The 71,573-nt window shown below is 37.4% G+C and overlaps 5 protein-coding genes across 8 annotated transcripts; 1 reads left to right on the plus strand and 4 right to left on the minus strand.

The window, feature by feature from the left end:
- Positions 1-18,655: 18,655 nt before the first annotated feature.
- LOC145574735 (arabinosyltransferase RRA3-like) lies at positions 18,656-21,009 on the plus strand. The gene is made up of 2 exons (XM_081632584.1): positions 18,656-19,072; positions 19,552-21,009. The coding sequence occupies exons 1-2, from the start codon at positions 18,881-18,883 to the stop codon at positions 20,662-20,664; spliced, it is 1,305 nt and encodes a 434-aa protein (XP_081488710.1). The 5' UTR covers positions 18,656-18,880; the 3' UTR covers positions 20,665-21,009.
- Positions 21,010-25,916: 4,907 nt separating this feature from the next.
- LOC145576589 (uncharacterized) lies at positions 25,917-26,577 on the minus strand. Its single transcript, XM_081634316.1, has 2 exons — positions 26,216-26,577; positions 25,917-26,119 (listed from the first exon to the last, which is right to left on the minus strand). Exons 1-2 carry the CDS (start codon positions 26,546-26,548, stop codon positions 25,973-25,975), a joined length of 480 nt encoding a protein of 159 aa, XP_081490442.1. The 5' UTR covers positions 26,549-26,577; the 3' UTR covers positions 25,917-25,972.
- Positions 26,578-26,836: 259 nt separating this feature from the next.
- On the minus strand, positions 26,837-28,130 carry LOC145575451 (uncharacterized). Its single transcript, XM_081633321.1, has 4 exons — positions 27,555-28,130; positions 27,328-27,471; positions 27,061-27,116; positions 26,837-26,942 (listed from the first exon to the last, which is right to left on the minus strand). The coding sequence occupies exons 1-4, from the start codon at positions 28,128-28,130 to the stop codon at positions 26,837-26,839; spliced, it is 882 nt and encodes a 293-aa protein (XP_081489447.1).
- A 2,756-nt stretch (positions 28,131-30,886) lies between these two features.
- LOC145574736 (uncharacterized) lies at positions 30,887-36,857 on the minus strand. Of its 3 annotated transcripts, XM_081632585.1 has the most exons (11): positions 36,442-36,857; positions 34,584-35,051; positions 34,410-34,502; positions 33,656-34,298; positions 33,397-33,543; positions 33,235-33,318; positions 32,152-32,930; positions 31,783-31,969; positions 31,622-31,714; positions 31,354-31,481; positions 30,887-31,262 (listed from the first exon to the last, which is right to left on the minus strand). In XM_081632585.1, the coding sequence occupies exons 4-11, from the start codon at positions 33,812-33,814 to the stop codon at positions 31,136-31,138; spliced, it is 1,704 nt and encodes a 567-aa protein (XP_081488711.1). In that variant the 5' UTR covers positions 33,815-34,298; positions 34,410-34,502; positions 34,584-35,051; positions 36,442-36,857; the 3' UTR covers positions 30,887-31,135. The 3 variants fall into 3 exon arrangements, with proteins under 3 accessions (XP_081488711.1, XP_081488713.1, XP_081488714.1); XM_081632587.1 differs by lacking the exons at positions 34,410-34,502; positions 34,584-35,051; positions 36,442-36,857 and having other exon boundaries at positions 30,889-31,262; positions 33,397-33,485; positions 33,656-33,810; XM_081632588.1 differs by lacking the exons at positions 34,410-34,502; positions 34,584-35,051; positions 36,442-36,857 and having other exon boundaries at positions 30,890-31,262; positions 33,397-33,572; positions 33,656-33,791.
- Positions 36,858-38,639: 1,782 nt separating this feature from the next.
- LOC145574737 (uncharacterized) lies at positions 38,640-44,645 on the minus strand. Of its 2 annotated transcripts, XM_081632589.1 has the most exons (3): positions 44,502-44,645; positions 43,764-43,846; positions 38,640-42,263 (listed from the first exon to the last, which is right to left on the minus strand). In XM_081632589.1, exons 1-3 carry the CDS (start codon positions 44,584-44,586, stop codon positions 38,901-38,903), a joined length of 3,531 nt encoding a protein of 1,176 aa, XP_081488715.1. In that variant the 5' UTR covers positions 44,587-44,645; the 3' UTR covers positions 38,640-38,900. The 2 variants fall into 2 exon arrangements, with proteins under 2 accessions (XP_081488715.1, XP_081488716.1); XM_081632590.1 differs by lacking the exons at positions 43,764-43,846; positions 44,502-44,645 and adding an exon at positions 43,067-43,288.
- Between the last annotated feature and the right edge of the window lie 26,928 nt (positions 44,646-71,573).

Genomic DNA, 71,573 nt, shown 5'->3' on the forward strand with positions numbered 1-71,573 from the left:
AGTAGAAAGCAATAAGAAAGTAATGCTAACACACATAAATCCCAATCAACAAACAAGTGAACATTCGGCCACAACGCCAATGTTCCCAAACACACTAGGGTGTTAAAAAGCAAACAACCTCAAACCATTCAACTTCTCCTAGAACTAATCCTAGATTAAGCAACCAATAAAAGAAAAAGAAAAGAAGTAGAAAGATCTCACCGGGCGCCAAAGCTATTGCACATTAAACAAGGCGAAAGAGCACCTTTATGAATCGTCGAAATCCAAAACATAAGCAATAGAGTTAGGTGAGAAATAAAAAAACTATATACAAAGAAAATTGTTAGTAACTTCAATACAAAAGAAAAGAAGAAAAGAGAAAACAAAATGTAGGAAAATAAAGAAAAAGCAAGTAATAGTAGCAGCAAGGGTTAGAATCATCAGACTAAAATAGTATCAGGAGATAAGAAATCAGACAGTCATCATCAGGAATCATCATAACAGAGACACGGAGAAACTCAGCGGACAGCGATCAGCGAAACAAGCAACAAACCAATAACCGGGCAGAGAAATCAGCATAAATACAACAACATCATCATAAAACCAAACGACACAGAGATCTATACCAGAAGTGTAGGAGACCAGGAATGAACTACAAAAGCAGGGGGGAATATGGTGAAGCACATAAACAAATGACATAAAGCACCCCCAAGCTTAAAATGGACTACCCCCCTAACTCTAAACCTAAAGACATATAGGCAACCGAGAAACATCATATAAAGCACATAAGAAGGGGGGGTAGCCATGGTAGTATCACTCCGCACTATGGTAAGGGGTAGAATGAGAACTCCCCTCACCGGTCTCCATCATATGACTAGAGCTAGCCATCTCGCTCACGTCCATGGGAGCCTTACCCCTTAACCTACCTTCCCTCCTAGCTCTATCAACCTCAAAATAATGAGACCAATCATCTAAGACCGGCTCACCCGACCTACCCCGCCTTCCAAAAGTCTCGGGGTCCGGAAAGGGCGAAGGATTAGCCGGATCATATGTATAATCACAACCACCGGGCCGCCGATAGTCGTAAGTGGCCGAGGTGGTGCCTATGATAGAACTAGGGTGAACATGAGGGCCCTCCCAATAAGGGTAGCAAGGCCGAGGACCAATGGTAGGATCAAAAGGCTCCCATTGAGGGATAGGTCCCTGTTGGACCGGGAGATATGGGTAATTCACATAGGGCTCGATCTCCCCCCTCCGAACATGTAAATCGTACAATTGATTTGTATGATAGTCATAACCAAGATTATGGGTTTGCATAGAAGGCATAGAATATAACACATTAGCAATAGAATCAAGCCTAGCATGAATGGTTGACAAATCAAAAGTAGAAGGAGTAGGAGAGGGGGAAGAAATAGGTGTACCTTCCGGTTCAACCGTGGGAATAGTTTGAACATTCGATGAGAAAGCATTGGTTGAGCGGCCTCTCGTATGGTTCGTCCTTCGTCGAATATAAGGATCAATATCTCGCACCGGAGGCCTCCAAGATAAGGAATCTTTCTCTCTTGGTCGGGTAGTTGCCTCTTTGCATGGGATTAAGAACCATTCTTTAATCCGGGAAACTTTCCAAATGAAAACATCATCCTTTCTAGTACGATCGAGGAACTTTTGGTTCACAAGGGCGGAGATATTGAGGAAATGAGAAGAAGATTTTTCTTGAGGATCAATAAGTGGGGGAAGCTCATTTAACAAATTCTTATAGTCGTCATTGATGCAAATAGCTAGGATAGAAATCATCCCTCCCAATTGGATGCTCCCCGATAGGCTAACTCCATCACGGATATCCAAGAATCGATTGGTCAAATGCTCCATGAAATCCACTAGCTCAATCTCAAAGTCGTTTTGGTCAGCTATCCACAACCAACAAAGCTCCTCTCGAGAGATGCTCCCAAAGAGTCCTTGGATCAAAGAGCGTAAGTGAGGAGACGTTTGAAATACCGCATAGCCGAATGAATCATGGAAGCGGTCTTGGAATTTTGAGGCTCATACTTCCCTTCCTCCAAGATACTTCTCCACCAACGTTGCTCATTATATCCATGGTCATTTGCCATTCTACTATGCGCCGGATAGATACAATGTTCCGCGTCCGCGGCCCATGGAAACTTGAAGTATGAACATAGTTGAGAATCCGTCAATGAGTGATCATGATTGAAAAGTTGGAAAGTCAAAATCCTTGAGGAATCGTCACCCGATTCTCGGACTACTTTAAGAGAAGAAAGAAATTCATAGGTCACCCTAGCATAAGTAGGGGCGGCGCTCAAATCCAAGAACTCTAAAAGACCAAGGCCCTTTGCAAGAAGCCGAACGTCCTCATCTATGCCGAGAAACTTGGTTGTTGCTTAATCGTAGAATCTTGTTGGTCTTAGCTTTCTCTTGGATAGACGCTTGAAACGATCCCAATGTGATTCTTTAGAAAATTCAATGTCGTATGTCACTTCTACCTCGGGTGGAGGTGGAACAACATGCCTAGGTTTGCTTGAACTTGATCTTGCCCGCTTCTTGTGACGGATTGGAGCCATCTACAAGGATGAAAACAACTCATGAGCAAATATTTACATTTGTCATATTTCAATAATAATCATAAGTAATTGCTCAAGAATCAAGCACAAATACAATTATCTTAAAATAGAAACAAGAAATGGCTACATATGAACAATGCCATTAAAATAGAATCATGAATTTGAAGCAAGTAGGCATGGATTAAAGGAAAAATTGAACATAAGAGACCAAATCATGAATCAAATTGAGCAAAATAATCATAAACATTGAATTATCAAAGCAATAAAACCATCATAAAGAATACCCATGAGAGAGAAAATGACCAACAATGGTGAATCAAGGAATCAAGCAAATTATACAAATTCATCATGAAAAAGCTTCAATTTAACACTCAATGACATCATTCAACACAAACTACAAGTTAAAAGAACCAACAATGGAGTTCTACCATGAAAGCAAAAACAAGGGTTTTAAGCTTGAACAATGAGGAAGAAGATGACTAGAAAATAAGAAATTATACCTCAATGAAGCCTTGAATTACTTGCAAATTGCCCAAAATGAATATTTAAGAACAAATAGAACACCCAAAGACAAGTTCCAAACCTCAACATAAATCCTCAAAATTTTGAAAAAACCCCAAAATTTTCGAAATTTGGGTTCGAAAATCTGGAATTTTTTGGTTAAAATTTGAAAATGAGATGTGTTTAATGTAATTTGATGTTCAAATGAAAATAAAAGAGGTGAAATTGATATGATTTTGTAAGAGAAATAATAGGGTTTGATGAGAGAATGAAGTTGGGAAAAATGGGGCAAAAATCGAGGAGATAGAAAGGAGAAATAAGGTGGGTGCGTTTTGGAGTAAAAATGGGGCAAAGCGCACCTGGCTGCTGCGGCTGGTGTGTGCGAGCAGGGTCTTGGTGCGTGCGCACCAGCAACAACAGGGGGGCTGATTCTTGCTTGGGGCTGCGATGCTTGGCCAAATTCGCTGCCTACCTAGTGCGTGCGCGCAGCCAGAAGGTGCGTGCGCACCAGGTAGGGGCTGGTTATGTTCAAAAACAGGCCAGACTCTAACCCCTGTGGTGCGCGCGCGCAAGGATGGGGTGCATGCACACCAAGGGGGTACGAGATGGTTCAAAAACCGTCAATTTTTGTCAAAGTTAGTGAAAATTTCTGACCCCATTGGTGCGCGCGCGCAACCTATGGTGCGCGTGCACCAAGCAAGAATATTTCAGCCATGAATATACTCTCGTGTTTGCATAATGAGATATTTGAAAGCGCATTCGAAAAAGAGTAGAAAATCAATAAAAATGCAAACATGAGAGCATAAGACCCCAACAAGCTTTCCACCTAAACTTAACCAAACCTCCAGAAAGCTTGAAATAACACCAAAATTGTTGGAAATTTTCTTCGATCCAATCTCATGGTACCTAAAATCAAGAAAACAAACAAAAATAAAGAGGAATAAGAAAAATTATCAAGGATAAAAGAAATATAGAAAATCGTAAAATCAAAAGAAAAAGGTTAGAAAACCGGGTTGCCTCCCGGGTAGCGCTTGTTTAACGTCATAGCTCGACGTCCTCCACCAATTAAGGTGGTTGTCGGAAAATCAATGAGTGAACAAGGCCAACAAAAGCACCGTCGAAATACTTCTTGAGACGATGGCCATTGACCTTAAACAGAGAAGAAGAATCCATCATTGAGACCTCTACAACACCACTCGGATAACATTCTTGACCAAATAGGGACCGCTCCATCTTGACATGAGCTTTCCGGGAAACAACTTCATTTTTGAATTGTAGAGAAGAACCTTATCGCCAACTTAAAAATCTTTCTTCTCAATAAGCTTGTCATGTGTTTCCTTGGAACGAGCTTTGTACACACTAGCACAATCATAAGCATCAACCCGAAGCTCCTCTAGCTCATGAAGATCTAACCACCTTTTCTCCCCCGCACTTGCCAAGTCAAAATTTATCTTCTTAATTGCCCACAAAGCACGGTGTTCAATTTCAACCGGAAGATGGCATGACTTGCCATAGACTAGGCGGTATGGAGTGGTACCTATGGGGGTCTTAAAAGCCGTTCGATAGGCCCAAAGAGCATCATCCAACTTATCCGACCAATCCTTTCGATTTCTCGCAACCGTCTTTTCTAGGATGAGCTTGATTTGACGATTAGAGACTTCCACTTGACCGCTCGATTGGGGATGATATGGGAGGCCGAATCTTTGATGGACTCTATGCTTCCTCAACATCTTTTGAAAGGCATGGTGAATAAAATGAGAACCGTTGTTGCTTATTACTGCCTTTGGTACCCCAAATCTTGGAAAGATTATCTTCTTAAATAACTTCATAACCACCTTATGGTCATTAGTTGGGGAGGCAATGGCCTCAACCCACTTAGACACGTAATCGACCGCCACAAGAATATATTGATTTCCGAAAGATGAGGGAAATGGCCCTGTAAAATCAATACCCCACACATCAAACACTTCCAACTCAAGTATGGGTTGTTAAGGCATTTCATTTCTCTTGGAGATGTTCCCAACTCTTTGACGTCGGTCACATGTCTTGACAAAGCCCCATGAGTCCTTAAAGTGATGTGGCCACCATAAACCGCATTGAAGGACCTTAGTGGCGGTCTTAGAGACACCCATATGGCCCCCGCTTGGATCGGAATGGCACATTTTCAAAATACTAGGCACCTCTTTGTTTGGCACACAACGTCTAAGTAAGCCATCGACCCCTCGCTTGTATAAGATGGGATCATCCCACACATAATGCCTTGCCTCTCTCTTGAGCTTCTTTCTTTGGTTCTTAGAAAAGGAAGGAGGAAACTCCCCACATGCAAGAAAGTTCACTAAATCGGCAAACCATGGGAGCTCCTTTGCTTTAATAGCATACAAGAAATCATCAATCATCCTATCCTCAATCGGAGAGCCATCATCATGAGTTTGAGAATCTTCTAAACGAGAAAGATGATCCGCCACAACATTTTCCGCTCCTCTTTTATCCCTAATCTCAATGTCAAAGGTTTAGAGCTCAAGAACCCGCCGGATTAACCTTGGCTTGGACTCTTTCTTGGCAAAAAGATACTTGAGAGCCGCATGATCCGTGAAGACAATGGTTTTGGAACCCAATAGATAACAACGGAACTTCTGAAAAGCATGAATTATAGCCAAGAATTCCTTCTCCGTTGTAGTGTAATTCCGTTGAGCTCCATTTAGATTCTTGGACATATAATAGATCACATGAAGTTTCTTGTCTACTCTTTGACCCAAGACACCTCCTATTGCCGAATCACTTGCATCACACATCAACTCAAATGGTAAATCCCATCTTGGAGCTTGAACAATAGGAGTAGAGATTAGAGCTTTCTTCAACTTATTGAATGCCTCCAAACACTTATCATAAACACAAACTCGGCATCTTTTTGAAGAAGATCATTGAGGGGCTTTGCAATGAGCGAGAAACCCTTGATGAATCTTCTATAAAACCCGGCATGCCCTAAGAAAGATCTCACTCCCTTTACATTCACCGGAGGTGGAAGCTTTTCAATGACTTCAATTTTAGCTTTATCCACCTCTATCCCCTTGTGAGAGATCTTTTGGGCAAGGACTATGCCTTCCTCCACCATGAAGTGACATTTCTCCCAATTCAAGACCAAGTTCACCTTCTCACGCCTTGCAAGACATTTTTCATTAAATTTGTCCCCATTTGGCGAGAATAAGGTGATTTCAAGATCCAAAGAATCAATGAGTGATTAAGCATGCTTTATCTTGTCTTAACACTCAATATTCTAAGGTAAGCAACTCTTTGCTAATGGCTCCAAGCCACTCTTGGTTAGATAAATCGTTGCATCTAATGCTCTCTCAACAACTTATCCACTTTGCCACGACATGTTAGGACTCCATCACTCATATCGTTGAGTATAACCAAAACCAACATGTATGCGATGTCTTGTTTTGGCAAACCCATCATCATACCTTATGTATCCTAGGGAATAATAGTGATGCCTCGCTTTGGCGTAGCCCATCACTACTCTCAATAGGTCGATAAGTGTTATTTTGGAATGGTAAATTTTACTCAATATTTTAGGGACCTAGGGTTTCTATGTTGGTTGATTTAAGTGAACTTAATTAATCATCCCAACATTCGAAATCCTAAACATGCATCTAACATATAATTCATATATATATAATCATAAATATATGTCAAAAACATAAATAAATGATGCATTTGGCAACTAGCATGACCCCTTGAGTCTTCAAGTCTTCAAGGGTCGTCTTTTGCAACTTCATGGCTTCGTCTTCCAAGAACCTCCGTCTTCAATACATAACCAAAATAATGCAAATACTAGTATCTACGATTAGGACTAATCTAAATATTAAGGTACAAAAATACTCAATGGTTTGCAGATCATATTTAGATTTACAAAAATCCGAGACGGAACGCAATCCGTATTTTCAATCCTAATCGGGCCCCACTAGTTGCCATTTTTATAAAACCTGCGGGAGAATATACATTCCATTCATTCATTCATTATTTGTGAATGGCCCATGCATTTTACAATGATAAACAAGTAACAATGCATAAACACGAGTAAACTAGTAACTAATTTAGGTTGTTAATCCAATTAACGCGCTTAGTTAAAACTAGTCAAAGTTGTTTAACCGATTATGTAATTTGGCACAATTAAAATTGAAGCTCCCACTAAATTCCGCAACCATCTTAATTAATCCAATTAATTAAGCCGGTAAACCCAAAATTTTGCCAAAATTAATTTTGCTAATGCCGCTCAAAAGCCGAGGCCTAGCCTCAAAAATTTTTAATTAAAATAATTAAAACAAATATAATTAAATTAATTAGAATCAATAAAACAGTCATAACTGCAAAATTGACACGATGCGCACAACCCCACACTTGCCACTTTAGCCCCAAGTTGGGTTCGATTGGGTCGCTAACCTTCGGCCCGCGTCTATGACCCGTCACCTAGGTCCGCGGCCCGTTGCTATATGGCATTGCCAACGTGGCAGGCTGCCACCGTGGCGCACTGCCACCTTGGCGCGCTGCCACGTAGCGTGTTGCCATGTGCGCTGCCACGTGGCGCGCTTCTATTTGGCACGCTTCCCTAGCCTTCACATGGATATGGTTTTTACTTGTTACTTGAAGCATTTTCCCGTCTCACCAATTCCTAAATTTTGGCTCGACTTTTGAGATTCGGTTCCGACGCTCTAAGTTCGGAATCCGACGTCTTTGTTCATAATACTCGGGTGACTCATTAATTCCATTTGGATTAATTCATCGCATCAGATCGTTAGTTTCTTGGGTATGACCCGAAGGGTTCAGTCAAGATTAAGCTGTAATATTAATTATGCATTAATATTACTGATCGGAAGCGGCCTTCACCTAGGCATTTCGATCACTTGAACTTACAGAATAAATAGCTTTTCAACAGCTCCGAACCCTCTATAGGAATAATACACTTGTTCGAAGGACACCATTCCTTTCAGCCTCTAAGTCCATCAAAATTAGGTTTAGACTTCGGGTTTAAGCCTAATTTCTGATCGGGCTTAGTTAATTGGACTTTAATTCATTTCGTTTTGGGTTAGGCTAGGCATTTAGTATTCTTGTGGCTCAATCAGGTTTCCATAAGTATTCTTCACGTTGATCCATCACAAAGATGGTTTTATTTATCGTCATAGCACTTCCGGCCGGGACAGGAGGCCAAAACTAGATGTCTACACAAATGTTGCTTTAACTTTTGGAAGACCGCCTCAGCATCATCCCCTCATTCAAACATAACCTTCGTCCTAATTGCTTGGAAGAAGTAAAGGCACTTGTCGCCTGACCGGCTGAGGAATCTCCCTAGGGCCGCTAGGAAACCTGTTAATTTCTGCACTTCTTTGATAGTGCAGGGTGACTTCTTAGGATGGAGCATGACCTTGTGCCGCCTGAGTGTGGTGAATGTTTCTCGGAGGTCAGCAAGGTGATCCGCCTACTACTTGGATTTTGAAAGCAATGTTGTCCTTCAAACAAGTGTGTTATTCCGATAGAGGGTTCGGAGTTATTAGAAAGCTAATTATTCAGTAAGGTCAAGTGATCGGAATGCCTAGGTGGAGGCCTCGTCCGATCAGTAATATTAATGTATAATTAATATTACAGCTTAATCTTGACTGAACCCTTCGGGTCACACCTAAGCAACTAACGATCCGACAAGAAAAATTAATTCGGAAGGAACTAATGAGTCGCTCGAGTATTAAATATTTAGACGCCAGAAAGCGAGCTAGGAGCGTCGAAATCGAGCGTCGCAAGTCGATTCGAATTAATAATAGACGAGACGGTAAAATCAAACTAATTAATCGACAAATACCAAAATACCCCTAGCATCGGAATGCCCCGAGAAAACCGAGTGCTAGAGGCAAATGGTGCTAGCATGTGCACCGCACCTAAGCAATGGTGCTAGGTGCACATGGCTAGCACGCACCAGCCACGCACAAAGCAACAGCATCCCGCATATGCGTGCGTGGCTTGCTACGCGCATGTGCGGGCAAGTGTGTTAGGGTCAGCGCTGCTGGTGCGCCAAGCACTACGCACCCAACAGCAGCAAGCTAGCAAGTGGCGTGCTAGGCTACGTGTGCTAGCATAAGCGCAGCAGCAAGCCTCGGCCAGCAGCCCGCATATGTGCGTGGCTTGCTAGGCCAAGGTAGCGCGCATCCCCGCACCAAGCAGCCAAGGCCCAAGGCCACCAGCTAGGCGCGCCTTGGTGCCCAAGGCAGCTGCCACATAGTGCGCGGGGAGTGTGGCCATGTGGAGAGTGTTGGACAGCTAAGGGGAAGCTTTGGGAGGAAGGAATGGTCCCCTCCCCTTGTGGTCCTCACCTAACCTCTCCTTCTATGATTGCCACTTGTTGATTAATTAGTTGTTGGCTATTTTATTTTATTTTTGATTTAAAAATAAAAAGGAAAAATTGATTTTACCAACTCTCCCACATTGTTGGGAGAGTGGATTTCTCACTTGAGTTTCCCTATAAATATCCCACTTGGGAATTGGGAAAACTCACTTGAGTAAGAGCTCAAAAAAGCATCTTCACTTGAGAGAAAACCTTTAAGCTCATTAATTACTCGAGTAGTGTTTTGGTCCAACTTGGCTAACCTTTAAATAAGAGACTGGTCGGGGTCGCGTTGTGGGTGAATATCGTCGGAGGCCGTTGCGCTTGTGAGGCTTAGCTTTTTCAAGTAAGAGCTTCGTTGGTCGAGCGAAGCACGCTACAAGGGTAATTTAGTCTATTCTCTAATCTTGTTATTTATGCATTTTGGTTATATTAATTGTGAGTTTTTTTTCCTTGGGCTCGGGTTTTATTTCCACATAGAGTTAGACTCACCGAAACCCAATAGATTTGACTATCATGTCATCGATGTACGCCTCTACATTCCTCCCAATCTGATTAATGAAGACTGTATTAATCATTCGTTGGAAAGTAGCAGGCTCATTCTTCAAGCCAAACGGCATCACAGTATAATAGAATAACCCCTGATTAGTGACGAATGTTATCTTCTCTTGATCCTTTTTCCACAGGGGAATCTGATGAAAGCCTAATTAGGCGTCCATGAAACTCATCAGGGCACGTCCGGCTGTAGAGTCGACCAGACTGTCGATCTTTGGAAGCAGATAACTATCCCTCGGACATGCTCTGTTTAATTCAGTGTAATCACCACAGATACGCCAGGTTCCATTCAGCTTCTTTACAAGCACAACGTTTGTAACCCATTCAGGGAAGTTACATGGCCTAATGAACCTAGCGTTTAACAGCTTTTTAACCTTGGCAGCTATCACTTGACTCGCCATTATTTCTTTTCTTTTGCCGGATGGGCTTCTTTTTTGGATCCACGGCGAGTTTGTGGACAGCAAGATCCGGGCTAATGCCTGGCATCTCTCCCACTTCAAAGGAAAAAATGTCTTTGAATTCTTTCAACAAAAGGTGCAACTCTGCACCCATCTTCAGAAAAGAAACCGTCCCCACCTTTACAGTACGCTCTGGACGACTGTCGTCCTAGGCGATATCAATGTGTTTGCCAGCCGGCTGGGGAAGGAGGTCGTCTGACCGTTCCCCGGTCAGTGATTGCTATTGCTTCTCATTTTTAACCACCACTAGCTGGTCAGCTTTTCTTTTCTTTGCGGCTGGTGGGGCTAGATCAGGATCCTTGACATTATCAAGGTCTATTGGCTCCTTCCCCTGTCCGGCTACTATGGCCGTGGGTTTGACGTATGAGAGATAGCACTCTCTAGCCGTCTTCTGATTCCCGTTCAGGAAGCCAACAGAGCCATCATTCCTTTCATATTTCAGCAACATGGGAACTGGGGTGATGACGGCCTTGTACTCGTTTAGAGTGGGCGGCCTAGAATAAGGTTATAGGAGGCCAGCTCTTCAACCACCAAAAACCAGATGACCATATGACGCCCTTTCCCTTTCTCCTCCAGCTGGATAGGCAGGTTAATTTGTCCGACTGGGTGCAAGACTCCTCCCCCAAAACCAATGAGAGAGTGGGAGACGGTGCATAGGTTGTCCTCCTTGTACTTCAGCTTGGACAGGCACTTGTAGCTAATGATGTTAGAAAAGTTACCCGTGTCTATAAGGATCCGACCAAACAGTTGGTTAGTGACCTTACATTCAACGACAACAGGGTCTTCATGTGGCCGGCGGACCTTGCCCCGGTCTCATTTGGGGATGACGACCTCAAGGAAGGTGTTGTTGGCAGACGCCTGCCCTTCATCAAAAACATTGACCATCTTCCTCAGATGGTCCTTGGTGCCCCGGATGGTCGGGCCACCTTCAGCGAATCCTCAAGTTATGGTGTAGACCGGCTCCTCATCAGTGTCCGAACTACCAGCAGGCTGGGGAATCTTTTTGGGAAACTACCAGGATTTGTTTTTGAAGTTTCTTTAGACTTCAAGACATAGGATTTCAGCGCTCCTTTGTCGGCCAGATGGTCCAGCAGCCGCTTGAGGCTATAGCAGTCGTTGGTGTCATGGCCGACATCCCCATGGTAGTGGCAGTGTTTGTTTTTGTTCCGATTCTCAATAGAACCTTTCATTAGATTCGACTTCCATAAAGTTAGTCGGTCCTTTATCTCCATGAGGATGGAGTAACTATCCTTGTTAAACTCGTCCTTGGGACGTATGGTTTAAACTCCTTCTTTTTCTTCTAGGACGGCTGATCGAAGTCATCAACCGCCCAGATCTCTTTTCTCTTTTTTCTCTTTTCTAGGACGGCTGAGCAGTCTGACTCTCTTTCTGCTTATCAGACTTTTTAGGGTCCGATTTCTTGTTGGAGGAGCAGAGCTCGGTTGCTTGTATATAGGCTTCCACCTCCATCAGAGCTCCTTAGAGGTAAAAACTTTCTTTCGAACGAGGTCGAACTTGAAGCTCGACCCATCATTCAGACCCTTCAAGAAGTCTGTATAGGCTACCTCTTCAGACAGCCCTTGGATCTTGATTCTCACCAAATTGAACCGCCTGACGTAGGAGCGTAGTCCTTCACTATCTCCCTGCTGCACATTGCTCAGATCGAGACTTGTTTTCTTTGCAGGGAAATTCATAGAAAAGTTTGAAGCAAACAAGAATGCAAGCCGTCTTGAAACCACAGTTGGGCTATACCCTTCAGGGTAGCTGGGAAGCATCGACACCAGGCGGCATCATCCAACCCCTGTAGTTACATGAGGTGGGTGTATGCTAGATGGTGATCTTCTAGGTTGGTGGTACCATCATAGGTGCCCACCAACACGTTTTTAACCTTGGCCGGCTGTTCGGCCTCGTTTATCTCCCTGGAGAACGCAGAGGGTTGTTCACCAAGGTTTTGCAGCCGGGCTTGCTAGTCCATAGGCTGGAAATTGTAAGCCGCCTGTCCTCCGAAGAAGGAAGGCTAAATGTAAGGCAGTGCAAGCAGCCTGTATAACGGTTGGGCCGCAACTGAGCCGAATTAATTACATTGGGACCCGTGTAGACGGAAGGACTACCTGATGGAGTTCCATGTACAGATTGTGAATTCCTCACTGAGGTATTCATGAAGCTATCTGGGTAAGTCCACGTGGAAGCCGACTCGGACAGCTACTGATTCTTCTTTTGCTCGATGTAAAGCCGAGCATCAGAAAAGGTCTTTTTATTATCGTCCGGCTGAACATGCTAGATGGCTTTTCTCTTTGTCGTTTCGAGGAAACTGAATTTAGAAAGGTCAATCAAAGGCCGAGCGTTCTCCTTGGTTGCAAGGTGGGGAGTAGGATGTCGGTCTTTGACTAACTTAGCTCTCTCTGATTGAGCTAGTTTTTTGGCCAACTGCTCTTTTCTTGGAGCAGCCGTCTTTTTGGTGATCAGGTCCTTGATTTCACCCTTGAAACTCGTCATGAATTTTATGAGCTCGTCTCGGGTGACTAGGGCAGATCCTGCCGCCTGTGTCTGAACAGACGGCTGTCCAGGGGGCTTGCTGGTACCCGCCTGGTCATTGTTCTGTTCCAGTTTGTCCCTGGGACGGATGCGTTTAGAGATGAGTGACCCATCAGGGGACATATAGGTTTCGACTTCACAGTCGTTATCAGTGTCATGGTCTGAAAAGACCTCTCCATCAACCGGAGGCCGATTGGTTTCTAGAGGCGGTACAGGTTCTTGTGAAACCATCTTTAAGGTACTCTCCCCACAGACGACGCCAAATGTTTTAGGGTTTTTTGTGTCCCTTGGGAGAGTTATAGCTGACTGGATCCAAACCGCCTGTACCTAAAAAACAACAGAACTCCGGATGTTCGGAGGTCTGCCTCCGACGGTTAAGTTAGTACGGGATCGGAGTAAAAAAACGTGCGGAAAGTAAATATATTCTCAGATTCCGAGATCAGGTGTTTTTTCTACTTACGAGAGTAATAAATGATTAATGATTGTAAGGTCTCCCAATAATTGGGGGAATCTCCCAATTTATAGGGTCCTAGAAATGTGTGCCTTATCCTAGGGTTTGATGACCTAAGATCCTAGGCTGTGCCGTTTTGCGGCTACCTCAGGAATTAGGCCTTGAAGGCCGCTAATTCCTGAGGGCTAATCTGCTTGACACATGTTAGCTCCTGGGAGGTCCACTTGGAGACCTTTTCAGGTGACACGTGTCGCGCTCTCATTAGGCCATGTGGTGGGTTAGAAATACCCAAATCAAGTCCCTTTTATAAAGATTTTAAATCATTCACTATATGCTCTTCACCTTAAAAAATAATATCCAGTTAAAATAATTTTAGTTCAGTAAAAAAATTAGTTCAATAAAAATAAATTCATTTTAGCAAAAATAATATTAGTTCAATTAAATAAATAAGTTAAATTTAGTAAAAATCAATAACTGTAAAGAAGAAATATATGATTTCAGCTTAGCAAAAACAATTCCAATTCAGTGAACAAGATATAAGTTAATTATAATTAGAGTCTTCAAAACTAAACCGACCGAACCATTTTGATCCAAAAAAACCCAATTCATATTTCGACTAGTGTGTAAACAATAACTTAGCACGCATGATTCAACTTTGAAATAGACTCTACCTGCTCTCACCAAACTCGACCCAAGTTGCCAAATTGACATCTCAAATTATAATGATCAAAACTAAGTATTGAGTTAATATTTATTGACTAATTAGATGGACCTTCTTCGTAAAATTGACATCTCTACTTATAAGTATCAAAGTATTGCATTAGCAGAGTTAATATTTATTGACTGAATGGATGCCTACTTCGTAGAAATGATATCTCTACTTATAAGTATCAATGTATTGCATTAGTGAAGTTAATATTTATTAACTAAGGCCTTGTGTAGTTCAACTTATTTTTACTTATTTTAGAAAAAATAAGTTCAAATTAGATCATTGTTTTATGTGCAGTTTTTTTATCACTAAATGTATTTAATTTTGTAATGAAAAAAATTATGAAAATTAGATATTAATAAATGCACATTATTACGAATCTAACAAGACCCCTCTTACTATATTTTTCCTTATAAATTATCGTACACTTAAGGTCAAAGTTTTGTCAAATCAGACAATCAGATCATATCAAATAAGATCAGACCATATCATATAAGTTCAGATAAAAGAAAATAAAGTGAACTAAACAAACCCTAAAATAGAGTTAGTTAGACCATCTCCAATGGTGAGACTCGAGTTTAATTATTGAAATAAAAAAATGAGTTGTTTTTCACATCCAATCGTGAGTTTCAACTCATTTCTCAATTTAGCAATCATGTGTCATACAATTTCCCAATGGTGAGAGTGAGATTCTATTAAGGGGTTGTTCCAATTTACTAAAAACAACTGAATTAAACTGAACTGAAGTGAACTAAAATGAATTGTTTATGAGAGAAGGAAATTAGGAACTGAACTGAAATGATTGGAGCTAAATTGAACTGAATTGTAATTAAGCTGAATAGAACAAGCCCTAAGTATACTAATGTCACTTTACATTATGGCCCACCATATCAATTTTTTTTTTTTAGGTGAGAGGTTGTTGTGATTAGATATTAAATCATATAACTAATATATAAAGCTAAACTTTTAGCCACACCACGAGATAACGACACTTGATATTCCAACTTTTCACCAAGTGTCGTGCCACGTAGCCGACAATTAATTATAATTATGCCAAGTAAGATTTATTTGAATATATTATATTTTGTAAAATTATGATAAAAAAGTAGGATAAAAAATTAAAGTTATTTTAAAGTTTTATTTTCAATGAAATTTAGATAGATTTAGTAGGATAAAAAAGTTATTGTAGAGTTTTGTTTTCAATAATACTTTTAGTTTAAAATTTTATTTTCAATAAAATACCAATATCTTTATACAAATAATGGATCCATAGACGTATAGAAGGAAAAAATAAAATATCAAAGACACATGTAATTATATATAACCGTTTTCTTAAGTCTTACTCCCTCCATTTTTAAATACTTGCTCCATTTCTTCATGCGCGGAGTTTTAGGATAAATTAGAGAAAGTAATAAAATATGGAGGTAGTGGGGTAGGTGGAAGAATAAAAAATTGTAAAAGCAAAAGTAGTGTAGAGAATTAGAGGAGAGAGAATATGAAATTAATAGAATATGATTCATGGTGGGTCCATTAGGTGAGAAAAATTAATTAAATATTGTAAAAGTTTTTCAAATAAGGAAGTAGAGCAAGTATTTAAAAACGGCTGGAAAAGGAAAGTGGAGCAAGTATTTAAAAACGGAGGGAGTAACATGCAACCAACCTTTCACTAGATATTCAGATAAAATTAAAAGATATCACAACTTTAGTCGGCCGTTCTTTTTGGATGTATATTATTAATAGCCATAAACGGACAAGTATGATTGTCAAGTGATATATACTAATATATAAAGCTAACTTTTAGATAGGCCACGAGACAGCGACACTTGGCATTTCAACTTTTCGCCAAATATCGCGCCATGTTGGATATATTTAGATAGATTTCAAGGATAAAAAAATTAGTTTAGAATTCTATTTCCAATCAAATTTGGATAGAATTTTAGGATAAAATTGTTAGTTAAGAGTTTTATTTTCGATAAAATACCAATATTTCATATGTACAAATTGAATTATAATTTTATTCAAAAAAATATTAGATTATAACTCTAAAAAAAAACCAATATTATTATTAGTCATTTACATGCCTACTACATAGTTTATGTCGTCACAAAAGCACATCAATTTCTAACTAATTTTGTGTTAGAGATATATTTTGAAATTTGACATATAGATTAAAAAAATTATCTCAAAATTTAATAAACAACCCAAGCATTGCAAGGGGCACAAAACTAGTAAATAATAAAATTATTATAAGTTAAGGGGTTCACATTCTTTGTCAATTGAAATTCAAAGTTGAGTATCTAAATTTAGCAACTTTATTTTTGGGTATCTAAGTTTAAACACCAACTTAAGGCTTGTTTAGTTCACCTTATTTTTTGTTATCAAAACTTATCTAATCTGGTTTGGTCTTATCTGAACTTATTTGAACTTATCTGATCTGATTGTCTGATCTGACCAAATTTTGACCTTAAGTGTACGGTAATCTACAACGAAAAAGTATATTAAGTGGGGTCTTGTTAGATTTGCAATAATGTGTATTTTAATAATATGTTATTTTCATAATTTTTTTCATTACAAAAATTAAAGAAATTTAGCAATAAAAAAATGCACATAAAACGATGATCTGATATGAACTTTTTTTTTATCTGATCTGATATGATATGAATTTATTTTTTCTGAGCTGATCTGAACTTATATTTTTTAAAATAAGTAAAAATAAGTTGAACTAAACAGGGCCTTATTGGTATTCTTTGTAAAAAATACTCTCACTTCTAAAAAAAAAAAAAAAAAAAAAAAAAAAAAAAAAAAAAAAAAAAAAAAAAAATCCAATGGGTCTCACCATTGAAGATGGTCTTACAATGATCAAAGTATTGCATTAGCGGTTGTTAAAAAAAAAGTAGTTAAAATTGCCATGATTAATTCCAAATTTGATCCGTTCGCCAATGTTAATCCCAACTTTCGTTTATTTTTTATCAATCCCAACTTTATACCCCTTTAATTTTTATCACTCTCAACCGTTCATCTAACATGATACTGCAAGTTACCAGACACGTGTCAACACGTGATAGGTCCAAAAAATTATTCTTTTTTAACTTTTTTTTTTATTTTTTTTCTTTTTTAACCTATCATGTTGCAAAACATATGCAAATAATCACAAGTCAGCAAAGTTTACCGCTTCAACCGGTTCTAAGTTTCTTGGGTTGATAAAAATAAAAGGGGTACAAATTTGGGTGTGATAAAACATAAACATTCCGTAAAAGTTAAAATTAGTATTGATGGATGGAGCAAAATTGAGATTAATAATGGCAATTTTTCCAAAAACGTACTGCATTAGCGAAGTTAATATTTGGGAAATTCTTTTTGGTAACACCAAAGTTTTTAATTTTCTCAGTGGGGAATTGTAAAAAAACTTATTATCTTTGATAAACTTATATTATTGTTTACCAAAGATAACTACAATTTTAATTAAAAACTTTAACCATGGTTAGTTTTTGTATTTTTTTTTATAATTATTATATTACTTTAGAGATATTTAAAAAAAAAAAAAAAAAAAAAAAAAAAAAAAAAACAAACAAACACCCCTCCCCCCTCCCCGCAACCCAAGTCCCCTCCTTCACCGGCGTCCTGCCCCCTTGGTTGGCGCACGACCTCTTCCCCAGTCGCCGACTCCATCCCCTCCCTCTTTCCCCTACCCTCGACACCCCCGGCCCCCACCCATTCCCTTTCCTGAAACGACGAACCGTCGAACCTCAAACCCTAATTTCCACCGGCGACGACTCCTTTTACTTCAACAAATGTCAAATTAATTCCAATTACCTATGATTCACATAATTTATTGTTCAATTGTGAGGAATTAGGGTTTCGATTACCTAAAATTCACAAAATTAGTTCGTATTTTTCATAATTTTCAATGGTGGTGATGCGAGAAAGGAGAGAACACGAGGCTGGGGCTGCCTTGGTGGCGAGCTGCGGTTGGGTTTGAGGGTTTTGTAGCGGCGAATTTGAGGAGAGTTGCGTCGGGTTTGGGGACGGTTGCGAGTGGGGAATAGGTGGTTGTTTTTAGTACAGTGGTGGGTTTGGGGGTTTGGTGGTGAGTTGCATCGGGTTTGGTGCGTCGAGATGGGGACAGGGTTCTGGCAGGGATGGGAGAAGTTGTCGTCGCCGACAGGGTGGCGGAGGCTCGGCAGCGCTAGGGGGAGGGGTTGGGCTGGTGGGTAGGTGGAGCCGTGGAGGAGGGGTTGGGATTGGGATTTTTTTTTTTCTAAAAATTAATTTTTATAATAGTTTAATTATTAAAAAAATGACCAAAACTTCTAACCATAGTTAAAATTTTAATAAAAAATAATCATTAATGTTATAAGTAGCTAAACACATAAAGTAGTTTACCAAAAATAATAAGTTTTTTTACAATTTACCACTGAGAAAATTAAAACCTGGTTTTACCAAAGAGAATTTCCGTTAATTATTTTGTATAGAGAACCTACTCCGTAATAAATTTCCTGAAATTATGTACAGTACTGCGTTAGCCAGATCAACAAGAATGAAAGCGGTAATAAACACACGCATCACTCAAGATGTCCTGCACTATGAAGCCGCTGCTTCTCACTAGCTCATCTTCATCTTCCTAACAAATTCACCCCATTTCAAATTCTAAACCCCCTCAAATTTTACAAATTCCCCAATTGATCTCAATATTCCCAAAATCAAAATCTTGATTCATTCAAATTCAATCATCAAACCAAAATCCATCAAATGATGGGGGGTCGTCGAGATGGTTTGATGCGAAGCAGCAGCAGCAGCAACGGCAGCAGCATTCGAACATCTCGAATCGTAATTGCTATTGCGATCGGAATATTAATGGGGTGTGTATTCGCCTTTTTTTACCCTCATGGTTTTTTCCATCCTTATTCTGCTGCTGCCACTCTCTCCAATTCCATTTCTCAGGTTTTTCATCTTATAATCTCTCCATTATATTTTATTTTATTTTAGTTTTGTTGGGAAATTTATATTTTTGGTTGGCGTATAATTTAGTCGATCCCCTTTTCGTATAAATGGGATTTGTTTGGTGTTTTCGAGGAATATTGTTTCTTGGCGAGCCGTAAAAGGACAATAATGTAGACGGGATTTTGATCCTAAGTCGTAAATTAACTTTACCAAGTTATACTAGTTAACATCTACTTCATGAGATTATTTGCTAGTTGTAAGTTTAAAAGTACATATTTTTTTTTCCCTTTATTTATATTTTGATATATTGTGGATTTATATATTTTTTTGATGATTGTGTTTGTGATAGTATTGATATAGTTGATGATTCAGGATTCTGGCTTTTGGTGGTTGTTTAGTTTGATTATTACTTTGAGTATAACAAATATTGGGGAGATGATGTTTGTTGAAGTTGTGTGATTTTTTTTGGTGTGAAACAGGAGAGTTCGTCGGACTGTGAATCGAGTGAGCGGATTAATATACTAAAGGCCGATATTGTTAGGATGACGGAGAAGAATGCAGAGTTGAGGAAGCAAGTGAGGGAGCTAAATGAGAAGCTGAGGTTGGCTGAACAGGGAACAGACACTGCTCAAAAGCAATTCCTGGCATTGGGTGAACAACCTAAGGCTGGACCTTTCGGTACTGTCAAGAGTTTAAGGACGAACCCAACTGTAGTGCCAGATGAATCGGTTAACCCCAGATTGGCTAAGATCTTAGAAGAAGTTGCTGTTAGGAAAGAGCTTGTGGTTGTGTTGGCAAATGGGAATGTGAAGGAGATGTTAGAAGTGCAGGTATCGACTGTCAAGAAAGCCGGTATACTTAATTATTTGGTTGTGGCGTTGGATGATGAGATTGAGAGTTATTGCAAAGCCAATGGTGTGGCTGTCTATAAGAGAGACCCGGATGATGGGGTGGATGAAATTGGAAGGTCAGGTGGTAATCATGCCGTCTCTGGATTGAAGTTCCGTATATTAAGGGAGTTTTTGCAGCTTGGTTATAGTATTCTTCTTTCAGATGTTGATATAATCTACTTGAAAAATCCATTTGATCATCTTTATCGTGATTCTGATGTGGAGTCAATGACAGATGGTCATAATAACGCGACTGCTTATGGGTATAATGATGTCTTTGATGAACCTGCTATGGGATGGGCTCGGTATGCACATACTATGAGGATTTGGGTTTATAATTCTGGGTTCTTTTACATACGGCCTACTATTCCTTCCATTGAGCTTTTGGATCGCGTTGCTGATAGGCTTTCCAAGGAGAAAGCATGGGACCAGGCAGTTTTCAATGAGGTGCTCTTTTACCCTTCACATCCAGGGTATGAAGGGCTTCATGCTTCTCGGAGGACTATGGATTTCTATGCTTTCATGAACAGTAAAGTTTTATTTAAGACTGTTAGAAAAGACCCTAACCTGAAGAAGTTGAAACCTGTGATCATCCATATAAATTACCATCCTGACAAACTTCCAAGAATGAGATCTGTCGTCGATTATTACTTCAATGGCAAGCAAGATGCCCTGGATTCTTTTCCCGACGGTTCTCAGTGATGGAAGTAGAGATATATTATCCTGCTCACATTCGACATTTGTTGTTAGTTTACACTGAGGGCATGGCACATACTGAATATGGGCTTATTTCAGCCTATTTTGTGGTCTAACAGAATTTTTAGAAAGATTTGCCACCCTTTTTTGTTTTACATGATTTGCTTTTCAGCTGTTTCTTTGTAGGATTTTACTCATTGTTTCTATTAGTACTTTGGTTCATCTTGTAATGTGAGTGTAACTTATTGACAAGATGATATAGAAGGTTTGTATACTCGTGTCAACTTATAATATTATTGATTGATGAATTCGGAGATCCTCTCTGGCCCGTGCCAATAGAGGATCCTTGAACATACATGCCTGTTTTTGAAGCTTTTCTAGAATTTTGGTTCTTGTCTTCTCATAAATTGCAAGTAAAACTTTCAGTGTTAAGGCTAACATGAGAAACACTCAGTTTGTTCTCTAATGCCTGAGGAAAATGTCCGTAACTTCATCAAGTAGATTAGTTTCAACTTTCAAGTATCATTAGAGTAATCACATATAAAGCCAAATTGATACTAATCAAGCTGCAAAATTTATCAACTTTGCTGTTAGTCCTAAGCATGGTACAAACACTCGGCCGTTATGTCGCGAATCGCCCGAGACGTAACGGATTTTGAAGCTGCCGTTCCGATATTTATCGGTACAGCACACTGCTTTACAATACTCCGTGATTTCGGCCGGTGCGTCTGCTTTAATGTGAAATTCGGCCGCATCAAACGTTACCAGCGAATATCTGAAGAAAAAACACCGAGTTTTAAGCTCTCTTGACATTTTTTCCGGCGAGGGATCTGAATTCTCCATAAAAGTCGAGTTCTTTTTAAATAAAATGGGGTACAACTGGTTATCAAACATCACTTTTTATCCTCTTTTCAAATTGACTTGACCCCACTGCTTCTCTTTCCTTCTGCTTTTTTCTTATTTCACATCCCGTGACTCTCCGCCCCTTCTTTTTCCCAGATTTTCTTGGTCTCTACCTACTTGAATCCAACTTGGACTCAACCAAATTATAAAAAATAAATAAATAAAAAAAATTAAAAAGGTTACTAGAAACAAAATAACTAAAAGAATAGTACAACAGAAGGAGACCCCCTTCCTTTTTCCTTTGTACCAGAGATTCCATTCAAAAATTTTCGTAGCAAAACATGGCGGTTGAAAAATCCCCCAAATTTTTCCCTCTAAAAATTTTGGCGAAAAAATTAATGGAGTTCCCCCCATTCGTTTTGAAGACGCCACTCAGTAAGAAAAATGAATAAACTAGTATTGAAGAGCTGGGAGGAATTGTATTTGTAAGAGATGAAATCCGATTTTGTGAGAAATCCTAGTTTTGCGACAAATTAATTCACGCAATTTGAGTCATCTCACAGCAATTAATCTTTAAATTGAAGACGTTGTGCGGTCGGCAAAATGAATTATGATAATGTGGTGAACAAAGAAATTGAGATGATTGAGGTAAGTGTTGCTTTCGATTTCTTGAACTTTGAACCATATGCTATTGTTGAGGAATTGGTTTAGTAAATGTTGTAAGTGGTTGAACTGAATTATTGGTAGGGGTGATTCTGGCTAATTGATCTGAATTATTGATTTTGAGAAGTTGGATAATAGTGAATGATATGAACTTGTTTTGTTATGTCTGATAGTTGTGGTGTTATGTTCTTGTTTGGGGAAATTGTAAACTGATTAAAGATTGTCTATTAATTTGAATTGATTTCTAGTAATTTATCTTGTAGTTATGTGAATTATGTGTTGGAAGAGTGTTGTGCTTTTCTTGTATTGTTGCTGTATTTTATTATAATGCGAGAAGACTTTGTTTTGATTTATATTTGGATGGTTTGGGTAGGATTATAATGTTGAGAACCATAACCAGATTATGGAGGGGAGCACATATGTAAACTTTGTTCAGATAGTGATGATAGTGTGCAGTTTGATTTGAATATTGATGTTGGGGAGAGTTTTGACTTGAATAAGGACCCTGCTGAATATAGCATTCCCCAGTTGAATAAGGATCCTGCTGAATGTAGCATTCCCGGGGAGGGTGTTGAGTTGAACGACGACTGTATAGGGGAAAACTTATATAGTTGAGGATCAGGTAGATGTATAGGGGCAGCTACAATACCTTATCCAAAATTAGGAATGGAGTTTAGTACTTGGGATGACATGAATAATTATTATCGTAGATATGGAGAGCAAGAGGGATTTGGGGTTGTGTGTATAGGTAGGAGAAAGAATGATGTTTTCAACAAAGCGTTATATAGTACTTTTGTTTGGAAATGTGAATGTTACGGAATTACAGCATACAGGAGGAGGGTTAATGGGAAGAGGGTTGTGGTTTATGATGAGCCATCCAAGAAGAAGAAGAGTAAAAAATGTGACTCTCCAGTTATGATGTATTGGCAATGCAACAATGAAGGTGTGTGGCAGATCAAGAAAGTTGTTAATGAGCACAATCACAGTGCAAGTCATGAGCTTTCAAGGCACATATGCAATGTATAGAAAGCAAAAAATTACCAAACATTTGGAGCATAGGATTGAAACTAACCATGCATCTGGCGCCTCAGTTGGTCAGATTTTCAACAACATGGCGGGCTAAAGACACAGTGTTGGGAATGTAGGTTTTACGAAAAAAGATATTCAAAATTTGGTGAATAGGAAGAGGAGAATGAAGTTAAAAAATGGTGATGCCTTGGCTATGCTGGAGTATTTTGATAGAATGACTGCTGATAGTCAAATTTTTTTTCACATGCATCGGCTTGATCACAAGGGCCGATTGAAAGACATCATGTGGGTTGATGCTCGGAGCAGGGAGGCGTATCAGTATTTTGGAGATGTTGCCGCTTTGACTCCACTTACCCGACTAACCAATATGAACTTCCCTTCTCAAACTTTGTTAGGGTCAACCACCATGGTCAGACAATCCTATTAGGCTGTAAGTTGGTATCACATAAGAATGCCGAGACGTTTGAGAGGCTATTCAAGACTTGGTTTTCTTGCATGAGGGGAAATCCCCCGACGGCTATCATGACAGATCAAGACGCCGCGATGAGGAAGGCAATAAGAGTCATATTCACAATGCCGGAAACACGCCATCGGTGGTGTATGTGGCACATCATGAAGAAGTTTGGTTAGAAATTGGGTGCTCTATCTGATTACCAAGATGTAAAAGATGCATTGTAGCATGTCATCTACAACAGCATTACACCAGATGAGTTTGTTGAATCTTGGTGGGATGTGGTGAATAAGTTCAAGCTACAACAGTATGACTGCTACAAGTGGCTGGAAGGTGAGTAGCTTGGGTTCTGTAATAGCATGTAAGTAGTTGAGTTTGTATCGGGTGTTTGACTATTTAATTATGTTTTTGGCCCAAATCTAGACAGTTTCATACATGATGTCTATCTTTTTGTGCCATGACTCACTCAATGTTGTCTCCCAAATAAGCATCCAACTCCATTTTGTCTGTCACTGTATGCCATGAGAATAATGCCTTTGAACAATTCTTAACAAACATGTCATGAAAATGTAGATGAAAATATGTATTAGTTGTACCATTTAGTCAAGTTTAATTTAGGGATATCCGGCTAGTTTTGTGAATGAAGTTGTGATTTTTGTCTCTAATTTTGACTGAGTATTTCAGGACATCTGAACTACTTTGACATCGACTAATGGAGAACCTGTCCAGTCCTAATTTTGAGCAGTTGATGGATAACATTAGAAATTCCGGTTATGTGTGCATAACATAACATAAGTATTATAGTTCTTCAGGACAAAATTATATTTGTTCAGAATATGAAAAAGATTAGTGAAATGTATAATATAAAGGTTATTTTGATTTTTACCACCTTACAAAAGCACTAAAATCTCTTTTACCACCTCCCAAAAAAAAAGTATTACTTTACCACCTTATAAAAAAAATAAATATAGGTTTTACCACCTCCACCTGACTCCGGTGACGGAAAGTTGTTGTGGGTCCCATTCTAACGGCTACTTTTTAAAATTTCCCCCTTTGTTCCTCGATTTTCCGTCATAAATACCCCGTTTTACCAATTTGTTCCAAAAAACTCAATTTCAGTGTGCCTTAGCATTCCCGGCATCGATTTGTTTCATATTTGTGCTCAATTAACAAAGTTCACTGAGACAGAAATTGGAAGGAGGTATGTTGTTCAATTAAATCTCGAATAAGATGAATTTGTAGCAAATTTTTGCAATTGTTGTCTGAATTATGTCGCAAATGTGATGTTTGATTTTAATTGTGGACATGACTTAAGAATCGACCCCCAATTTCGTATTTTTAACATTAGGGTTCATGTTAGTTTCAATTGAATTGGGGTTTTTTAAATTTGAATTGATTATTGTAATTAGGGTATGGCAATGGTAATTTTGTTCAATTGGGAGTAATGTTGATGATGGTGCTTGCCAATTGTTGCAAGAAATGTCTTCCATAAGTTATTCACCATCAAAAGAAAAAAAAATGTCAATGCGGAGTACCCATGGCGAGGCTTACTTCCTGGACTAGGGAGAATCCGGGACGCAAGTTCAGGTCGTGCAAGTTCTATGACCCTGTGACAGAGACAAGGGGTTGTAAAGCCTTTGAGTGGGTGGATCAGCCAGATGGAACACCAACTTAATACTTGACAAGAAATTGATGAAGGGTGAGATAAATGACTTGAAGAGGGAAGTAGATGATGTTAGTGGGCAGAGGAGATGCTTGTTGAATGAAATTGATTCCTTGAAGATCAAGTGTAAGGCACTGAATTTTGACAGGAAGAAGATGAGCATGGAGAGTCAAGGAAATGATGGATCATCAAAGAATTTGGCTATGTTTATGGGTGTTGTTGTGTTTTGTTTCCTAGGTTTGGCTATGTCCTTGTATTTTGCTAGATCTTAGGATTAGTGTGGACATTAGGAAATTTAGGCAAGGTTTTATGGCTTTTGTTAAGATTTCATGTTATGTAATGAAATGAAATGTTTTGAAAAGGTTGCTCTAACTTGTAGTGCTTAATTTAGTCATTCCCATTCATTTTAGTAGCAAAAGGCATATTCACATATGCATACAAAATGTTGAGAAAGTGTTGCAGCAAAAGAGCACTACATATGTTGACCTTAAAAAACTAAGTTGTCCAACTACACACATGAAATTACTTAAAAAACTAAGTTGTTCATGAAGTACAAATTCTCTAAACTATTACAAGATGTTCAAATTCTTTGTCCTGCTTCTGGTAACTGGCAGCTTGGGCCTTGGTTGTGTTGCTTGGGCTGGCTGAGATGAAGACTCATTTGGTTAGGGTTGAGTAGAGCTCTTCTTTCTGCCTCTAAGGGTGGGTTGACTCAGAGATTGATAGGGTGCTGATGATGCAGGGGCAGTTGCTGTAGGCTGGGAAGATGCTGCTGCAGTAGTAGCCTGTGGTTTTGGCATTGTCAATGCAGCCTGCATTTCAAAAAAAAAAAAGAACATAAGTCATCAATTGCTGATTGTTACTCAACCTAAAACACATACAATGAATGCAAAATTTCATGTATATACCTGTTTTGCAGCTTTAGCCTCACTTTTCTTCCTTTGCTCTTTCATCCAAGCTGTCTGCAGCTGTGGCCTTTCCCCTTTGGGATTTTGTGCAGGCTGTTGTGGTTTCTCTGGTGCAGGACCTTGCTTACAGGTCTTGGCATAATGTCCAAACCCACCACAGTTGCTACATTGCTTTTTGATCTTTTGTTTTTTCCCTTGAGAAGTAGCAGCAGCAAACCCTTCACCTTGTTCAAGGTTTCTTTTTTTTCCTTTTGGTCTGCCTGGCTGAACCTTTATCACAGGTGGCAAAGGCTCTCTAAGCTGGACCCTTTCCCAATGCTTTGAACCAGGCATTGCAGCTATAGGATACTCATATGCATCTAGGTAAGTGACCCTATAATAGTGTGGATGCACATACAACTCTGGGTCCTCCCTCTTGTCCAAAATGCAAGCATAAGCATGGGTACAGGGTATCCCTGTCAACTCCCATCTATAGCAAGTGCATGTCCTATTTGACAAGTCAACAATGCACTGGTCATCTTTGTATTGAACCTCATAGGTCTCTCCCCTAGAAGCCACCACAGTACATGCCCTAGCATACTTCTCAATGTCATCAAACAGGTTGTTCACATATGGTGTTAATTAACCCTCCCAACTAGAGGCAGCCTCCCACTTATCATTACTTCTCTTCATCATGTACCTTCTTAACCATTCCATTTGGGTAAGAATGGGCTTATCCCTAGCTTCCCTAATCACAGCATTAAAAGTTTCACACATGTTGTTTAACAACATGTTAGACTTGCACGTAGTTGAGAAAGCATGCCTAGACCAGTGGTGGGGGGGGGGGGGGGATGTTTGCAAGGTACTCATATGCTTCATCACTCAAGAAGTGAATTGACTCCATAGCCACCTCAAATTCAAACTAACAAACACACACAAAGACACACAGCATACATTTAATACTCAGTTTGTACAGCAATGCCAAACATAGGATATACAGCTATCCCAAATTCAATAATCCAAATTGTACATACACACACAAGATTTCACATGCAGACACAAATATACACAAAATATACAAAGAAAATGCAAAGACAAATTAACAAACAATAGGTCAAAGTTATTGTATATACCACTGTGCTTGCCCTAGCTGCTGCCCAAAAAAGCTCCTTGAAAGTGGCCCCATGAAATTGCAATTTGAAATTTGCCCAAATGTGTCTGACACAGAACCTCAGCTCTGCCTTTGGGACAACTTCAGCAAATGCTTCAATCAAACCCTAGCATGTGACAAAAGACACAAAAGTTAAACCATATACATGTTTAAAAAAAAATAAACAAAAAACAGAGTCAAGGCACTTACTTTCTGCCTATCAGACATGAAAGTCAAGCCATGTCCTTTGTCAAAGCAACATAGTGACTCCATCAGACTTTGAAGAAACCAAACCCAGGTCTCCTTATTTTCAATCTCACATGTTGCCCAAGCTATTGGAAATATGTTGTTATTTCCATCTTTACTTACAGCCACCAAGATTTGCCCAGAATATGCTCCTTTAAGGTGGCAACCATCCACCCCAATAATGGGTCTGCAACCAGAGACAAACCCAAAACTCAGTGGAGTAAGGCAAATGTACATTCTCATGAAGATTGGCCTCTGTATCTGATCCATTGTATCCACAACCACATTGCAACTGCTGCCTGGGTTGTACTTTAGGAAAGCTTTCCCATAGTCCCATACCCTAGCATATTGCTCAGCTGCACTCCCATAAATTACCAATTTGGCCCTGCTTCTTGCCAACCAGGCCTTGTAATACCCAACCTTAATCCCCAAATCATTCAATGCCCTCTCTTGAATCTGTCTTATCTTCCACCTTGGGTTACTCCTAAACTCCTCTAAGTACCTGTCTGCCAGAAATTCAGTTGTCACCTTCTTGTTCATCTTTGTCCTTACACACCTATGCTTCAACACTAAAGACTTAATCTGGAAAGCATCTGATTTCAGTAACCTGGAAGCATAGAACTTGAATCTGCACTTCCTCCCTTTCACACAAGTACACTGAACCAATCTACAACTTTTCTTGTTGTACTAGCAGCTACACCTTCTTCTACAGTAAGCTGTTATCTTTTTGCTGTCATTATGCAATAGGTAATACTCATACCTATTCTCAATTGCATGTTGCCTCAAAGCTTTCCTCACCACTTGAACATTGTTGAACTTTAAACCCACTTCAAATTGGATAGGCTTGGAGAAATCTGTTTCAGCATTAAACCAAGTACAACCACCATTGTCATCATCAGACTCACCATCTAAGCTCCTAAGTTCCTCAGAATCATCATCAGCTTCTTGTTCAACCCTGATTTGAAGTGAGTTCAGATGTCTATCAATGTCAACCCTAGGATCCTTAGGCTCCTCTGGATCTTCACCTACACCTTCCAAGCTGCCCTTCACCTCAGTTCTAAGCAGATCTAAGTTTTGCCTCAACCACTCTTCATCATCTTCATCATCATACACATCCTCTTCTCCCTCCTCCCAGTCCAGTCCTAGATCACTGTGCTCAGAATCAGAAGACTCAGTTTCTCCCTCCCTATCACTGTACTCATCTTCAAACACCAACTTAGATCTAGCACCAATAGCTCCCTCAAGAACCTTTCCCTTACCCTTTTCAGCTGCAGTAAACTTCCCAGAAGCTCCCTCACCTAACTTTCCCTTTCCCTTATCTTTTGTTGTCACTCTATCTGTAGCTGCATGCACTCTTTCACCCCTATCCTCAGCTTCTTTGTCATGAATCACAATCCCTTTTAACCTTGGGCTTCTCCTAACTTCTAAGCTAGTATCCTTTGGGCCTGTCTTAAGTATTCTAGGCCCACCCAACTCCTTTTTAAGTCTACTCCTCTCTTTTGAAGTCAACTCATTACCATCTATAAGCTTACATTGTGTTTTATCAGTAGCTTGGATTTGCTCATGGCTAGTCACATACATCTCTAGCTCCCCATCTTTATTCACTGTCTCAGGGAACCCCTTTACCTCATCATCACTATTCAACTCCCTTTTACCAGTTACCCAAGACCTCCCTTTCTGTTTATATCAACAACTAAATCCCTTAGGCACCCTAACACTAGCCCACAAAAAACCATGTATAGCTGACTCCCTCAAGTAGTGTACATCTATGCTAGAAACAGTAACATTTTTCCTCACATAAACCCAACCACCATCCCAATTTAACATTCTTCTATTTTTACCAACTAATGAGGGTATAAATGCACCCCCCAATGTCATTTTAAGGTTCACTTTATCCATCCTAGCTGTAACAGGTCCAACAACAACAAAACAAACACAACAATGCACAATCTCAGTATTTAATTGAACAATTAATCTATCTAATTTACAACTACTCACAAATTACAACATGCAAGACCAATTAGGCTACACTGTGCACTTAATTAACAATTAAAATATAAATATAACCCTAATCAACTAATTAATTAACAATAACACAGTTTAATCAAGTCAAAGATTCACATAATTAGGGTTTATAATTGTTTAATTCACATATTCCCAAAAACAGCAAATTTTACCCCAAATTACTCCCAATTACCCACATAAAGTACAGTAAGGAGCTAAAAAAATACCTCTTTTGTCAGAATTCGAGATTCTTTGTCAGCAAAGACTCAAGCTTTTGGACCTTTACGCGTTGAAGATGACAGATACCTCGCTCAGTGGCTTCGCAATTGTGGTCCCAACTACTCTTGCTGAGGGAAGAACTGTGCGACTTAGGGTTTACTTTTTGAGAAATATCAGAAAATGAGAGGAGAGAGAGTGAGAGGTTGAATGTAAGGGAGAAATTGATGAGAAATTGATGGAGAGAGGTGAGAATTGATGAGAATTCAAAGGAGAAGGTGAGAAAAGGAAGAAAGAGCGGGAAATCGTATTTTTTGTCATAAATGTGGAGGGAAATGATAAATGGTGGGACCCACAGCAACTTTCCGTCACCGGAGTCAGGTGGAGGTGGTAAAACCTATATTTATTTTTTTTATAAGGTGGTAAAGTAATACTTTTTTTTTGGGAGGTGGTAAAAGAGATTTTAGTGCTTTTGTAAGGTGGTAAAAATCAAAATAACCTAATATAAAAGATCAGTTTGTTTTGTCTAATTTTTGTTTTTTTTTTCAGGTAGATGAAAGGCTTAGAAAGATTAAGGGTGATTTGTATAATTTTAGGAAGATTAACGGTGATTTGTATAATTTTAAAACCATGTCTGATTTCAAAAATGGTGGCTGATTTGTTTTGGGTCCTGTGATTGATGCTGCTTTGTTGCTGTTTTGTTGCTATTATTGTTGTGCCCCTTATTGTTATTGTTGTACTCCTGTTGCTGTTGTTGTCCTCCTGTTGCTGCTTTGCTGCTGTTATTGTTGTGATGTGAATGCCTTGTTTATTTGGATAGGCCTATACGAGGAGCAAGAGATGTGGATCCCTGCACATGTTAAAGGTGTATTTTGGGCAGGAATGCAGACTACTCAACGCGTTGAGAGCATAAACAGTTTTTTTTATGGTTATATTAACAAGCACACGTGGCCGTGTGAGTTTGCTCCTAATTACTGTAAGGCGATGGAAAGCCGAGCTAACGATGGGAAGGAAGCGGATGCTAATTGTGCACGTTTCATTAGGCCTCTGATATCAGAATTTGCGTTGGAACGTAAATTTCAAAAGCAGTATACGGATGCAAAGTTTGTAGAAGTACAAAACCAGTGCAACCGTGTTGCATATGTGACCCTTGTGTCAAAGAAGTCAGTGTCACATAACGAGGAGTATGTGTTTTCGGACCGTGTATGGATTTACTGCAAGAAAAAGAGGAAGGAGACTCCCCTCAAAGGTCGGTTGAAGGACTACACTGTTTTGTATAACAAAGACAGAAAAGAGGCAAACTGTGACTATCGACACTTTGAATGTCACGGGATTATTTGTAGGCATATAATTAAGGTTTTAGACATGAGTGGAGTCACTGAAGTCCCATCCATGTACATTCTTGACAGGTGGAGAAAGGATATTAGTAGGAAGCACATCCACTGCAGTAACCTAGAACAATCAATCAATAACACCGAATATCACCATTAATTCAAGATAATATTCAATTATCAAGTTTCTATTCCAGATAATATCCTCATACCAGTTTACTATGATATTCTTTGTGTTCTGCAACAGGTTCAGCGAACACCGAGTCAATGACCCAAATCTTCCCTTGAAACAAAATGCGGCACACCACCAATGATCGTTCTTCAAAACTGGCACAAAGATCTGTATAATGTTGGAATATTCAAAAACCCAAAATATGAATTATCAGAATAGAGAACCTCAACTCACACGTGAGAAGTTGGAAAATTAAAAAATAAAATAAAAAATAAAAAACAAAAAAAAAACCACAATCTCAATCTCACCACAGCTAGTTGACTAGCAGCTACACCCCGCAGAGGATGGCCGTGCTTTTTCGCAAGGATTGAGGGAGTGTCCATGTCACATATAACCTTAATCTGAACATCAAACCATTAAACCTCAACACTACATGTTTGCATAAAATCAAAATGACAATTTCACATACCTCATACGCAGGATGCATCATGATCCGTTTGTTGTGGCCTTCGTACTTAATAGCCCATTCATTTGTGTAGATCTTTGACACAACACTAACGTACTGGGTACCGACTTTCCTTCGACAGTGAACAACATCATGGCAAGCATCCCGACAAGCAAATTCTCCATCACATTGCAACATGATTGGACCACAACTAGAAGAAAATATAAAATAATTAAATGGCAGTAACTTATATACTTCAATTGATAAAAAAAAAGGGCAAAACATAAATTTAAGTTAACATTTCAATTATTTCCATATTATTGACACATATTACAAAACTTAATCTCGAGGTGCCGATGATCTTAAATTAAATTCATTACAGTTACTACTTACCTGCCACTTTCCGAAGACCACACTCTGCAATAAGTGATGAGGTTCGTGTCTGCAGTCCCTAACGTACGAATCTTCCGATTACCAATGTAATCAGGAGAAATGACCTTAGAAGACGGCTTCAAGGATTGCTTCCCAACACTTCGGCCCCAGTTACTCTCCCCTTCTCCTCCAACACTGCCATCCATTCCATCATCCACCTGTAAGTTATCATTCACTTCCTTCTCAAGATTGTTCCCTTCACCGGGCACTTCCTTATCCATTTTGAAACCCCCTTCACCAGGTACATCCTTCTCTACTTCTGGATAATTAGCATCCTTACCAAACTCCAATCCAAATCCTTCAACCAATTTAACAACTCCACCATCATCTTTCACCTTATCCCCATTTATCTCCTGCTGCAGCTCATTCACTCCAACAGAGGGAGCTGCTTCACTGATTTGCGACTGATCCACGCGACCATCAAGATGATCTGCTGTCGTACCAAATTTATCAGACACCGCGGAGGTAACTTCTTGAATCACATGTCCTATCGGGACTTTTGAACTGATACCAACCACTTCCTGCAACTGTCTATACGTCTCTTCAAGCTGACCCTTGTTCGCATCAGCTGACATCCAAACACGCTCCTCAATAGACTCAGAGCTCGAACTCGTCACATTCAGAACTGGAGACCTTTCAATTGGTGACCTTTCCTTAGGGGCATGCCTCACAAACCCCCTGTTAGGGGCATTCAGCATGGTCTCAAATTTCTTAAAATAGGGCTTCAACATTTTCAGCACCTACACTCCCACTGTAATGGAATCACAAACGGAACAACCAAGTAGCATCGAAAACTATTTATTTTATCGTTTTCAGTCAGTATATGGTACCAAGTACCCCTCCTGATTTCTTTATTAGAAGTTTTGGATTTCTCCACTCCATAAAGATACAATTTAAAATACCAAACTTAGGGTTACTTAGGGTTATAAAGAACAAAAATACCAATAATAACAAATATCTATGATATCAGTTTCGACTACTGGAGAGATATATACATAGTACTCACTATTTAGCAAAGTTGGCAGCTAAATTCTAAAACATTACCTCATTTCCAACCCTCACTTGTAATGGATCCGCAGAGTCCCTAGCAACCCATGGATGGCTTTCCCCATACGCTACATCAAGCAGCTGACAAATATAAACAACAAATGAATCAACATGGAAAAAAGGAATACAGGGGCAGATTGGTTTGGCACATTCACTTACTTTCAATTTTCCATAATCTAAAGATGGCAACAAATCCGCATGAATAGCTGCACTAATTTTCTTCTCGGTCCACACATCAAACATCAATTCTGGGCAATCTCCCCCAAACTCAGTGGAGGCAATTAAAGATGATCCAGATAAATAAATCTACACAACCGAAATCATATAGTCCTTTTCTACACAATCGATAGCATATCATTCCATTTCCAATTAAATATACAACAATCCAACAAGTAATAACAAGTTTAGAGAAAATCACCATCGGAAATAGACCGCATCCGCCACCACCAACAACAAAGCCATTAGCGTCAAACGTTTTGTGAAAGTCACGCACATAGCCCATCAACCAACTATGCACACAAGAACACCAATCATACTGACTGGTAGCAGCACCAACAGTAACAGCAGGCAAGACCATTTGTAGTAGGACACAAGATACAACCCAACACAACTATTAAAAAGGCCCTCATAAAATGGTCCTTCTCCTCTGTTCCAATTGGTATCAAGCCTAAAGAATCATAGGCCTTTTGTATCGGAATATTTTCTCGGCCACTAGGATTCACCTCACCGAAATTCCTAACAATGTCGTCAACTTTACTCTGCATAACTACATCCTCAACTGTAACTGGCACGGGTTTTGGACCCCGTGGGAGACCAAATATGCACCTCCATTGCTCAGGTCCTAATGGCAACTCCTTCCCATCACCTCCTACAAATAACCTCCTCTCATGATCTACCCTAGTCATGTGCCAATAACAAAACCTACGATCAATGTTTTTCACTTTCAACATCAGCAACCCGCCAAAACCACAGCTCTCCACTAGCTCAATTTTCTTTTTCTCAGTCCCCAACACAGATATCAAATCAGAAAAAGCAGAAACACGGCAATTGTAATTTGCAGACTGTTCACAAATTCAAACAAAACAAGCCATCATCAGCACAACAACTAGCCATCATCAGCACGACGCAGAAACATACAATGGCAGTTAACTCAGAATGTTAAGGGAGTTTACCATCCCGCACTTCCTCAGCTGAGTACTAACCACAACCCCATTCATCTTCACCTTATCACCGACCGATGGGGATGGGCCTGGTTCCAGATCAACCTACAATTCATAAAACAAAGGCATAATTAAATAGTCAGCCTAACTTCAAAATTTTTTAAAACACTTATTACTTAACTTCACCTGATCTTGTTCTACTACAACCGGCCTCTCCACTACAAATTGTCGCCTCTCTACTACTGCCGCCCTCTCTACAAATTGCCTCTCTACTGCTGCCGGCCTCTCTACAAACTGCCTCTCTACTGCTGCTGGACGCTTCGCCGTTCTAAAGATCCTCTGCTGTTGCTGAACCGGTCTGCTCCGAGTAGTGGGCACGACAGTGGGTAGAGTAGTTTGTTGCTAAACCACTTTCCGCTTACGGCCACTACGAGTAACTACGTACTCCACCTCATCCTCGTATTCACCGGCTTCTAACTCATCTTCTGCATCTTCTTCTACCTCTTCTTCTACCTTTGTGTCACTGACCAAACCATCATATGTATAATCAGCGTCTTCTTCTACCTCCTCAACTACAGTTTTGAGTTTCCTCTTATCCGTCTGTTTGCTAGAAGAAGCAGCAGGTACATTCCTCATGATTTTTTTCAAGCTACCCTGCAATTGTTGTTACAATGCAAATTCATTACCACAATAATTTAACAAAGTACCAGCTAATTGAGCTAATTGAGGAGTCAATCTAAAACAAACTCACTACACAACTTCATTACAAATCACTCACCCCCCAATTACGTCTATAGCTTATTGAGGAGTCAGCATACCTCTCAGACACCATGACTAACACAAAGGAAAAATTTACTTCATTAAATACAGAAATTGAAAGCCCAATGCATATCACATTAACACACAACAAGACCTGCCCCACACATATCTATAATGAAACTAAAACAATGCCAAAAATAATTGTTCACATTAAGTTACAACACAATATGGCAGAATTTACTACAACAATATGGTACACAACGGATTCTACCTTAACACAATTACCGGTCTACCATCACGAAAAACAGAATTACAAGCACACAAGCACAGCAACAAAAGGCCCAGGAAACATGACTACTACAATTATAAATACGAGAACGCCAGGTTTAACTACTTCACAAACACATAAAGTATCTTTCATTATAAATCCTTCATAACCATTTTTAAAAATATCATGCCTAACATTTTAATTTTGTTCCATAACAAGTGGCAGTAACTTATATATTCAATTGATTAAAACAAAAAACAAAAGAAAATATATTTAAGTTAGCCAAAAATACTGGATCAAAGACATCTAACAATATATATATATATACCCCAAACTCAAGTTTATTTTTCGAGAATTTGTATGAATTATAAACAAAACCAAACACCCACCTGATGGTATACATTTCAGCATATATATGACTTCAAACCAATACCAAACACACACCAGATGGATTCAAAACAATGCCAACACTGCATATGAAATTTTAACTGCAATTTGATACCCAGAATAGCAACTTTTTTGACCACTATTAGTCAAATCTCAAATCAGCAAGAAAGAATTGGAAAGATAGCAGACAATTAACAGTTAACTTAAGCTGAAATAGAGACTTTTGAGCTTAGCATACTAAAACAAGATTAACAACAACCCGGCTATATACATGATTCTATATTTACTGGTGCAAGCTAATTACTTAAATTCCGACCTATTTTTATACCATTATACATAAATTTCAACAACAAAAATTCCTCAGCCCAACAAAGCCTAATTCTAATTACATGTACATGGCATTCTCGAACTGAGATACCCTAATTTGAACCGAAAAATTCAATAATTTCGGTGTTCATATGGAAAAAAACCCTAAATTTGAATTATAGAACAAAAACCCTAATTTCGGTGTTCATATGAAAAAGATAAATGACATAACCATAAAAATTTAACCACGAATTCAACTGAAAATCTGAGAAACCCTAATTCAAAATCAAAAAATTGCCCAATTAAAAGAACAAGAGCACTTACCACAAATCGTCCCAAAACGACAGTTCGTTTTTGCTTTGAATTCTTGGTCTCCCATGCAGATTGCAAACTCAACAAAAGCTTCCTCTGTTTTTGCTTTGAATTCTTGGTGTTGAGTATCTTCGCCCCCCTTGATTTCTCTCTTTTGATTTCTCAATTTGCTCAGTCAAATAATTAAATTGCTTTCTCTCTCCTAAGCCATTCTATTCTACAATTATAAACAACTTTTTTAAACATTTTCAATTTCAAAAAGCAATATGAGCACGAGGGCTCACACCTCTGTCTTTTTTTTTTCTTTTAATTATACAACAGCTGTCACCCCAAGAGCTGGATACATTGCCTTCTTCTTTTCTGACCTTTTTTAGGAGAAGCAATGTCATGAGCCTCTCGTACCCGGGCAGAGCGCGCACCTTCTTTAGCAACGCTCCGCTCTGTTGCGACCCCAATACCCCTACTTGTTTATCCTTGGTTGAGTAAGTTGGACTCAATTAGGTAGAGATTAAGAAATTCTGTCTCTTCTCTTTTTTTCAATTTACCAGGGCCCTACACTCAAAAAAAGGATTTTAATTTTAAAATGTAAAGAGGGGTACTTCCTCTGTGTTTTAATAAGTGTTATACTTTTTTTTTTTGACAAAAAGCTCTCTTTAAATATTATATCTCTCTCCTCCCATGATCCCCACTTAAATCCACTACTATTTTATTTATTATCTACTTCCTCTCACATTCATTAAATTACTTTTTAATAAACAATTAACTCCATTATATTTCATTTACAATCTTTTAATACTCCAAATACCCCACTTACCTCTTATTTTATTTAAGTCAATTAAATTGCCTAAAACTATGTGTCAGTCAAACTGTAACAATTATTAAAACATGGAGGGAGTATAAGGATACATAGTAGTAAAAAGGGAAATATAGTACTCGGTGTAAAAAATATAAGATTTTCAAAATTTAAGAGAAAAACCATTGTAAAAATACAGAGTTTAAAACTTAAATATAATTTTTAATTCTTACGCGACAACCGCGATACTATCATCAACGCATCAATTCCGTTACCGAATCATGCGACCGTTTCCGCGATCGCGTCCGAAACCGCATTTTCCTACTATAGTCCTAAGGATTGAGATCCTTTCCTGAGTCATCTCAGTTTAACCAGAATAAAGGAATACGTGAGTGAGATTTCGTAGTAAAATCAGTTACGTAGTATTAAAAATTTAAAAGAGGACTAGAACAAGATTTCGTACTAAGAACAGAAAATCATCACTACACGTATATGCCCACCATTATAAGCGCAGTGATGTTCTTCATCTGCCAACCTAAACACTTGATAGAAACAAGTCCTACCAAAAAATAAAAGGTCTGCAACAAGGTTAACCTCAGCAGAAGAGGAATTGTGTCCTCTGTTATGTCAGTATTGTGGACAAAATGAGGATCTACAACACATTTTTAGGATTTCAAAATTTGCCAAGAAAACTTGGAGCGAGAATATTGTCATTTACATGGAAACTGATAAGAACCTTTCGCATAATGGATCTTATTTTACATTCAGCTTTTTCTGAGCCAGAATGGTCTAATTAGCTCATGGTGCATGTACTACATCAATACATTCTGGGGGTCAATGTTAGCAAGAAACAGTCCAGGTTTTAGGGGAAAAAGACTTGATATGACATCTATTCACTGGAATATCAAAGGGCTAGATTAACATGATTTGATCCATGCAGCCAAGCCAGGAGCTTCACGGTACCTTCATCTGCCTGAAGCGGATCCTGCATCCATCAGGTTTCTTCAGAACTATTCTGTAAAGATGCAAGGGGGAAAAAGCATGACAATTTAGTCAATGGCTCTTGGAAGAAAAACACCAAAGGGCAAGGATAGAATGGTTTTAAGATTCCCATTAGGTAAACAGTACAAAGTCAGCTAGTGGAGCAACTTCTGGTTAAGCAGCTTCAGCACTTCAAATGGAAGCACTAGCATGTCTACAGTGGACTTCATGAACTTCTATGGATTTAATCGATATTCTAACAAACTCAGAAAATCTGGTTCAAATACTACAGGAGGGAAATGCAGGTGATATTCAGTTGATTTGGGCGCAGAATCTGGGAAATCAGCAGGGAGTTCAAATGGTGAAGTATTAACAAAGCAGAAAGACAGTACATCAAACACACCTACTTGCAAAAGGAGGTGCAGCTACTTCAACATCACTCTAACTTCAGTAAATTTTATTAGCCTGTCTTTTAAAAAAAATGCCAATAGATATTAAGCATATTTTTATATATACAGTGGTGGAATGAATATACATAGGTACCAGAATCCACGTCTACAACAGAATACAGTAGCAATGCACAGACTATTTTTAAACAAGATTCTTGTATAATGTAAGTGAACCTTCCCATGCTATACTGTACAGAAGTGCTGAATGTGACTTCACAGGTCAGAGAAAATTTTTAATGACCAGAGAATCAAAACTGGTTAGGAAGCTGTGCAAAGGTTCCCAAGTTGGGGCTGCAGCCACCACTCATCATCCTCTGATAGATGGCATATGCACGGTCAGGATCTCCAGATATGCCATACCCTCGAATGAGAGCATTATATGTGAACACATTTGGCTCCAATCCCTTTAGCAAGAGCTCATCATAGAGCTTTCCTGCTTCTTCCATCATTCCTGCAATTCCCAGATGTAGTATCAAGGAATTGTAGGTGTACAAGTCGGGAGAAATCCTCCTTGTCTGCAACTCATCAAAAACAGAGAGAGCATCTCTAATTCGCCCAGATCTCCCAAGACCATTGATCATAAAGTTATAACATACTAAATCAGGATCAAGGCCCTGCAGTTTCAATTCCTGAAAATAGTCCCACGCATCATCCACTTTCCCTAACATCAATAGGCAGTCAATAAGGATTGAATAAGATTTTACATCTGGTCGGATTCCTTCTTGAACCATCCTCCTAAACAAAGTGCAAGCAGTATCCATATCACCAGATTTGCCAAAGCCATTTATCAGGATATTATAAATAGCACAGTTTGGTTCACATCCATAATCAATCATTTCCTCAAAAAAACTTTTTGCTTCCTCCAGTCTTCCTGACTTTGCCAATCCATCTATCAAAGGTCCATACGTACAAGGAGTGGGTGAAAAATCTCCACTAACAAGATTATAAAACATATCAACAGCCTTGTCTATGCTGTTAGATTTCACAAGGCCGGAGATGATGATATTTTGAGTTATTGTATTCGGAGTACACCCACGATTCTGCATTTCTTCATAAAGACTAAGAAGCCTATCAACATCTCCAGATTTACTAAAAGCATCGAGCAACAAATTGTATGTGGACACATCTGGGACACAACCAATTTTTTTCATTTCCTCAAAGAGATCCCAGGCCAGTTCAAGACGACTTAAATCCAAAAGCCCTTCAATTAATACATAATACAATTCCAACGTAGCTTCAATTCCGCAGCTTCTAGCCCATAAAAAGAAGTCATATGCCTCAAGTCCCCTTCTATGTTTGGACAAAACCTTGAAGAGTGGCACTAAAATTGAGTCATCTTGGCAAAGCTCAGAATATATTAAGCTTTCAGCAAACACCATAGCTTTGTCAATATCTGTTTGAACAAGAACCCCACTGATAAGATCCTCCCAAAATGACCGGTCTGCACGATGCTGACCATGAAACAAAAAGATCCTGATAATAATCAAAGCATCCTCAGCCTTTGAGTTCTTCACTAAACTAGGAATAAGAGTGCACAGTGTGACACAGTCAGCATATAATGATTTCCCCATATGGTGGAACAACAAAAATGCATCATATACTCGGTTTTCTGTAGTTAAACCATAAATGAGAGTATTATAAGTAAACACATCTGGAATGCAATTCATGTGTCTCATTTCAAAAAACATCTTGACAGCCATATCCACCTCATCATTTTTGCAGAGGCAGTCTAAGAGTGTGTTAAAAGTAACAGTGTTTGGATGACAACCAATTTTTATCATGGCTGAGAATAAAATAATAGCCTCTTGTACTCTGCCTTCCATCCTCAAGCCAGATAGTAGCGTGTTGTAGGTCACTACTGTTGGAGTAAGCTTCATCTGCTTCAATCTTTGATACATATCCCATGCCTCATCCACTTGATCAGCCTTGTAAAGCATGTCAATCAGTGAGTTGATGACAGCCACATCAGGATCACAGCCATTTTCTACCATCTCAGTGAGCAACTTGACTGCATCATCCACTCTCCGTACCTTACTGTAGCACTTCATCATCATGTTGTATGTAATAGAATCTGGAGCAATTCCACTTCTTTGAAGTCCATTAAAAACATCAGTTGCCTCCTTTAGCATCCCAGCCTCAGCAAGAGTATACAAGTAAGCATTACAAGCAACAATATTTGGAACGATTCCCCTACTTTTCATACTCTCAAATGTCTCCAGGGCTCTGTTTGTCGCTCCTGATTTCCCAAAATAATCTATAAACAAAATGTAGGTGAAGGCAGTTGGTTCAACACCAAGAGACTCCAAGCTTTCAAACAGACCTAGAGCTTCATCCAGCCTATTTGCTTTTAAAAGACCGCCAATTAAAGTGTTGTAGGTATGAAGGTTTGGTGTAACGCCGTGCTCCCTCATGATGCTTAATTGAGTAAATGCCTCGTCAATTTTTCCAGCTTTGAATAAAGTATTCAAGAGAATGGTAAAGGTAACAACATCAGCATGATAGCCATCAGTTTCCATTTGACTCCAAAGTTCATGAACACTATCCAAGTCTCCACAATCACTGAATTTATCCATGAGGGTGATGTAAGTTACTCGATCGGGTTTGTGACAACTATCTTTCATCTTCAGGAACAGATTCTTTGCCTCATCCAGTTTTCCAGCAACACAAAGTGAATCAATGAGAACAGTATACGTAACAACATCAGCCCCACACCCTTCATCATTCATTCTTTTCAAGATTCTAAATGCCTCATTGATTTTTCCTGCCCTCCCAAGAACTCTAATGCATATAGTGAACGTGTAAACATTAGGCCTTAATCCCAAACTCTCCATTTCTTTCAACAGTCCTATTACAGTTTCAGTATCCCTTCGTTTACCTACTGCAACCATGAGTGCAGAATATGCCTTCAAACTAGGCTTATTTCCTCCTTTAATCATTTTTCTGTACACCTTCAAAGCCTCTCTACAATATCCTGACTGAAGAAGCAAATGAATCAATCCATTGTACGAATAAGCATTCAAAATAAACCCAGCAGATTCCATCCGCTCAAGGGCAAAGGGAGCTTGCCTCATTCCACCCCTTACATTGAGCACCTTAAATATTGTCAAGTAAGTGGTTGAGTTCCTGTTAATTATTTGCTTCTGCATCAAGTCGAACACAAAAACCATATCCCCTACTCGTCCATGCACCATCAACATTTCAAGCATGTAATTACAAGTTTCAGTTGTATGGACAACATAAGGCATCCCTGCTACAGACTTAAAGTAATCAAAAGCAATGTTTGGGTCTGCAATTGACTGTAATGCCTCCAAAACCCCTTCATTAGATTTGCCTTTTATCGGTTTCATATCTGTTATCAACATGCTGTCTGAACTTTCTATCATAATCCCACAGAAAGCCACTTGTTTCATTCTGTGTTTTCTCCAATTTACAACAGGTTCACTAATTGAAATTCTACAATTTAATGTAGTTGCTCCTAGAAACCCACTATGCTTTAAAGGAAAGCACACCTCCATGGATGTCCCTGCGTGCAATTTCATAGCTCTCACTTGGAGTATTTGACCACGACTAATAGCCTCAATAAGATAAAGAACATTACCTGATCCTCCAACCTATAAAAATGCCGACAACATTGAAGTTAGCAACACAAAAGGAGTGTAAAGGAAACTTAGAATGGCTATAATAATCTACCAATATCTATGTTTTGAAATCACAACACCTATCAACTGTTATATTATGTGCAACAGTGACTGTATTTAGCTTTGAAATGTATGCCTGCACCTGATACCTATATAGACTAAATTGTGTATATGAGCTATTTTTAACAGGTCCAAACTTTTGCCATATATACAAACCACACTAAAAGAACTGCTCTAGATTCTAAATGCCATATACGCGTTAACGCGTGGATGAAGGCTTTGGTCATTATGTGCTCCATGTATTTAACCCTATCCTTATGCAGTATCCTATATCAATATCACACATGTGGATAAGATAATTTGATTTCATGTGAAGAAAATACAAAGATGAATCTTCAAATAATAATAACTTAAACGCCTATGACGCCTATGATCAACTTACTTGTAAGTTAAAGGGTCATTGTAAATTCTCCACCAATCCCCCAGCTTTAATAATCTTCTCTCTAATATCATTTATATTATTGCTTAAATATAATGACTTGTACAGATTTACATCCAACACTTGTCCTTGTTATGAAAAAAAAACTAAGTTAGATTGTCTATGTATATGCCATGATTACTTTGGGTTGTAGCCAGTAAACTTGAACTTGTTATGAAAAATACTAAAATATGTTCTTAATTGTGACTTGGTACTTTATTAGTTGAGTTCTGTAGAATCAAATCTAGTGGTCAGACCGTCAGAGGTATTTATAGCTGTAAGAATAAAGAATACCTACTCTGTTTACATATCTCATATATTGAAGGACTTCCATACTGCATAAGAAGAGTGAGGTGTTTACATTACTCGACAAAAGACTAGCAAGATAACACTAATGGAACCAGCATATACACGAATTCGAATTAACAAAATAGACAATCAAAATCAGCATACTAAACGAAGTAAATACCTTTGTATTGGTCAATGGCAACAAAGAACAATGTTTTTCGGATTAGTTAAACTTAGGGCCTGTTCTGATACGATTATTTTCAGTTTAGTTCAGTTCAGTTCAGCTCTGCTCTAATAAGTTCAGTTCAATTCAGTTCAGCTCTATTAAGTTCAGTTCAGTTCAGTCGGCTCCTAATTTCCTACTCTCATAAAATATTCAGTTCAGTTCAGCTCTAATAAGTTCACTTCAGCTCAGCTCAGTCAATTAGAACAGGCCCTTAATACTGCCGGTTAAATGTCTCACATTTCAATTTACAATACTATCAACCTTGTCTTTCTATCGATTGTTTGACTTAATCATTATTCTCTTTCATCAATTGGCTTCTATCAATTTCATGGATAAAGATAACACCAAACATCAAATTTACTGGTAAATGGTATAGTAATACAAGACTGGATTAATTGAACTCGTTACGTAATGATTCATATCAGAACAATACTTAATCTATTTTATCTAGTAAAGGTAGAAACAAACCGTAAAAACATACTGATCTCAAGCTCTTCCCTGATCTATTCGTCATCCATGGAAAGGGTAGGCGTCCGATACAACTATCATGAAGGCTTGACTTGCCTGTAAAAAAAATAAAAAAAAAATAAAAAAAAAAAAAACCGAGACAGTAGGTACAAAGAGTTCAATGGGCTATCTTGATATGAGCATTATAAATACGATGAATTATTTTAAGCTTTTTGCATATAATAAGCAAGATCTTCAACCAAATTTCCATTAGCAACTTTCTGAAGTTTTTGAAAAAAAATTACCCATCCAATAGAATTAAAATCCACAATCTTCAACCAAATTTCCATTAGCAACTTTCTGAATTTTTTGAAAAAAAATTAAAATTAAAATCCACATTCTTCAACCAAATTTCAATTAGCAACTTTCTGAATTTTTTGAAAAAAAAAAAAAAAACCATCAAATAGAATTAAAATCCACAATCTTCAACCAAATTTCTAATAGCAAAATTTTCTGGGTTCACTGTTTTTTTTTTTTTTTTGTTAAAATAACCCAACAAATTGTTTCAAAATAAATAAATAAATAACCCAACAAGTACAATTAAAATTCTAGCAGTATGGTGCTTGAGAATTAAGTGATTACAAAGTAATAATAGATGGAAAAACAAATTATAAGCTGCATATCGATTAAATAAACAAGCAAAATTCTATAATTAAGCAAAAATCAGTGGAGATTGAAAAGAGAGAGAGAGAGAGAGAGAGAAAGAACTTACATGAGAATGTAGGATGAGAGGCTGAAGGATTTCTGAAAGTGTCGCTAAGACAAAACCTTGTTGGGATATTTGGAGTGACCGGCATCTTTGGAGGGCAGAGAAATGCAGGTTGAAGATAGGGAGGGAAGATTGAGAATTAGAGAAATTTCCAACCTCTCTTTAAGATATAATGATATATCATATGTAGCATTTATGTAATTAAATTAACTTTTCATTTAAAAAAAAAATCATCAATCAATCCCGACACTTGGCATTCTAACTTTTTGCCAAGTGTCGTACCACGTTGGATAGATTTAGGTAGACTTTATAGGATAAAGAGTTAGGGCTTGTTCTCATATGATTATTTTCACTTCAGTTCAGTTCAGCTCCTAATTTTCTTCTCTTATAAAATATTCATTTCATTTCAGTTCAGCCAATGAGAACAGGCCCTTAGTTTACTCTGTAGAATACTATTTTCAATTAAATTATGATATAATTTTAAGATAAAATTGTTAATTTAGAGTTTTATTTTCGATAAAATATCAATATTTCATATGTACAAATCATATCATAAAACTAATATATAAAGCTAAACTTTTAGCCAGGTCACGAGACAGTAACACTTGGCGTTCTAACTTTTCACCAAGTGTTGCGCCACGTTGGATAGATTTAAATAGACTTCATAAGATAAAAAAGTTATAGAATTTTAGGATTAAATTGTTAGTTTAGAGTTTTATTTTCGATAAAATATCAATATTTCAAAGGTACAAATTGAATTATAATTTTATTTTAAAAAATTATTAGATTATAATTCTCAAAAATTATCATATAAATTTATTTTTTTGTATCATAATATTTTTTGGAACGAAGGAAGTAGTTCAAAGCGTAAAACATCCATTTATAATATATACTAATCGGTTAAAATAATATATATACTTCACAATCTAATAGAATTTTATTAGGGTCGGGTCATGAGTTATCTCAGATTAAAAATTTATCTTAAAATTCAATAAACAACCCGAGCATTGCACGGGGCACAAAACTATTAACTAATATATAAAGGTAAACTTTTAGCCAGGTCACGAAACATTGGCATTTTATCTTTTCGCCATGTGTCGTGCCGCGTGTGCCACAATTAATTATTAATATGAAATCTAGGATTTATTTGAAAATATTTTTTGTAGAATAAGATTAAAAAGTTAATATTAAGAAAAAAAATAGGATAAAAAAGTTATGAGTTCTATTTTCATTAAAATTTGAATAGATTTAGTAGGATAAAAAAGTTATTTTAGAGTTTTATTTTCATTAAAACTTTTGGTTTAGAATTTTATTTTCAATAAAACTTTGGAAAATTTGTAATTATTAATCCCAACTTTGAGCCATTTACTTTGATTAACTCAACTATCGATTATTTTTTAATAATCCCAACTTTGAGGGGTGTTTTCTTTTATCAGGTCAAATGACTAGTGACTTGATTAAAAGGTCAATTGTTTTTCTTAAATGACACATGTCTTAATTTAATTAGTAAAAAACAATTAAACAAAAAAAAATTTTAAAAAAATCTGGAAACCACCGTTAGCCCTCCATCCCTCCCCCTTCCCCCACCGATAAACACCATCACCCCCTCCCCGCCCTCCGCCCGTCACCGGGAAACACCGACAACCCTCCCCCTCCCTTCCCCTACCTTGTAAAACTCCCTCTCCCCTAACCAGAACCCTCAAAATCAACCCACTGCCACCACATCACCACCATAAACTCTCTTCTTCTTCCTAACATTATTTTCTCTCTCCTTCGCTAAAATTAGATCAAACAAAAGCAAATCTGACAATCGAGCCATATTTACCCTTAGACGAATTCGAGTTTACACATCATAGGGATTGCTTCGAACCCAACGTCAATCACCCTCTCCAATCGAACAACTTCCTTGATTTCTCCAAAGTTGGGTTCTTTCTTTGTACTTGTGATTCATGCTTTGGCATGGTTGTGTTCTGGGGAAGGCTGTCATCGACGTTTTCAGGGGGTGGCCTTGGGTAATCGCCGGTGGGAGGAAAGGGAGGGGGTGGGGGTATTTTGCGAGGGGGTTTAGGGGCTGATGGTGGTTAGATTTTTTTTTTGTTTTTTTCATTTTTGTTTAAATTTTTTTTATTTTTTTTTTATTTTTTTGGAGCAATCAGAGCTTGACACGTCTCAAGTAACCTATTATAATAGGTCATCGACTTTTGTTGACCGGTCATGATCTGATAAAAGAAAATGCCCCCTAAAGTTGGGATTATTAAGGAATAATCAATAGTTGGGATTAATTAAAGTAAATGGTTCAAAGTTGGGATTAATATAACAAATTTTCCTAAAACTTTTGGTTTACAATTTTATTTTCAATAAAATACCAATATTTCTATACAAATGACGGATCTAGAGACGTACAAATAAAATATCAAAGAGACCACAACATTTTACGACCGTTCTCTTAAGTCTTAACATGCACCTGGCATTTCCCTAAATATTCAGAGAAAATGAAAAGAGATCATAACTTTAGATGACCGTTCTGGTTGTATGTTATTATTACCCATAAATGGATCGGACAAGTATGATTGTCAAGTGATTATTAATCAATTAGTAGAAAATTCAAATGACATATATATTTTAGATAAAAAAAAAGTTTTATTTTAAAATATGATAAATTACCCGGGTATCGCACGGGGCACAAAACTAGTTGAATAAGTTATCAATATATCAGCTATCTTAGAGCATTCTCGATTGGCTCTAGCAAAAAGAAGACTAACGTCAGCAAAAAAGAGATGAGAAACTTTCGACCTGTGTCTACTAGAACAATTTTTTTATATACTTTATTTTTGGCATTTTCAGAAATTTCTAATATTTCAAGCTTACTTTGCTATTTTTTTATAATTTTTTAAATCAAACATTTTTACCAATATTATTATCAGGCATTACATGCCTACTACATAATTTAAATCGTCACAAAGTCACATCAATTCTTACCTAATTTTGTATCCAAGATATATTTTAAAACTTGGTACATAAATAAAAAGTTTATCTTCAAATTCAATAAACAACCCGGGAATCGCACGGGGCACCAAACTAGTAATCAATATACTAAAAGACACCAACAATGGCACGTGTCATCTCCTGGTGTGTTCTCAGTTTTTTTTTTTTTTTTTTTTTTTTTTTTTTTGAAAATTATATTAAAGAAACAAATTTTATACAAAAATAATTTCTTAAAATTAAACTTTGTACAATATAATTACTCACAATAAAAAGATTTGACATATTTTTAACACAAAATTTTATATAGCTATAAAAATAACTTTCTTAACATAATTTTGATTATTTTCTACATCATTTTATACCTAACATATCTTTTGTAATTCTGTAATTTGATCCAAATTTGTCAACTAAAATAAAAAAATAAAAAAAAAAAAAAACATTTTATAATGATAGTTTAATAATGGTGATTGAAAGTTACCATGTATGGCACGGGAACTAACCTAGTAAAGATAAATAAATAAATTGGTTTTTTACCATATACCCTTGAGTAATTCGTTATTCACCATATATCCTTGAGTAATTCCAAATTCACCATATAACCCCGAGTTTAACAAAAATTTCATGAAATGACTGATGGACGTCAACTCCGTTAGTTATTAAGGGTTGCCACATGGCATCCTCTAGTTGGTTGTGTTTTATAATCTGTTTAAATAATTGTTAAAAAAAAACTTTAACAATTAAGAATTTTTTTTAAAAAATAAAAATAAAAAAAAACCAGCTAAACCCACCACCACCACCCCACCCCACCCAATCAGCCATCCCCTCCTCCTACCTCTCGACCTCACCACCACTAGCCATCCCCTCCTCCTGCCGACGGACGGCGCCCTACCCATTCCCTCGGCACCCTTTCCTTTTCCCCATCCCCACAGCCCCTGACACCACCGGTCTCACTAACCCAAAAAAATCAAAGCCTTATAACCCTAAATCGAAATCCTAGATTTTGATTTTGGGGTTTCAAGGTGGTGGTTTGGGGGGGGGGGGGAGAAGGTGGAGATGGTGGGGGGAAAGGCGAATATGGTTCATAGGTGCGGGGGAGGGGGGTTTGGGGCGTTGACGGGTGAGGAAGGAGGGTTTCGAGGAGAGAGGAGTTTTAGGTTACGGGATGGTGGTTTAGGGCAAGGGGATGGGCAATATTAAGGGGGACGGGGTGGCGCCGATGCGGGGGGGGGGAAGGGTTTAGAGGGAATTGCGTCGACGATGATGGGGTTTAGTGGAGGCGGCTAGGGTGGGGGCAATGTGGCGGGGGCAGGGGCAGGGTGTAATAATCTGTATTTTTATTATATTTATATATATATAAAATAATTATTTTATTTATTTTTTTTATTAAAATGATTTATTTCATTTTAAAAAGAAATTATTTATTTAAATAAATTGTAAGTGTGTATAATTTAAATGGATCATAAATTGAGGCAACAAAAGTATTTTTAATTAGGTCAATCCTATTTAAATGAGTGGACCAACTTATTGGGAATTTGACCAACTTATTGGGAATTTAGGGGCCCAATAAGTTGGCCTAAGTGAAAATTTGAGGGGGAATGAGAATTAGTAACGACAAAGTTGTAAATACGAATTTTGTTTTTAAAAAAGGAGTATGAATACCTTAAAACCTCAAGATTTTCCACACAAGTTTCATAATTGTCAGATTTCACAAAAAAGTTCAAAGGTTTTCTCTTTATTTTCTCTCTCCTTTTTCTCCTTATTTTTCTTTTCTTTTTTCTTCTTCTTTTCCCCTATTTTTTTCCCACGCCTCTTCTTCCTCCTCCTTCCTCCTTCATGCTGGCCGTCACCACCGGCGGCAGTAGCATCGCCGGCAGATCTCTCTCCTCTTTGCGGTTTGTGTATTAAAAAAAAACTCTTTTTAATCCTAAAATTAATTCTATTGATTTATTGTTTTAAAGACATGGTTTTTATTATGTTCTGGTATTGATTTTGGGATTTTGATGTTGGTAATTTATTAATATAAATTTCATATTTTATTTAATAAAAAACCCCAAATTATAAACCCTAGAAATTGGGGATTTTGTATAATTGGTTAGAGATTGAGGCTAGGTTGTTGTTATTGATTAATTCATGGTCTAATCATGTTTTTGATGAGTTTAAAGCTTTCAATTTAATGCTGGAGTTTAATTATACACACTACTTCTAATTATTGAGTTAGGGTTTGATTACCCATAAAAGGGAAAAAGGTTTTAATGATCTATATATGATTTCCTAGTCTAAAAGTGATGTTTTATAAACTAAGTCTTTTTGAAAGGATTTGAAATACCCACTTAAAGAAAAGGTTTTATGGCTTTTATGTCATTAAAAGGGGTTAATTAGTATGGTTTAAATAGTATTATAGTTGCTAGAAATTTGTGAAAATAGTGGATTAATTATAGTTATGTATTTTTAATTGTAGGAAGTTTCGAACTAAGTGATTTCTAGCTAGTGTGGCCGATTAAAGGCGATATTCAAGGTACGTATGTGCACAAGAATATTTGTGTATGCGTAGTATCATGTTAGGATTGTGAGTTATGATTGAAGTGATGAATTAGTAGCATGTTTGGTTGATTATATGCTTGGTATTGATGTTGGTTGAACATGAATTATTATGCAAGCATGTGAATATGATATTTGAAGCATGATACAAGTTGAATATATGTGAATCATGGAAGTATCAAGGAAGTATGAAATTAATAAGTAAGGTTTATGTATGTTTAAAAGAGCTATAATTAGAATTATTGAACACGATTCATGAATTTTATTCCCACCTATTTATTATTGGTGTTGAGTCAAGGAAGCTAATTTATTTATTTATTTACTCACTCAAGTAAGTTGAGATCGAGTCAAGGAAATTCATTAGTGCATTTTATGCACCAAGGTAGTAATCGTGCAATTTTGTGCACAAAACTAGGCAAGGAACTAATTAAAATAAATAGTATGTGCTCACTAATTAATTCAAGAATGAATTGGAAGTATGTGTTAAATGTTGTTATGTTTATTCTTGATTGATTGGTTGGAGTCATCACATGTTAAATTGATAAATCACGTAAAGTGTAAGAGGATACACACCAAAACTATTGGAACGTATATACCTTGAGTATGAACATATGGGGGGAGTTATGTGACTTTATATTTGAGCATAGCTTCTACAGGGGTACAAGTTGCTGTACTTTCTTTTATTATTATTTATGTGCTGGAATTCTGTCACCAAGGTGTGACATAGTAGGTGCTAATTGGGGTAGCTCCCTGATTGAAAGCTCCATTTTTCACGGGCTATTTTTAAGGAAGGAAACCCGTTCGATGCATAATCCAAAGCTATTATTTAATAACTGATCGAGGTTGAAGTAGGTCGTTGGTCTACTACCCTAATCAAATTAGATATTTATAAACCTAAACTTACACTAAACTAGTTAGTGGAAAGTAAAGGGTCGAACCCAAAAGGAAGCACACGAGTTTAAACACCAAATTCACTAATGCAAGAGTCAATGGAGATTATATTTTTGTTGGTTTCTTTGATTAAAGACACTAAACAATAAAGAAAGAAAGATAAGAAGGATTAAATCAAAGGGAAACAACGCTAGGGGGCACGGGGATGTCAAACACGATCAAACAAAGATGGACAACGATGATTATCATGAAGTGCAATTGTCTAAGCAAATCAATGAATTAGGTCTTGGCCTAATCGAGATCACTTTCATGCATCCAATTAGACACTAATCAAAGCGAGAGATTAAGAACGCACAATACATAAAACTCTACCTTAAACAATTCATTTTCATGCAATCATTAAAGTAAAGTCGATCTTAATCTAATTTAAATCACTCTCATGCATCTAAATTAGGGAACATCAAACAATGAGCTACTAATAATCTCAAGCCATAAAAAAATCATACATTCATCAATTTATAGCATGAGCTCAATCAAATTATCATCAATCATTGATATTAATACATGTTTTTCACCCCCTTCCCCTAGCCCCCTTCCCCTAGCTAAAAACTTAGCCTACGGAAGAGTAACTAACCATGAAAACTAAACAATGTAAGAAAGCATAATTAACAAGGTTGAACATGAAAATCAAACTAGCAAGAACAAATAAGCAAGAAATGAATCAACAAAACAATAAGTAAACAAAATGAAAGCAATAAATTAAAGTAAAGAGATAGGGAAAAAGAGATTACTAATGGAAGATTTGAATTGAAAAAACTTGAAGAAGATTCAAGTTCTACAATGGAGGAAATCACAATCTAACTCTAAGAGAGATAAAATAAGAGAGATGCTAAGCTAATCTAATCTAATTAGAATAATAGTTGATTAAAAGTTGAGAGAGAAATAACCCCAAAAGGGGGTATTTATATACAAGCTAAAATAAAAGAAATTAAAAAGAAATAAAACTAGTCAAAATAATAAAATAACAAAACTAAAAATAAAAAGAAATTAAAAGGAAAAAGAAAATAAAAACGGGAAAAACAAGAAGAACCCACGAATTGTAATCAGACCCAAATTCCCCCAAATTCACTTCGTGGCTGCTCTTCGATCATCACCAAACAACCATCACCAAATTGTCAACCGTTGGATTAATTGAAGTAATCATAGCCGCACAAATTCATTAATCAGTACAATCGCGACACTCGGAGTGGCCGCGGCTAGGCATCTCCTCGGCTTCTACCGAAATTTGGACAAGGCTGGAAAAACAGAGCCCCGCGCCCGCGGCAGAAGAAGACGCGCCCGCGACGGTCTGGGTTGCTATGAGGATCTGATGTGGCTCGAATTGGTCGCGTGTAGGTGACGTGAGAGATGATTAAGGGCAGCAGGGGCTGCTGTGTTGGTTGCGGTGGGATAGAGGTGAAGTACGGCTAGGATTGCGCGGTGGTTGATGTTGCGGCTGTAGGTGCGGAGATTGGTGGTGGCTGGTTGAAACAGGGGAGTTGCGGCTGGTTTGTGGGGTTTTCTGTCATTGTTGGGTTGTTATGGCTGGTGGTGTGTGGTGGTAATTAAGGCGTCAGCTTGGTGTATTGGAGCATGGGAATTGGCTGGTGGTGATGGGTGAGAAGGGAGTTGCGTGGGCTGGTTTGCGTGGGCTGGGGAAGTGTTGTGATGTTGGTGTGTGTTGTTTGGGGTGGTGTAGGATAGTGAAGGGTGTGGTGAAGGTTTAGGTGGCAGCAACTCTGATGGCTTGGAAGGTTTTGAATTGTGAAATTTGACACATATGACTCAATCCCGGAACACCAAAATTGATTTGAACATGAAAACCGAGCATCAACCCGAACACACCTACAACCAAAAACAATCACGAGGGTAGATCGACATATAAAATAAAAGTAAAAATAAAGTAAAACAAGGTAAAATAAAATGCTAAACTAAAATAAAATAAGGATAAAATTAAAGTAAAATAAAATATTAAAACTAAAAGAAATAATAAAATCAAGTGAAAGTAAATAAAATAAAGAAAACAAACATGAAAAAAAAAGAAAAAAAAAGGAAAACGAGAAGAAAAATATTAACAAGAACCTAGACTAAGAACTGACAAGAGGAAAATGTAGGTCGTTATCTACCTCTCCTAGAGCCAAACTTAATTTGTAAACACTCGACCAACCCTAATACAAGTATATGGTAAGTCAAGGGTCGAACCCAAAGGAATGAGGAGGAACGATGCTATAGCCTATGTCAAGCTAATTCGAAGAATATAAATGGTTGTGGTTGGTAACTAAGATATCAAAAAGCTAGACAAATTGAGGAATTCAATATGCTAAACACTAGGGATATAGGTTCCACATGCAAGTTCAATGATTATGCTAATTTATAAATCACTCAATCGATTCAACATCACAAGGGACAAACAATAGTTGCAATCAAAGGAATCCAAAAGCTATCTTCTATAAGCCAAGCTAGGGTTCACTATGAATGGCTAACAAGGAAATTCACAATCAAATTCAATCAATTAAAGCAATTCTCAAATGAAGGGTTCATGTCATTGAAATTTGCAATGCAATCTAGATTAATCTTATAGGTTGATCACTCCTAGTTTAATTAATCACATGCACAACTATGTCAACCAATTTAATTGCAACAATCCAATCAATTTAGTATCATCAACTAGTAAAAATCATCAATCAAGCATGCTTCCCCTTCTCCCTAGTAACTAATCTACTCACTAAACATGGTGAAATTAAGGAACAAAACAAATTCAATCAAATTCATATTCATTTAAAGCTTAATCAAAAGAAAATCAATCAATCAACAAATTCTAGGGCAAGGAATGTAATCTCAATCAAAATTCAAGAAACTAGAAAAAATTGCATTAAAAGTAAATCAAAGGAAAGAAATCTTACAAACTTCTATTGAATTGAAGAAGGAATTTCAAGATCAAATTGAAATCTAAGATCAAATTCAAGTACAAACAAGTAAATCTTAAGCTTCTCTCTCTACTTTCTCTCTCTACTATTTCTGGAAAATTATTTCTCTAGTACAAAAGTTAAGTCGTCATAAAAAAGAAAGTCAAAAGCTATAAATAAGAAAATTGAGCGAAGGGGGCTGCACAGGGCCATGCGCACGCATAGACCAGCCGCGCGTGCGCACAGCTGGGTCTGCGCGCACGCAACCCTGTGCCGCGCGCGCACCCCTATGTGGTGCACGAGGCCTTGGCTCCTTCGCTTGCTTGATCAAACTCCGCGCTCCCGAGCATCCACATCATCAGCGCACTCGAGATGATGCCCGCAAACAAGGCAGTCCCAAAATGAGCAAATTGACTTGATTATTCACCTACAAAACACAAATAAAACAAAGAGAGAAAGCATAACAAAGTAAAACTAAAACTAAAACTATGAATTATCAACTAAAAATATGAAAAACTCGTAAAAACTAATCGAGAACCAAAATGAATTATAAAAATGGAAAATCAAATAAAACTAAGAGAATTATATGAAAATGATGAAAGAAAATAAAGGAAATGAACCTAAATCTTATTCTTTTGAGCGCCATAAACGACGCTCATCAAATTCCCCCAAGCTAAACTTTTGCTCGTCCTCGAGCAAAATAAAATCAAACCCAAGGGAAAATGATGACACTATTCAAGCAAAGAAAGAAACAAGAAAACTAGAGAAGATGAGAATATACACTAACTCACTTTCGTAGGAATCACGGTCAATTTTAGCAACTAAAGACAAGCCATTTAAACCCCTAGATCGCTCCAGAGGATGAGTGATGCTCTCGTAAAGGTTTCCAAAGAGGTTAACCTATAAATCTTTTTATAAAAAAGGAGGCAAAGCAAAAAGAAAAGAAAAGAGAAAGTTTAAAACCTTGCAAAGAAAAGAAATGCTTATACAATGGACTTTTCACTAGTAGAAAAATTGAAAAAGGCACCCCCATATTGCCACCGGTTTAGTCCAAACTGGTGGCAAAAATGGGTAAAAAAAACCAAGAGCAAACCGGGGTAGATAATTAGCACCGGTTCACTTCAAACCGGTGGCAAAAAAGTAAAGGCCACCGGTTTGAACTGGTTCCGATGTGAACCGGTGCCAATTTTTTTTTTTAAAAAAACCCGCCTTTCCTCCTCCTTCCTTCCCCCTCCTTTCTTCTTTCTCTTTCCTTTTTCATTTTGTTCAGCTCACCCTTCACTGTTGCATTCGACCCAGTAAAAACCTTCACTGCCCTTCTCTCTGTTTCCCTCCACCACTGGCGCCACCTTCAACGGCGGTTCAAAAACCCTCACCGCCCTTCTCTTTCTCCCGTCAACCCCCTTAATTCAAGGCCTGAGGTGTACACATTTATTTCGAGGCCAGAGGTTTCCTCCACCACCGATCCGCGCCTGTCAATGTGTTGAAGCCGTGCCACCGCCCTGAGGCTCCTCCACCACCGAGCCTTACCCTGCCCTGAGGCTCATCCTCCATCTACTGCCCTCCTTCTCTCCTTCCATTCAAGGTTTTCCTTTTAATTTTTTTGTTTTTTTCACATTATTTTCCAATTATGTACTTATATATATTAATTTCTTTTGCATGTTGAACCATTGTTAGCAAATTAAAATTTAGGTTTGAATATAATTTTTCTCAATTTTAGGTTTGAATATAATTGGGAAATTGTGAAAATATTAGAGATTAGTAACCTTGTTACTCAATTAGTTGGATTTTATTATGTTTTAATGGTTAATTTAATTTGTTTTGGTGGATAATTTTGAATTAATTATAGAATATATATTAACCTTGGTACTTAATTAGTTGTAATTTGGTATGTTACTTTTAATGGTTAATTTTAAGTTGTTTTGATGGGTTATTTTGAATAAATTAGAGATTAGAAACCTTGTTATTAAATTAGTTGAATTTTGGAATGTTTAAATGGTTAATATTAAGTTGTTTTGATGGGTATTTTTGAATAAATTAGAGTTTAGTAACCTTGTTACTAAAGTAGATGAATTTTGGAATGTTTTAATGGTTACTTTTAAGTTGTTTTGATGGGTAATTTTGAATAAATTAGAGATTAGTAACCTTGTTAGTTTAGCAATTTTTAATAAATTAGATGAATTTTGAACAAATTAATGAATACATAGTTTAGCAATTGTTAGTTTGATGAATGATGTGTTTTAGCTTAGAAATAAATTAGTGAATTGACATGTTATGAGAAAGAAATAGTACATACATAATATTTAACCTAATTATTGTTTTTGTTTTTCTTTTTTAATAGATTCATATGTGAAGCACGAGTTTAGCTTGAGGACTACATATTGAGCTCAAGTGGGTAGTTCATAAGTGTACATTCATTGTACTTGCTATATTGGTATGACTTATAAACTTTACTAAGCTATATTTCTTTCTATTTATCCATTTAATAAAAGTTTATTCATGATATTGCAACTTGTGTATTGTTTAATTGCAAATAAATACAACAATATATAGAATACTTGCATCAACATATGCCTAGATACCCGTTCAAGGCTTTCTCATTAGGAGAAAGTCTTGAATAGTCCCCGGTTGGGACTGTTCTTGAATGTGTACTCTCACTTAGGTGGTGAATGTATGTTTTCTTTTCGATTTTAAGGAACATCTTGGCTTACCATTTCCTCACTATGTTCTCTGGGTACATATGTGGGTAATTAATTATCTACATCGTGTACTTGGAGAACTAGGGGGAAATGCTGCCGGATTTTCCTTAAAATTGGAAAGTTGACATACATTCACTAGTGAGAGTAGACATTCAAGGATGGGTTAGGTTGGAGTGATGAGGACCCTTTGGAAACATGCATTTTTCACTATATTAATGATATATTCACGTTTTGTACTTGAATTTGATTTACATAAAATATGTAGCAATTACACATTATTCATTATATGTTGCTATATATGTTTAGAGACAATTTACTAAATGGAGAAGGATCGTGGTTGGATGTATGGTAGACGCGATACATTGGAATTTTGGAATGGGGTTCAAGAGTTTTGCGAGAGGGCTTTAGCTTATCAACGCAAACTGGGTGGCAAAGGCCTTTATTGTCCTTGTGTTGATTATAATAATGTGAATGTGGTCGATAGTGTTGAAATCATTAGAGATCATGTATTATGTCGTGGGTTTAGGCATAAATACCATGTGTGGATTTGGCACGGAGAAAGTGGAGAGTACAGTGGGGATCTTGATCGAAATGATGTGCGTGCTAGAAGCAATGAGATTTATGTGGACGAGGAATACGAGAATGATGACTATATTTTTGATAATAGTGAGGATGGAGCCGATGATGATCAGGCGGATGAGGTCGAGGATGAACAAGTGGATGAGATGTTGCATGGTGTTGAAGGTGGAGTGTTTGAGTTATTATCGGAGGCTTCCAAAAAGCCTTTGTATCTTGGGTGAAAAAAATACTCCAAACTATCGGCCGTGCTAACACTTTTCAACATTAAGTCGAAGCATGGGTGGACGGACATTAGTTTTACTTCTTTGTTGACCGCATTAAGTGATATGTTGCCTGATGGGAATGAAATTCCTAAGTTTTACTATTACGCAAAGAAGCTCATGTGTCCCTTTGGTTTGGAGTATAAGAAGATACATGCATGTCCTAATGACTGTATTCTGTATCGAAATGAGTATGAACAATTGTAGGAGTGTCCACGATGCAAGCGGTCGCGCTACAAGCGCATGAGTTGCAATCTTGGTACGGAGGGACCTCCTGCTAAGGTGTTGTGGTATCTTCCCATTATTCCAAGGTTTAAGAGTCTGTTCTCAATACCAAAAGACGTTAAAAACTTGAGGTGGCATGCAGAGGGAAGAAAGAAAAACAGAATGCTGAAGCATCCAGCTGACTCTCCACAGTGGAAGAACATTGATTTGAAGTTTGAGAAATTTGGTGATGAAGTCCGAAATTTAAGGCTTGGGTTGTGCATGGACAGGATGAATCCATTTGGCACTCTTAGTACCCAACACAGAACATGGCCGGTACTTTTAGTGATTTATAATTTGCCTCCTTGGCTGTGCATGAAACGTAAGTATGTAATGCTTTCATTGCTAATAACGGGGCCTAGGCAACCTGGAAACGACATAGATGTTTACCTTGCGCCGCTTATTGACGACTTGAGAAAGATGTGGGACGAAGGGGTTTTCGTTTTCGATGCTCATTAGAACGAGATGTTCACATTGCGTGCAGCCTTTATGTGGACCATGAATGACTTCCCTGCATATGGAAACTTGTGTGGGTACAAGGCCAAAGGGAAAAAAGCATGCCCCATATGTATTGATGACACATCAAGCGTATACCCGTACCTTACTCATTCTCGCAAAGATGTCTACTTGCGGACTCGAAGGTTCCTTAGGCGTGATCACCCGTACCGTAGGCAGAAAAAGGCTTTCGATGGAACAGTGGAAGAGGATACTGCGCCTAGACCATTGACTGGTGCTGAGATTTGTGCTCGGGTGAAAGGGATACGAACGGTGTTTGGAAAATCAGAAAAAATTGTGGTCTCAGCTGCTCTGTTTAAGAAAGAATCAATCTTTTGGAAGCTTCCGTACTGGAGAGAACATGACGTTAGGCATTGTGTTAATGTGATGCATATAGAGAAGAATGTGTGTGATGCTCTTTTGGGAACGCTAATGAATATCCAAGGCAAAACAAAGGACGGAAAGGGTGCACGGTTAGATTTGAAAGAGATGGGGATTCGTCCAGAATTGTGGCATTAGGAAAAGGTTAGAAAGGGGAAGGAACCGAGAAAAGAAGATGAAAATGTTTCGAAAAAAGGGAAGGAGAAGAGCAAGGGAAAGGGAAAGGCCACAGATGCGTCAAAGAAGAAAGTTGAGGGTAAAGGGAAGGATGAAAAGAATTATTTACCCCCGGCTTGCTATACATTGTCAAGGGTAGAGAAACGTATGTTTTGTGCATGTCTGTACGGCATTAAGGTTTCATCAGGGTACTCATCTAACATGAAAAGATTTGTAACCTTGAATGGAGAATTGAAGCTGACAAGTATGAAATCCCATGATTGTCACATTATGATGCAAGTATTCCTACCGATTGCAATTCATGGTATTCTACCGAAGCACGTGAGGGAAGCGATTACAAGCCTTTGTTCGTTTTTCAATACAATTTGTAGTAAAGTGCTTGATCCTTGTACACTAGATGCTTTGCAAGCAGATGTGGTTGTGACTTTGTGCAAATTTGAGATGTATTTCCCACCCTCATTTTTTGACATAATGGTTCATCTGGTTCTTCATTTGGTGCGTGAGATTAAGTTGTGCGGTCTAGTGTTCATGAGGTGGTGCTACCCTTTTGGAAGACACATGGGTACATTACAAGATAAAGTACGGAACTGGGATCACCCTGAAGGAAGTATGATGCAAGGGACCGTGGGTGAGGAGATATGTAACTTTGTGGCGGACTACATAGACCTTGCTCAACCTATCGGTCTTCCTACTTCTCGACATGAAGGTAGACTTGATGGTCATGGAACAATTGGGTCAAAACGAATGTCACCTGTCCGAGATCAGTTCTTACAAGCACACCTTTATGTGTTGCACCATGTTTCAGATGTGCACCCATATTTAGACGAGCACATGGCTAGTTTGCGTGACGAATTTCCATCGAAAGGTGAAAGGGCACTTATGCAGTTGCATAATAAGAGGTTTGTTAATTGGTTTCGTGATCGAGTAATGAGTCGATTGGATGATACTAATGTGACCGATATAGTACGGTGGCTTGCGTACGGTCCTAGGGATGATGTTCGTTCATTTGAGGGATATGACATCAATGGGTACACTTTTTGGACCGAGGGTCGTGATTTGAAATCTTCCTCCACCCAAAACAGTGGTGTAACACTTGTGGCATCGTCAAGGGAGTTTGCAAGTGCTAAGGATAAATCACCTGTCGATGCAGAGTTGTCATACTATGGTCGAATTCAAGAAATATGGGAGCTTGATTATTGTAACTTCACGGTTGCTCTTTTCAAGTGTAAGTGGGTTGATAATATCAGGCATAACGTCAAATATGAGGACTTTACTCTTGTAGATATTGGCCACTTGAATGATAGTGCGGAACCATTTATCCTTGCATCTCAAGCTAAGCAAGTGTTCTACGTAACTGACCTAGTCGATTCAAAATAGTCTATAGTGCTAGCTGGCAAAAGAAGAATCCTAGGCATTGGAGATGTTGAGGATGAGGAAGAATATGATGCGTTTGATGATTCTGCACCTTTCACTGTTCCTAGACCTATTGTACTAAATGACATAGACAACGAAGCAGGTTATATACGATCAGACCACAACGAAGGAATTTCAGATTGAGGTAGTATGATTAAAAGTTAGTAATGGTTTCATTGCAAATATAGTTTAGTTATCATGTATATAGGAGCATAAGTAAGAGAAAATGACCATAAATGACATAAATGAGCTTGTATTTGACCCAAATCCTTTGTTTTGTATATAAACTAACATGTTTGTAGTTTGAAATTGCCTAAGTATACTCATTATCATGCATATACAAGGTTATAGGACCATAAGTAGGTGAAAATGGCTTAAATGAGCTTCTACTTAACCCAAGTCCTTTGTTTTGTGTATGAACTAACATTTAATCATTCTAACAACTCATATTCATTATATTTAACATGTTTGTAGTTTGAAATTGCCTAAGTGTACTCATTTGCACTAATACTTTACTATACACTAATATTGTTTTATGTTTGTTTTGACAGGTGCTTATATCTCATGGAGGACGATCATGACCCTCATTGTGTAGAGGACATTGAGGATGATGACTATGATGAAGAGTACGAGAATGAGGACGAGGATGAGCCTTATGATGTGAACAAGGAGGATGACTTGGGTGAGCCAGAGGATCAGGCTCAAGATGAATTTGAGCGTAGGCTTGAAGAATTTGAAATTTCAGCTGAACGTGCACCGCCTATTGTAAATACAGCATGTGAGATTGTTGGTGAGAACCCGACTCCTGAAACTCATGGCCAAGGACAAGATCAAAACAACACAGGTGGTGGAGGGGGGGTAAAGGCACCGGCTCAAAGAAAGGGAAGGGGTCCGATGAGAAGTTTTAAGAAACCGGACGGTCCCATGGTCATGGAGTATGACAACAACGACCAACCCGGGGGCGAATGGCGTCGACAATATGCTAATCATGTTGGCATGTGTGCGCGGAAAATCCCCATTACACTTGTAATGCGGCAAGTACCTCCGGGTTTGATTCAAACCTTTTGGGATGATACAAGGGTAAGTGTGTTTTTGGCACATTTAGACAATTTAAGAAACCTTCACCTTATGGTAGTTAGTAAATAGAAACTAATAATCGGTTTGTGTTTGTGCTTGCAGAGGCTGTTTTCTATTCCTAATGATGACGAGAAGAGAAGGGTGTTTGAATCTTATTAGCGGAAAGGGTCAGAGGCTTTAAGACCCCCTTGACTAATGGATGGATCTACAAGAAGAAGAAATCAAAGAAGAAGAAAGCTGTTGAGGATGACCTTCTCCCGTGGCAAAAATGGTCGACCGTGTCAAAAGAAGACTGGGAAGAGTTCGTTAGAATGAAGACTCAAAAGAAAGCCATTGTAAGTTTATGCAAATCTGATCTCAATTGAATAATAGCTTGACTCTTTTTGTAGTAGTGATACTAACATTTGTTTTTATGTAGGAACTTCGAGAGCAAAATAAAAAAAATGCAAAGAAGAAGGAGTACGTCCATCGTATGGGGGCTAAGACATTTGCTGAAAAGAAACCTGAGTGGATCAAAAAGGGTTTATACCCTAAATCGCTTCTAGTGGCATCAAAGGAACCCTTTAGTTCCACGATCACTACTTTGGTGAGTCGTGCTGGTGATTTCTTTTGTTCTCTCCATACGTTTGATAAGGAAACCGGAAAATGGGTCATCAAGGGTCCGAAAACAAAAAAAAATGGCAGATAAACTTGTAAGTTACCTATGAACTATTGAATTTTAAGTCGCTTTTGCATCAAAATCACTATACAAACCATTAACTGTATTACTGACATCCTTTTTCCTTTTGCTACAGCTTGAGCACACTCAAGAACTGGTAGAGGGCAAATTGGTCCCAAGTGTGGATAATGACCCTTTCACCATGGCTTTGGGAAGGCCATAACATCCAGGACGAATAGTAGGTTCGGGAGGGTCATTTCTAGGATGGCAAAAGGTGATTGGTCCAGAATACACGAAATCGGATAGATCTCGAGCTAGTGTTAACTCACCGGGGGAGTTGGATGCCAAGGTGGCATCAATTAAGGAACAAGTACGCAACGAGTTAGTTGGTGAATTCAATGCTTGGGCGAAGCAGATGAACTTACCGACTTTACCGTTCCTCGCGACTACATCAGTCGACTCATGTTCTCAACCAAAAGGACAAGGAGAAGGTGATAGACATGGAGGAGATGAGATACATGGAGAAGATGTGCCACCTAAGGTGATTTCAATTGGGTTATTAAAAGTTTTAAAATACTGAGTTAATTGAGATCTGAGGTGGCATGATTGATGAACTGTTGCAGGTTCCTACTCCTACACATGCGGACTCGAGGGAGCTTGATAATCCAACACTGCATGAATATCCAGATTTACAGGTGATTTGTAACCCTCTACCTTAATGAATTTCGTTATATTATCTATGGTGTAATAAAAGACCTATTTAGATAACTTCTTTTTGTACTTGTGTAGGAAGACACCCGGTGTGCACTTCTAGCCCCGGGGCATGCAAATAGTATGCAATTGAGTTTCGTGGCGTATGTTAGTGCACAAGCGACGACCGGTGCTACGGCGAGGCCACATCATTACTCGATTGGGATCGCTTCGGTGGTTGAGGGGTTCGAAGACATCCCACTACCCGTATCGATAGAGGAGGTTGAGATAACAAAGCTTTGGCAAGCTATAGGTAGCTTCGTTGATTGGCCACGTGCGTGGGTGAGGTTGATTAACGAGGTAATTTATTTATTTTCAATTTTTTTAGTGTTAAATAACCGTTAGGCACTCTATCCCTGTTCTGGCAGCGGGGGCGGCTCCCTCGGCTGTTCCGGCCTCGGCGGAAGGTGCACTTTTTTTTTAAAAAATATTTTAAGCCATTATTTTTTTTTCTTAACTCACTCGGCGGAATGGCTTCTCACATGCCTATTTTCTTCATTTCTCAACTTATGAACTTATTCTTTCTCAAACCATATCATAATTACATATTTACAAGTGAATGTGACTTGAAATGACATAAAAGAAGCTAATTTCTAAGTTTTTTGCTCCATTACATCAAAATAAAGCCATTTTGAGGCAAAATGGCTTCTCACTTGCCTATTTACTTCAATTCTCAACTTATAAACTTAATTTTCTCAAACCATCTCAAAATTACATATTTATAAGTGATTGTGACTTAAAATGACATAAAAGAAGCTAAGTTCTAAGTTTTTGGGTCCATTTCATCAAAATAAAGCCATTTAGAGCCGAAATGGCTTCTCACATGCCTATTTTCTTCATTTCTCAACTTATGAACTTATTCTTTCTCAAACCATCTCATAATTACATATTTATAAGTTAATGTGAGTTGAAATGACGTAAAAGAAGCTAATTTCTATGTTTTTTGGCTCCATTTCATCAAAATAAAGCCATATTGGGAAAAATGGCTTCTCACTTGCCTATTTTCTTCATTTCTCAACTTATAAACTTATTCTTTTTCAAAAATCTCATAATTACATATTTATAAGTGATTGTGACTTTAAATGACATAAAAGAAGCTAAGTTCTAAGTTTTTGGGTCCATTTCATCAAAATAAAGCCATTTTGAGCCGAAATGGCTTCTCACTTGCCTATTTTCTTCATTTCTCAACTTATAAACTTATTCTTTCTCAAACCATCTCATAATTACATATTTATAAGTGATTGTGAGTTGAAATTACATAAAAGAAGCTAATTTCTAAGTTTGTGGGTCCATTTCATCAAAATAAAGCCATTTTGAGCCAAATTAGCTTCTCACATGCCTATTTTCTTCATTTCTCAACTTATGAACTTATTATTTCTCAAACCATATCATAATTACATATTTATAACTGAATGTGACTTGAAATGACATAAAAGAAGCTAATTTCTATGTTTTTGGCTCCATTTCATCAAAATAAAGCCATATTGGGCAAAATGGCTTTTCACTTGCCTATTTTCTTCACTTCTCAACTTATAAACTTATTATTTCTCAAAACATCTCATAATTACATATTTATAAGTGATTGTGGCTTGAAATGACATAAAAGAAGCTAAGTTCTAAGTTTTTGGGTCCATTTCATCAAAATAAAGCCATTTTGAGCCGAAATGTCTTCTCACTTGCCTATTTTCTTCATTTCTCAACTTATAAACTTATTCTTTCTCAAAACATCTCATAATTACATATTTATAAGTGATTTTGAGTTGAAATTACATAACAGAAGCTAATTTCTATGTTTTTTGGGTCCATTTCATCAAAATAAAGCCATTTTGAGCCAAATTGGCTTCTCACATGCCTATTTTCTTCATTTCTCAACTTATGAACTTATTCTTTCTCAAAACATATAATAATTACATATTTATAAGTTAATGTGACTTGAAATGACATAAAATAAGCTAATTTCTAAGTTTTTTGCTCCATTACATCAAAATAAAGCCATTTTGAGGCAAAATGGCTTCTCACTTGCCTATTTTCTTCAATTCTCAACTTATAAAGTTATTCTTTCTCAAACCATCTCAAAATTACATATTTATAAGTGATTGTGACTTAAAATGACATAAAAGAAGCTAAGTTCTAAGTTTTTGGGTCCATTTCATCAAAATAAAGCCATTTTGAGCCGAAATGGCTTCTCACTCGCCTATTTTCTTCATTTCTCAACTTATAAACCTATTCTTTCTCAAAAAATCTCATATTTACATATTTATAAGTGATTGTGACTTGAAATTACATAAAAGAAGCTAAGTTCTAAGGTTTTTGGTCCATTTCATCAAAATAAAGCCATTTTGAGCCGAAATGGCTTCTCACTTGCCTATTTTCTTCATTTCTCAACTTATAAACTTATTCTTTCTCAAAACATCTCATAATTACATATTTTTAAGTTATTGTGACTTAAAATGACATAAAAGAAGCTAAGTTCTAAGTTTTTGGGTCCATTTCAACAAAATAAAGCCATTTTGAGCCAAAATGGTTTCTCACTTGCCTATTTTCTTCATTTCTCAACTTATAAACTTATTATTTCTCAAACCATCTCATAATTACATATTTATAAGTGATTGTGACTTGAAATGACATAAAAGAAGCTAAGTTATAAGTTTTTGGGTTCATTTCATCAAAATAAAGCCATTTTGAGCCGAAATGGCTTCTCACTTGCCTATTTTCTTCATTTCTCAACTTATAAACTTATTCTTTCTCAAAACATCTCATAATTACATATTTATAAGTGATTGTGAGTTTAAATTACATAGAAGAAGCTAATTTCTAAGTTTATGGGTCCATTTCATCAAAATAAAACCATTTTAAGCCAAAATAACTTATAAAATGCCTATTTTCTTCATTTCTTAACTTATAAACTTATTCTTTCTCAACCTATATCAGATTTTTCATGGAAGAAAAAATTCAAAGAGAAAGAGGGTGGAGAAGCCTAAAAGCATTGATCAACCTAACAAGAAGCAAAGTGAACAACGGTCCAAGAGTGAACAAGCGTCGAAGTTGCACTCTTCGAAAGGTTTACCCATGGAACCTACTCCACTTGTTGAAGACATTATTCTTCAATCGCTCTCTGCTGACATGACCTTTCTTCACAACCGTGCTTGTCATTTGGTCGATCCCATGGAAGTTGCACTTCCTAAGGCAATGTTCCACTATGATGAGGATGCAGTTACATGGATCAGCAAAGAAGATGTGAAGGAATTTCTACGTGGTGCAAAGCTTAACATTTCCCTCATTCAAACATTCATGAGGTACTTCAATGCCCACATAATCTACACTTTTTTCAAGTTATTCAAATTTATGGTGATTATCCTACATGTGATTAATTATTCAATGGTCATGCACGTAGAGCACTACAGGAGTACTTAACTGAAATTGATTCTCCTTGTAAAGTTGGGTGGTTATGCCCCGAGCAGTTATCCACTACTAGAATCATAGGCAACCCCCGTGACGTGTTGTACTATGTTGAACAGAGTATCAGGGAATCAGCGCGTGCGGGAGACAAGTTCATATTCGCCCCATGTTATAGAGAGTAAGTCTAACCATGTCAAATTCAATCGATTTGGCCTCATTATATGTTGACTCCTAAATATTAATTTTCTTGTCTATTGTGAACTTATATAGGGAGCATTGGAGCCTCATGGTGATTTTTAATTCTAATAACACAATTTATCACCTTGATTTAGCTCGATCATCGGAGAAGTGGCTAGTGAAGTTTATATTGCAAAAGTAAATATATATAGCTACCTAGTGATGATTATTGCTAATAATAACTAATTTAGTAGTCAAACGACTAATCAAATTTGAATGTACTTTATTTACTACAGTGTTATGAAGAAGCTACATTGTCGTGCTCCTCAGGGTCCAACATGAAAGTCACCGTTGGTAATTTACATGATATTGTGATTATCTTCAAAATCTATGTTAGTAAATATTTGCTAATTTCCTTTGCATGTTTCACTGATGTGATTTGTTCGCCATATGCTAGTGCGTACAACAAGAAAATGGACTTGATTGTGCTTTGTATGTGATGAGATTCATGCTTGACATAGTGACTCATTGTACGGACATTCAACAGTTTGATGAGGTAAGTCCTAAAACTTAATGAAATGATATTTTGATGTGATTTCTAGCCTTAGACACCTAATATTACCCAACATTGACATTTTATGAGAAATAAATAGGTCATTTGACAAGAAAAGGTAGAAAATGGGCTGAAAATAAGTCATATGGGCCATATTTGGGCCATTTTGTGTTCATATGCTCTTTTGATGTGATTTATTTCCTTATACACCTATAACTAGATAATATTGATATGTTATGAGATCAATAAAGTTCATTTGATAAGAAATGTAGGAAATGGGCAAAATAAAGTCATATAGGCCATATTCGGGCCATTTTGAGTAAAAAGCGTCTTAAACCTTAATAAAATGCTATTTTGATTCAATTTTAGGGCATAGACAGATAAAACTAGGTGACATTGACATGTTATGAGAAAGAAATAGTTCATTTGATAAGAAATGTAGGAAATGGGCTAAATAGAAGTCAAATAGGCCATATTTTGGCCATTTTGAGTAAAATGCGTCCTAAAACTTAATGAAATGCTATTTTGATGTGATTTCTAGCCTTAGACACATAATATTACCCAAAATTGACATGTTATGAGAAATAAATGGGTCATTTGACAAGAAAGGTAGAAAATGGGCTGAATAGAAGTCATATGGGCCATATTTGGGCCATTTTGTGTTATTATGCTCTTTTGATGTGATTTCTTTCCTTATACACCTATAACTAGATAATATTGATATGTTATGAGATCAATAAAGTTCATTTGATAAGAAATGTAGGAAATGGGCAAAGTAAAGTCATATAGGCCATATTCGGGCCATTTTGAGTAAAAATCATCTTAAACCTTAATAAAATGCTCTTTTGATTCAATTTTAGGGCTTAGACACATAAAACTAGGTGACATTGACATGTTATGATAAAGAAATAGTTCATTTGATAAGAAATGTAGGAAATGGGCTAAATAGAAGTCATATAGGCCATATTTGGGCCATTTTGAGTAAAATGCGTCCTAAAACTTAATGAAATGCTATTTTGATGTGATTTCTAGCCTTAGACACGTAATATTACCTAACATTGACATGTTATGTGAAATAAATGGGTCATTTGATAAGAAAGGTAGAAAATGGGCTTAATAGAAGTCATATGGGCCATATTTGGGCCATTTTCTGTTATTATGCTCTTTTGATGTGATTTCTTTCCTTATACACCTATAACTAGATAATATTGACATGTCATGAGATCAATAAAGTTCATTTGATAAGAAATGTAGGAAATGGGCAAAGTAAAGTCATATAGGCCATATTTGGGCCATTTTGAGTAAAAAGCATCTTTAACCTTAATAAAATGCTCTTTTGATTCAATTTTAAGGCTTAGACACATAAAACTAGGTGACATTGACGTGTTATGAGAAAGAAATAGTTCATTTGATAAGAAATGTAGGAAATGGGCTAAATAGAAGTCATATAGGCCATATTTGGGCCATTTTGAGTAAAATGCATCCTAAAACTTAATGAAATGCTATTTTGATGTGATTTCTAGCCTTAGACACGTAATATTACCTAACATTGACATGTTATGAGAAATAAATGGGTCATTTGATAAGAAAGGTAGAAAATGGGCTTAATAGAAGTCATATGGGCCATATTTGGGCCATTTTGTGTTATTATGCTCTTTTGATGTGATTTATTTCCTTATACACCTATACCTAGATAATATTGACATGTTATGAGATCAATAAAGTTCATTTGATAAGAAATGTAGGAAATGGGCAAAGTAAAGTCATATAGGCCATATTTGGGTCATTTTGAGTAAAAAGCATCTTTAACCTTAATAAAATGCTCTTTTGATTCAATTTTAGGGCTTAGACACATAAAACTAGGTGACATTGACATGTTATGAGAAAGAAATAGTTCATTTGATAAGAAATGTAGGAAATGGGCTAAATAGAAGTCATATAGGTCATATTTGATAAAATACATATTGTTTTGCCTAATTAATTAATTCTAACATAATTTTTTTGTATTTCAAGTTTTGCAAGGTACAAAAGGATGGTCCGTTGACAATCAAGGAACTTAATAAAGTTCGTGACATGTTGGCGTCTTTTATCACCTTCAACATGTAAATGTCATTTTAATTGTAAATTTATGTTAACTTTTTAACTATATTATTATTCATTATTTACTTACGATCATTTGTATATATATATATAACACTTTTTTTTATTGTATTGCGTTTGGGAATATTTATATCTATACATATATGAATTCTTGTTTTTAATATTATTTGTATCTTATTATAATATTTAATAATAATATTATTATTAGTAATTATAATAATAATATTATTAATTATTTTATTTAATATTATTGCTGGAATTACAGGTTATTATTGATGGAATAACAGGGTGTTTTTTTTAATATTATTGCAAGAAAAAAGGAAAAAAAAAATTTAACTGAAAAGGCACCGGTTAACCGGTGTCAAAAAGAGCTGCCACAAAAAAAAATGCGCAGGAGTATTTAAGGCACCGGTTAACGGTGGCCAAAATTATTAAAGGCACCGGTTAACCGGTGCCAAAACCATTTATGGCACCGGTTTTGAACCGGTGGCAAAAAGTGGGGTAATTGGCACCCCCCACTTTGAAACCGGTTCAAACCGGTGCCTTAGGTCGGGTTTGAACCGGTGCCCTTTGCTATTTTTCTACTAGTGTTTGCACATGATCAAGGCACGAAGGATATTAAACTTTCTAAAACAACAATGGTAAGCACGTTCTAAGATATCGAGGGTTGATTGAAACATAGGGTATGCTAAGCGTAGAGAACTAATGAGGCGCAATCCACTTTCATCCCAACCAATCTAACCGCGTTCTCCCTAATGGCTTCAAATCTTCCCTTAGTAAGCGTCTCTATGGTTCCTCGAAGGAATCGGAAAAGAATAGAATTTGAGGGTTCTCGACATCTCGACCTTGCATCCCTTTTCCTTAGGCTTTAACTCATAATGCCCTCCCTCGGTATATGACTCAACCACTAGGTTGAAAGGACGTTCCCAAAGGTTGTAACGTAAGGGCAAAAGGTTAGAGGTAGGCTTAAAATTTAGAATTTGGTGGTACACATAGGTTATGAAGCAAAGGTTGGCCACACCTCGACACCAAAACCAAGAAGTCACCAAACAAAAACAAACTAATACCCCCAGGCTTATTCAAAGCTATATCCATAAGCATATATACAAAAAGCGTAAACGCTTCTCCCCCAAGCTAAAAGGAAGCATTGTCCTCAATGCTTGAAAAGGGAAAAGAATCACATCAAACTGTTTTTTGAATTTTCTCTTTTTCACTCTTTTTGTTTTGTAATTTTCATTTTATCAAAGCAATTGTCCTCGCCTCTTTTAACTGTGGACGGCTTTTTCGATTTTGTATTTATTATGTCCTTGCCTTTTTTAACTTTGGACGGCCTTTTCATTTATTCATTTGCCATTATTCACAATATATACAAAAGACGAGCGTGCTTACAAATAAAACCAATATCCAACCTTTTAGACCACAAATGACCATTTGCTTCACAAAAACCAAGATTGGAACAAAAATAAACAAAAGGCTCAAAGTTCTAAAGATGTGGCTTGAAAAGAAGGGGAAAGGCTCAAATTGTTAGCAAGATGGCAAATGTAAACCCAAAGAACTAAAAAGAAAGAAGAAAATCCTAGAAATGAAAAATTACCAGCCCGAAAAATGGCCTTTGTCCTTCCTAGTTGGTTCGATCTCGTGTTTGAGAATTATGAGTCAAGATTCAAGATTAGGCATGCAAAGGTTAAGGATCCACGCCGCACAATAAAAAATGACGAAGGCTTGAAAAAGAAAAATCCTCACACGGTTGTAGAAAAAACTTACTAAAGGTGTCAAATCCACCAAAGGAAGCAACTCCGTCTTACCACAAACCAAAAGAATCCGGCTTCAAGGTCTCAAAAGGTCTAAACTGCTACCTTAGCATACCCTATCCTAGAGTCAACCAAAGATACTCTCAAACCGTGCAAACCATTGTATTTAGGAAGAAAAATAGCCAATGTGCAAGTTCAAGTGGTACTAAGTCCAAAGTAAAAGAAAAAAGATGAAGAAAGAAAAGTAATGCCTCAAAAACATTTTATTCATATTCACAAAAACAAGTTTTGTTTATTTTTTGTTTATTTTTGTTTTGTTTGTTTTTTTTGTTTATTATTATTTTTTTTTTATATTTTTTTTGAAGAAAATAAAAGGACTAAAAACAAAATAAAGAGAACAAGGGATAAAAAGAAAAGAAAAGAATAAGAAAAAGAGAAAAGGAAAACATGAAGGAAGAAGAAAAGAAAAGAAAAAGAAAAAGAAAAAGAAGAAAAGGAAAATGAAATGAAAAATAGAAAAGTAAAGGAGAAGTAGAAAGCAATAAGGAAGTAATGCTAACACACATAAATCCCAATCAACAAACAAGTGAACATTCGGCCACAACGCCAATGTTCCCAAACACACTAGGGTGTTAAAAAGCAAACAACCTCGAACCATTCAACTTCTCCTAGAACTAATCCAAGACTAAGAAACCAAGAAAAGAAAAAGAAAAGAAATAGAAAGATCTCACCAGGCGCCAAAGCTATTGCACATTAAACAAGGCGAAAGAGCACCTTTATGAATCATCGAAATCCAAAGCATAAGAAATAGAGAAAGGTGAGAAATAAAAACTATATACAAAGAAAATTGTTAGTAACTTCAATACAAAAGAAAAGAAGAAAAGAGAAAACAAAATGCATGAAAATAAAGAAAAAGCAAGTAAAAAAAGCAACAGGAATAGGATCAAATGAGTGTAGGAAGCAGAATCATCATACTGTAGCAG

This window comes from Chenopodium album, chromosome 13, assembly GCF_948465745.1.
Source record: "Chenopodium album chromosome 13, dcCheAlbu1.1, whole genome shotgun sequence".
In the NCBI taxonomy this organism is placed as follows: domain Eukaryota; kingdom Viridiplantae; phylum Streptophyta; class Magnoliopsida; order Caryophyllales; family Amaranthaceae; genus Chenopodium; species Chenopodium album.

Excerpts from the sequence above, each read along its gene's own strand:
- LOC145574735 (XM_081632584.1), top strand. The coding sequence starts at position 18,881 with ATGATGGGGGGTCGTCGAGATGGTTTGATGCGAAGCAGCAGCAGCAGC. Across the intron at positions 19,073-19,551 it reads TCTCCAATTCCATTTCTCAG|GAGAGTTCGTCGGACTGTGA; the intron begins GTTTTTCATCTT and ends GGTGTGAAACAG.
- LOC145576589 (XM_081634316.1), bottom strand. The coding sequence starts at position 26,548 with ATGCCTGGTTCAAAGCATTGGGAAAGGGTCCAGCTTAGAGAGCCTTTG. Across the intron at positions 26,120-26,215 it reads AGGCTAAAGCTGCAAAACAG|GCTGCATTGACAATGCCAAA; the intron begins GTATATACATGA and ends TTTGAAATGCAG.
- LOC145575451 (XM_081633321.1), bottom strand. The coding sequence starts at position 28,130 with ATGAACAAGAAGGTGACAACTGAATTTCTGGCAGACAGGTACTTAGAG. Across the intron at positions 27,472-27,554 it reads TCATGTCTGATAGGCAGAAA|GGTTTGATTGAAGCATTTGC; the intron begins GTAAGTGCCTTG and ends GTCACATGCTAG. Across the intron at positions 26,943-27,060 it reads TTGAGTGATGAAGCATATGA|GGAAGCTAGGGATAAGCCCA; the intron begins GTACCTTGCAAA and ends TGCTGTGATTAG.
- LOC145574736 (XM_081632585.1), bottom strand. The coding sequence starts at position 33,814 with ATGGTCTTGCCTGCTGTTACTGTTGGTGCTGCTACCAGTCAGTATGAT. Across the intron at positions 33,319-33,396 it reads TAGATTATGGAAAATTGAAA|CTGCTTGATGTAGCGTATGG; the intron begins GTAAGTGAATGT and ends TATATTTGTCAG. Across the intron at positions 31,482-31,621 it reads CTGCTAGTCAACTAGCTGTG|ATCTTTGTGCCAGTTTTGAA; the intron begins GTGAGATTGAGA and ends AACATTATACAG.
- LOC145574737 (XM_081632589.1), bottom strand. The coding sequence starts at position 44,586 with ATGCCGGTCACTCCAAATATCCCAACAAGGTTTTGTCTTAGCGACACT. Across the intron at positions 43,847-44,501 it reads CTCTCATCCTACATTCTCAT|GCAAGTCAAGCCTTCATGAT; the intron begins GTAAGTTCTTTC and ends TTTTTTTTACAG. Across the intron at positions 42,264-43,763 it reads CAGGGAAGAGCTTGAGATCA|GTTGGAGGATCAGGTAATGT; the intron begins GTATGTTTTTAC and ends GCATTTTTATAG.